At 37.4% G+C, this 72,089-nt stretch overlaps 1 long non-coding RNA gene across 9 annotated transcripts; it reads left to right on the forward strand.

Annotated features, from left to right (window-relative positions):
* The first annotated feature begins 31,181 nt into the window (after positions 1-31,181).
* On the forward strand, positions 31,182-35,549 carry LOC111902528 (uncharacterized). 9 transcript variants are annotated; one of them, XR_008230103.1, is made up of 7 exons: positions 31,188-32,555; positions 33,212-33,303; positions 33,470-33,638; positions 34,023-34,123; positions 34,596-34,785; positions 34,873-34,926; positions 35,041-35,549. It is a non-coding gene; the product is annotated as an uncharacterized LOC111902528 (long non-coding RNA). The 9 variants fall into 9 exon arrangements; XR_008230100.1 differs by having other exon boundaries at positions 31,188-32,414; positions 32,520-32,555; positions 33,212-33,638; positions 35,041-35,328; XR_008230098.1 differs by having other exon boundaries at positions 31,182-33,303; positions 35,041-35,328.
* The last annotated feature ends 36,540 nt before the right edge of the window (positions 35,550-72,089 follow it).

The raw sequence follows: 72,089 nt of genomic DNA on the forward strand, positions 1-72,089 counted from the left end.
TCCTTTTTAAATATGAAAAGTGTTTTTAACCCTTGAAATGGACTTGGAGAACTAGTAGTCCCCTGTTTTACAGAAAAATACAATTTCAGCCCTTCAAATTTGAAAATCTCGCATATTGGGCCTTATTGGGCCGAAAATCCATTTTTGGCCCATTATGCTTAATATTTTGCATTTTAATCCCCTCAAAAGATTATATTTCCAGAAAATACCTTATTGAAACTGTTTTGGCATATTTCAACCATCAGAATTGCTAGTTTGTCATTTTGGGCCCTTATGTTTTATATTTTTGACATTTTGAGTCCAAAAATGGGTTTTTGGCCCAAAGAAATTCATATTAACCATCTTGGTTATTTTTCTAGAAATGATTTATATGTATTAATATAATTTATACTAATATCATATAACTTGATGCAAATCTTGGTTTTAAGGGCTTTTTGACTAGATCCAACATCACAATCACATAAAAACACAAATATAAACATAGAAATCACACAAAGCATACATATACACATAGATCTACACATTTGCTTGTATTCCCCTCCCCCCCATAAAACTTGTAAAACTGAAAAATAGGGAGTATGAAGCTCACCTTTGGGTGTGGTTTTGGTTTTGGAGAAGAGATGGAAGAAAATGAGATGATTTTCGGCCTAAGCAACCTTTCCTTGGAAGATCTCGAGTTTGGGAGCTTCTAAGGTGCAAGATCATGATTTCTTATGAGTTAAGAAGAGATGTTTGATAAATCAAGGAACTTAGATCATAGATTTACTTATAAACTTACCTTAGATGATGATTCTTTTGGAAAATCTCTTTGGAATGCTCTTAAGTCTTGAAAATTTTGTGAAGAGAGGTGAGGGTGTTCCTTGAGAGAGTTTGATAAACAAAAGTGATTGAAGTGTGTGTGTGTGGGTGAACTCTCGGCCGAGAACAAGGAGAAGAAGAGAGAGGGAGTTGAGGTGACACTTCTAGATGCATGTTGGTCCATGCATGGAGGCATGTGAGGTATAAGTGAGGTGACACTTCTCAAGTCAACTCTTCACCCTTGGATTTGGGCTTTGGGCCGAGATTTTGAAAGAAAAAGGAGAGTATTGGGCTTTAATGCCCCTAAGCCCATATTAGAGTTAGGTTGGGATGATTTTTATCCCTATAAAATGTAAGTGTGATTTTTATGCTTTATTAGGCTAGATTAGGTTAATTATGGTCCATAATAGTTCATAATATTTAATTTATTTCATTCTAGGCCCAATATGGCCCAAAATGTTGAAATAAATGAAAGTGGTTCCAATTAGAGCCCATTTAAAGGTTCTAAGCCCATGATAGTCAAATTGGAAGCTTATTGTTCCATTGGGCCCAATAAGGAAGTCCTAGTCCAAAATGGACCTAAACAAGAACTTCTAGGGTTTCCAATTGCTTGTTGACTATTTGTAGTGCTTTTATGAAGTGTTTGATTGAAAATTTGTTGCCATGAAGTAAGCATCTTAAATGCTCTTAAGTTTTTGATTCAACATTTTACTTGAGTGTTGTGATTACAAGACACAAAATTTCTAGTTGTGACAAGAAAGAAAGTGTTATGAGTGTGGAGAGGTTGGACACATCAAGAAAGAATGTCCAAAGTTAAAGAATCAAGGAGGCATAGGGCATGGCAGGGAATTTATGATCGGAAGCAGAGAGGCTATCCAGGACCCTTCGGTTGTATCTAGTATGTTTCTCATAGATAATTTATACGCTAGCACACTCTTCAACTCTGGAGCAGATCGAAGTTTTATAATGCCGACATTTAGAAAATTGTTAAGTCATAAGTCTAGCATATTAAAAGAAATCTATGAAGTAGAAATCGCTAACGGTCAAACTGAGAAAACACATGAAATCCTAGAAAACTGTCTGTTAACTCTTAATAACTACCTTTTTCACGTCAACCTCATGCCAATGCCTATCGGTAGTTTTGATGTCATAATTGGCATTGATTGGTTATCTTCACACCGCGCCGAAATTCTATGTCATGAGAAATCCATACGACTACCCTTACCAAACGGCGAAGCCCTGATTATCTATGTGACAATCCGAAAACTTTCCGTCACTATAACCCGTTTCCCTTAATAAAACCCGTTTGTATTTGTAACGCCTGTGTTTCCGGGCTTGCCATATTTAGCAATATAATAGTCTAGGTTAACCTTTGTAACCCGTTTTGAAATAATAAGAATGTATTATTTGAGTATTATGTGTTTTGTGCTTAATTGCTTAATTATGTGGTCTGATTAATTAAGAATAAAAATAAGCGTCAAAATTTAAGTATAAAATAAACTTAATATCTTTGGTTAATGTTGTAGTAGTCGGAACGAGGTTTCCGAATATATATAGAACGCCCAAATCTGACTTCGTATGAGGGAGTTATGATTTATCGAAGTTCCGGCTTAGCGGTGTGCAGCCCGAAATACTCGATTTGAGATCGAGCGGTTTTTAGCCGAAGCAATCTAAACGAGGATCGAAGGTCTCGTTGTTGGTATCAAAGCGATAAAAAGTTAGGCGAGAACGGACATCAAACGAAGAAGTTATGAATTTATAACGAAAGTTTCTGTCGCGGCCTATTAAAAATAATTAATAAAAATAAAGTCAAAATTAGCCGACGGAGTCTAAACGAAAGTCGTAGAGCATGGTCTCACCTTTCCGTGGATATAAAGAACGTCGAAAACGGAGTTCGTATGAAGAAGTTATGAATTTCCGAAGTTTATTAATCATTTTGTATTTATTTTTAATTCAAAATTCGGAAGTATTATCCGAACGAGTCATTGATCTGATCCGAGGTACGCGCCGCGTACTCGAGTACGCCCCGCGTACTCCGAGGGTGTCGACATCGCAGCAAGTGGCTTCGGATGACGCATGCGCTTACGAACATTGGAGCAGTACGCGCTGCGTACAGGCGTACGCCCCGCGTAATTGAGGCTTCCAGCCTCTATATAAAGGATCCGAAGGCAGCCTCATTTGTTGTTCATTTTCTTCTCTTCTCTCTAGTCTTTTGCATCGTTTTTCGTGCCGAAGCTACCCCGAAGCCCCGGTATCATACTCTAGCCCCGAGGCAAGTCCCGAGATCCCGAAGATCCCGAGAAGCGCGGTTCCCGAGTCGAAGCTCTGCCCGCGAGAAGTTCGATTTTCGAGGAGATCTTCCAGATCTGCTGAGGAATACTACTCCTATAAGCCGTAGTGCTGTCCGATCATCTTCTGATCAAGTGAGTGTGTAGTTATTTCTTCTAATACAATAATACGAAGTATTTTATATAAAAATACGTGCTATGTGTATATATTTGGTTGTGTTATGTGTGAATGAGTATTCACTCTCTTCTATCTTATAGATCTGCTTATTTCTTTATGAGATATGTGTTATGTGTGTGTGCCTCATCTGTTATGTGACATATGTGTTGATTAAATCATGCTATACAAGTTTTCTTTAAACTACGTATGAAAATATATATTCTTATCTACTAATATGTTGGGTAGAACATGGGTAGATAGTTGGTGTGTAATAAACAGATGAGAGGCCTCGATGTTGTTGTTGTTGTTGATCTAGTTATTCAGCGGAGTATGGATAACGACCACGGACTCTTTCTAGACAGTCCAGTGGAACACTAGCAGGTTCATAACCTGTAGGTGTTGTGAACGATGTGTTCACCGGTGTACTCTATCCCCCTCATGGTTGCCTTTAGGATATCTATTGTTGAGGAAACCCCTTCGCAGTGATGTCCGTCCCGATGAAAATCCTAGATTAGGTCCCTTGAGATAGTTGTTTTAGGGACGTAAAGTGAGGATAACGGGAATGGGTAATCGGGATAGTGATTGGTTGGTGAAATTAAATATAACTTATTTATTGTGGGTTGAAAACCCTATATGCTCACCAGGCTCCCAAGCCTGACCCACTCAGTTTTATTTGTATTACAGGAAGTGGCACAAGGGCGTAAGATGGATGGATCATCTTGTTGTTTTGTTTACAAGTCTGTATATGTATATATTTGTTGAATGACTTGTAATGTTTATCGTTTATGCTTTATGGTCTGTATCGGAACATGACATCCCGAGTTTTGATTATATAATGAAATGCATCTCTTGATGAAATGCTTTGATAAATATTATTTTATCATGTTTTGTTTTGGGAACAAATTCCGCAACTCTTTCAAATCAAAAGGATTTACTCTGAAAATATTTTAAAAGCATAAATGAAAATCGGTCTTTTCTGGCCGAGATTTTGGGGATGTCACAGTATTTCAATTTTTCCGTTAACTTTTGCATTAAGTTAATTAAATTGAGACTTTCATTATGACCTCATGAGTGTCCAAACACATTTAAAACACATGAAAACACCCTCGATATTCATTTGGAAAATTTTTAGTTTACGACTAAGTCGGGTTACGACAACTTAATCAGGTACGACCATAAACTCCGTTTAACGACGGGATCGGGTAGATTTCCACCGGACCACAATATCAAGCCTTATATAAAGGATGAGTGACCTTCATTTAAACTTTTTCCCACCTCCTCATAACTTTCTCTCTCTACTCTCTCTCTGAAACTCGAGTTTTGATCCAAAAATGCCCCTTCAAGCTCTAAAAATCGTAAGTGATCTATCCTAGCTTGTTGTTTAACTTGTTAAGCATATAAATCTGTGTTTAAACCATACAGAACCATCAAAAACTTGTGTTTACGGTTGGGGAACATCTCCCAAAACCGTAAACTCCTATAAAGGGGTATTGAAGCCCCAAAACCCTTCCAAATCCCTTCTAGTGCTTAGATACGACTTAAGGACTTGCATGTATGAGCTTAGAACACCAAAACCTTATCTTTTGGGTAGTAAACATGAGTTTACAGCCCAAGAACATTCTTGGACCGTAAACACTCCTTCATGGACCATAAACACTATTTAAGGTGTTAAAATGCCCCTTAAACACCTCCGATGCCTTGGAATAATGTCTAGAACCAACCACCATTGTGTTAGGGACCTTAAACATGAAAGAAACCACCTACTTAGAAGATTATGGCCGTAAACCCCCCAAGGAATGGTTCTTGGGCCGTAAACTCCTCTAAAGTGGTCAAATGGTGCCCTAACTTCCTTCCATGGCTTGTACATTGAACTAGAATCACTTGTGCTTAACCTAGGACATCAAAACACATAAGGAAAGGACATGTAAGAGTTTACAGCCGTAAACTCCTTGTTTACAGTCGTAAACCCCTTAAAATGTTCCCTTTGATGGATTAATCACTTCCATTGCCTTAGAACTGAACCTAACATAAATCCACTAATGTTGTATGACCTTTAAGCTACCAAGAACACACCACCCATGAGTTTACGGCCATAAACTCATGGGGATATGGTCTATGGGCCGTAATATCCCTTAGGAGTTTACTCTTGAAGAGAAAACTCCATATCTAGGCCTTACACCTCCTTAGATGCTACTCGGATCACTCCAAACACTTGAAATAAAGTGTTTTCGCGTCTCGGAGTGTACTATCTTAACTAATTAATGGTTCAAAGTCTAATTAGATACAATTATGTATCTCTTCATATTACATAGGAACCTCGCGTATATTCAAGCCCTGAACTGACACTTAGCATCCTAACCGGCACATTTCTCGACTGGTGAGTTCATACCCCTACACCTTTTTCCGTGTTTTTCAATGTTTTCAGGGGGGAATACAAGAAAAAGTACAAGGAAATCTTGTACTCAAACTTATTATTTCAATTGAAATGTTTCATATTCCGTATGCTTTTAACACTGGAAACCGTATTAACCAACCGTTTGACTTGCAGAGTTAGTTTTCAAACTAATTGCGAAACTCATTATAAAATGTTATATTTTATGTTATATTTTATAATTTACGAAGGAATCATGCTAATCATAAAATAGGATTATTACTAACATTATACGCCTTTGGATGTCACCAGAGCTTCGAAAATACAGCTAATGTACTTCTTTGAGTGTCACCAGAGCTTCAAAAAATACGTCTAATATACGCCTTTGGATGTCACCAGAGCTTCGAAAAATACGTCTAATATACGCCTTTGGATGTCACCAGAGCTTCGAAAATACAGCTAATGTACTTCTTTGAGTGTCACCAGAGCTTCGGAATTTTGTCTAATATCATCCTCTGAGTAAAATTAGAGTTTCGAAAATACGTCTATTAATATACTCCTATGAGCGAAATTAGAGTTCCGAAAATAAAATTCTTGTTAAGTATAGTAGATATTCGTGTATGGATAATAAATCACAAACTTTAAGGAAAATAAGGGTTTTTCCTGGGATAACTGAACTGTTCTTAACCAGATTGTGTAACAAACGGATAACTAAACTTTTCTTATAAGAAAATATGGGATTTTCTTGGATAACAACTTTTTCAGAAAACCAAAGGAAACTTGTTCTTTTACTGAAACAAACTGCTTATGAACTCACCAGCTTTATGCTGATATTTTTAAAAACTGCTTGTATTCTCAGGTCAACATTAGACAGGTATCTCGCAATCTTTTGGAGAAGACGGAGCATATTAGCAGTCTCGTCTTTGCTTTTGTTTATTTTGGATGTATATATATAATCATGTGTAACTTTGCCTTCAAACAAATGTAAATATTTCTATGTAATGTAATGTTTTGTGTTTACTATGCTTACTATGTACATTGGTTGTGATACTTTACATGACGTCCTCCGCCACGGAATGTTTCCGCCATCAGTTTCGGGGTGTGACAATCTATGGTGATAAGTCTAGGAAAAACCTCAAAGTCATTTCTTGTACCAAGACACAGAAATATCTACATAAGAAATGTAGCGCATTCTTAGCCCACATTGTAGATAAGAGAAGAATGATAAAAGAAATCTAGGACATACCTCAAGTATGTGATTTCCCTGACGTATTTCCTGAAGATCTACCTTGAATACCTCCCGTTCGACAAGTCGAGTTTCGAATCGACTTAATTCCAGGAGCAGCACCAGTAGCGAAATCTCCTTATCGGTTGGCTCCATCCGAAATGCAAGAATTATCTAGCCAACTACAAGAACTTGTTGACAAAGGCTTTATCAGACCAAGTTTTTCACCTTGGGGAGCACCAATCTTGTTTGTCAAGAAGAAGGACGGATCCTTTCGAATGTGTATTGATTATCAGGAGCTGAACAAGCTAATGATCAAGAATCGGTATCCGCTTCCAAGAATTGATGATTTATTCGATCAACTGCAAGGATCTAGCTACTACTCAAAGATAGATCTTAGATCAGGATACCATCAACTCAGAGTACAAGAAGACGACATTCCAAAAACAACATTTTGAACTCGTTATGGTCATTATGAGTTCTTAGTTATGTATTTTGGATTGACCAACGCCCTAGAAGTGTTTATGGATCTCATGAATCGTGATTGCAAACCATACTTGGATAAATTCGTGATTGTATTTATCGATGATATATTGATATATTCACGAACCAAGGAAGAACATGGTCAACACCTGCAAATAATCTTGGAACTACTAAGAAAAGAAAAGTTGTACGCTAAATTCTCCAAATGTGAGTTTTAGATTAGAGAAGTACAATTTTTAGGTCATGTAGTTAGCAACGAAGGAATTCATGTTGACCCATCCAAAGTTGAAGCAATCAGGAATTGGGAAGCACCAAAGATGCCAATAGAGGTGCGTAAATTCCTAGGACTTGCTGGCTATAACCATAGATTCATAGAGAATTTCTCCAAAATAGCCAAGCCGCTTACAACACTAACCCAGAAGGATACGAAGTTCAACTGGGAAGACAAACAAGAAGCTGCTTTTCAGAAACTAAAGCAAATGTTGTGTAGTGCACCAATTCTATCCCTTCCAGAGGGGACATAAAATTTTATCGTATACTGCGACGCATCAAATCAAGGATTGGGATGTGTGTTGATGCAAAGAGGAAAAGTTATCGCCTATGCATCACGACAACTTAAGGTGCATGAGAATAATTACACTACCCATGATCTTGAATTGGGTGTTGTAGTTTTTGCACTAAAAATCTGGAGACATTACCTATATGGTACTAAGTGTACTATTTTTACCGACCACAAGAGTCTCCAAGACATATTCGACCAAAATTATCTTAATATGAGACAAAGAAGATGGGTCAAATTGTTGAATGATTATGAATGTGAGATTCGTTATCATCCTGGAAAGGCAAACGTGGTAGCAGATGCCTTGAGCCGGAAAGAATATATTAAACCCCATCGGGTACGAACATTAACCATAACTATCCATTCTAACCTTGCCGCACGAATTAGAGAAGCTCAACTTGAGGCTCTAAAAGAAGATAACATCAAGAACGAAGCCTTGCGAGGAATGGAAAAGCAACTTATACAAAAAGATGACGGAATGCGACACTTTATGAACCGAATTTGGACGCCTAAGTTCGGTGGAGTCAGGGACTTGGTCTTAGAAGAGGCCCACAAATCTAGATATTCCGTGCATCCAGGTTCTGACAAAATGTACTTAGATTTAAAAGTACATTATTGGTGGCCAAACATGAAGGCATAAGTTGCTACTTATGTGAGTAGATGTTTGACTTGTTCTAGAGTGAAGGCAGAACATCAAAAGCATTCAGGTTTACTTCAATAACCGGAAATACCTGAATGGACATGGGAGCAGATATCAATGGACTTCATCACTAAGTTACCTAAAACTCCTGGTGGGTTCGACACTATTTGGGTAATAGTCGATAGATTGACGAAGTCTGCCCATTTCTTACCAATTAAGGAGAACGACAAGATGGAGAAGCTGACTAGAGTTTATCTTAAGAAACTTGTTAGATTGCATGGAGTTCCAAGTTCTATTATTTATGACCAAGATAGTAGATTCACTTCACGATTTTGGCAATCTCTACAAAAATCCTTAGGAACACGTCTAGACTTGAGTACAGCTTACCATCCACAGACTGATGGTCAGTGTGAGAGAACCATTCAGACTTTAGAAGATATGCTCTGAGCCTATGTAATAGACTTTGGAAATGCGTGGGATACTCATTTACCATTAATTGAGTTTTCCTACAACAATACTCATCACACCAGCATCAAGGCTGCACCGTTTGAGGCTCTTTATGGATGAAAATGTTGTTCCCTAGTATGTTGGGCAGAAGTTGGAGATACGCAGATGGCCAGAGAACATACAGGCGATACCTTATGTTGTCACACCCCAAAACCATGAACGGCGGAAACGTTCTGGGGTGGAGGACTTGATGTACAGTATCACAACAATGAATAGTAGTAAACAAGCAACAACATCATCCATTGCATTAATAATATAATTTCATACAAGTGTGTTCTGTCAAGTTATATAGACACAAAAATATACATATCAAAATAAAAGACGAGTCTTGAACGAACTCCATCTTCTCCAAAACCAGGCACCTGTACCTGTCTACTGGTGACATGAGAATACAAGTTATTTTGAAAGCAAGTATCAACTTTAAAGCAGGTGAGATCATAAGTATATTAGGTCTGTGTTTATATGAAAGCATTTGTAAAATGTTTTGTAAGATGTTTTGTACTCTCCTAGAAAACCCTATGTTTTCTACTAATTGTAGCCTTCTACCAAGGCATCTAGTGTATGTGCGTGTGTCTCATGTAAGAGTGTGTGTTTTCCCAATTCTGACTATCATTAACCAAAAATATAGTTTTTACATTACCGTGCATCGTGTGAATATTCACGAAGTGAATGTAATGGGAAAATATCATAGTACTGTAGTATTTGTAATAGGTGAATACTGCTGTACTAACTACCTTAAAACAAAAGGTGTTTAAAGTAACATGTGATCGACCTACATCCTACTACCGACTCTAGTGAAACGACAATGTAAGACGCCGTAATAAATGACATTTGGAACCCGTAGACTTGCAAGTCCTACTGTAGCGAGCAACAAGGTATAGGATAGTCAATCCAGTATAGATCTATATGCCAACTCATACGCTCCCCAATTAAGGAGATTTTGGATACAAAAACGGTCATGGCAGGTAGTGCCATGCCCCGTTTAACAGTTTACATAACTGCATGAATGTACATGTAATAAATGTGCTAACTGTAAAGTGTACTCTTTCTCTGTCTAGCTTGTATGTACTGTAATGTTCTGCGTGTGCTAGCTGTAATGTGTGTTCTCTCTCTATCTAGCATGTATAGTAATGTACTGTGTGTACTACTCGTATTGACTCATGAATGAACTGACGCATTGTATGTTTCATTATGCTAGTAATAGTATTAGTATCTTCCTGTGCTACCCCTATGGTAGCTTACTACTGATGTATGATCATGTTTGTGAAACCCTTGCTACCCAAAGGTATGGAACCGGTTGAAAGAACTTTTATGTCTATATATGTATACATAATATATAACTAATATTTAGACGACCTTCGGACGGATAACCGATGCCCTAAAGCCACATCCCAACGAGGAAAAGGAGATAAAGCAAGTTGGCCTTCCTAAGCCCTTTAAACATTACTTATATAATTATACATACATATGCATGCATTTGATAATAAGTATAAAAGAGTTTAAGTAAAAGATTTTGACAAGCAAAAGAGTTTGTAAAACAGTTTGAAGCAAAACAGTTTGGCAAACAGTTTGAACAGTAAGCAAACTACTGGTTTGGTAGTTATTAATCACATGTGATTGATATAATAACTATAAGTATTCAACTTGTATTCCCCCCATAAAAGCATTTAAAACATTTAAATCATTGATTAAAGGGTATGAACTCACCTGTAGTGAGTGGTACGGATGAACTAAAGATGTAGGATTGCTAGGTGTTAAGTGAAGACTTGAACACACTCTATGATCCTAGTTAACATATAATATCACATATATGTATCTAATTAGTCTTTAAACAACTAATAAACAAAGTTAGGACACCCTAGGACATGCTAAACACCTTATATAAGTGTTATAAGTCCCAAGGATTGCATCTAAGTGTTGTAGGGAAAGGCTAGTGTGCTTGGGGTTCAAGGAAAACTCCTTTATGGAGTTTACGGTTTTGTGGTCACCAAAAAAAGAGTTTATGGTCGTAAACTCTTGAATTTACAGCCGTAAGCTCATACACTCTTGACCATTTGATTGTTTGAAGCCTTAAAAGTCCCTGGAAGCTTTTCTAGTTTAAGTATGTGTCTATGGAAGGAAGTCAAGGAACTAGGGCACCATTTCACTCCTATTTGGAGTTTACGGTTCCTAAAGCATTTTCCTTTGAGTTTACTACCATAAACTCATATGTTTTATGGTATTTTGGGGTTTTAAAGTCCTTAGTTCATCAAGTAATGGATCCATGTTAGTTACTAAGGCATAGGAATGGACTAGGCACACTTTGGCTCCTTTAATTGGTGTTTACGGTTTAAGAACTTCTTGAACCGTGAACACCTTGTTCTTGGTGTTCTTGGGACTATTTCTTGATGTAAATATGTATAACAAGCTTTAAAAGACTCTAGGATAGAGGTACTTACTATATTGAAGCTTGAAATGAGCTAAAAGTCCAAGAACACTAGTGTGTGTTCTTGGTGTTCTTGGTGAAAAAGGAAGAATCAACCTTTTGGAATGATTTCACGGTTAGAAGAGTGTTAAAACACTAGATTAAGCAATATAATCACTTAAGAAAGCTAGAATCACTTACTAGTTTGAAGATCTTGAAAATCTTTTCGATGATACTTGAGAGAGAAATGAGTTTGGATCTTGAGTTTTTGGAAAAAGTGTAAATAATGACAAATTCTCATATATATATACTCTCAGATTTAGGGTTTTTGTCAGAAAATATTTTATTCAGGCAGTGAAATCTAATTTTTTAGAGTATTGGAATAACATTGTTGCACAATAACCCTAGTGCATCCTCTCTCCTGATATCACTAAAGTGTGGAATCCTGAAATACTCAAACTTATTCTAAAAAGTCTGAAAATTGACAGCAACTATTCTGACTTCTATTGACTTGATATGTTCATACAGAATAGAAATTTTGGGTTGTCACATCATCCCCTCCTTAGAAGGAATTTCGTCCCGAAATTAGAAATTAAGCAAATAATTAGTTACAAATAACTAAGTAAAAAGACGAGGATATTTTAGTTTCATCTGATCCTCACGCTCCCAAGTGAATTCTGGTCCTCGCTTGGCGTTCCAGCGAACCTTCACTATCAGGATACGGTTTTGTTTAGTTTGCTTGACCTCTCGGTCCATGATCTCTACTGGTTCCTCCATGAAGTTGAGGCTCTCGTTGATCTCAATCTCGTTGAGTGGGATAACAAGAGTCTCGTCGGACAGACACTTTTTAAAGTTCGATACTTGGAAGGTAGAATGTACGTTACTAAGTTCGCGCGGTAAGTTAAGTTTGTAAGCTACAGGGCCGATTCTTGCAAGAATCTCGAAAGCCCCAATGTACCTTGGATTTAGCTTTCCACGCTTTCCAAAGCGTATCAAGCCCTTCCAGGGTGAGACCTTCAATAGAACACGGTCACCCACCTGGAATTCCAACGGTTTCCTACATTTATCAGCGTAGCTTTTCTGTCGGTCTCTGGAGGCTTTCAATCGTTCGCGGATCTGAACGATCTTCTCCGTCGTTTCCCGTATGATTTCCAGACCTGTGAGAGTGTTTTCAGGAACTCATCCTTTAGCTATCTGGGTATCACCCACCTCAGCCCAGCACAGAGGGGATCTGCACTTTCGGCCATAGAGGGCCTCGAATGGAGCAGCCTTTATGCTCGTGTGATAACTGTTGTTGTAGGAAAATTCGACAAGGGGTAAATGCGTATCCCATGCTTTCCCGAAGTCTATCACGCAGGATCACAACATATCTTCCAAGGTTTGGATAGTTCTCTCACTTTGCCTGTTAGTCTGTGGATGGTAGGCTGTACTCATGTCCAACCTAGTTTCTAAGGAACTTTGTAACGACTGCTAGAACCTTGAAGTGAATCTACTATCTCTATCTGAGATAATGGATAAGGGAACACCGTGCAACCTTACAATCTCCCTAATGTAAGTTCTTGTAAGTTTCTCCATCTTGTCTGTTTCTTTGATCGGCAGGAAGTGTGCAGACTTGGTCAGTCTATCGACAATGACCCATATGGTATCAAGTATTCAAGTCCACCCGTTGTCTTGAGCAACTTGGTTATGAAATCTATAGTTATCCGCTCCCACTTCCATTCCGGTATCTCAGGCTGTTGCAATAGACCGGAGGGTTTCTGGTATTCGATCTTGACCTTTGCACAAGTAAGGCATTTACTCACAAATGTAGCAATCTCTGCTTTCATGTTAGGTCACCAGTATAACTTTTTAAGATCCAGATACATCTTATCTGATCCCGGGTGCACGGAACAACGAGTGTTGTGCACCTCGTTCATGACCAAGTCTCTGAAACCACCGAGTTTCGGGGTCCAGATCCGGTCCATGAAATAATAAGCTCCACCACCTTTAACCTCCAAGTTCTTATCCATTCCTCTCAGGGATTCACCCGCCACGTTTTCAGGCTTCAAAGCGTCGAGCTGAGCTGCCTTAATTTGTGTGGAAAAGTGTGAATGGATAGTCATAGTCAACGATTTGACTCTACGATCAGAATATTCTTTCCGACTTAGGGCGTCAGCTACTACATTGGCTTTACCCGGATGATAACGAATTTCGCATTCGTAATCACTGAGTAGCTCGACCCACCGTCGTTGTCTCATGTTGAGCTCCTTCTGGTCGAATATGTGTTGTAAGCTTTTATGGTCTGTAAAGATAGTGATTTTCGTACCGTACAAGTAATGTCTCCAGATCTTCAGAGCAAACACAACTGCTCCCAGTTCAAGATCGTGGGTCGTGTAATTTACCTCATGTGTCTTCAGCTATCTCGAGGCATCGACGATGACCTTACCTCGCTGCATCAGAACACATCTGAGTCCTTGATTCGACGCATCGCAATAGACAACGAAGTCTTCTATTCCTTCGGGAAGGGATAGTATTGGTGCGGTGCACAAGGCTCGTTTGAGCGTTTGAAACACTCTTTCCTTCTTCTCTTCCCAGTCAGAGGCCACGCCCTTTTGGGTCAGTATTGTAAGAGGTTTCGCAATGCGGGAGAAGTTCTGAATAAACCTGCGATAGTAGCCAGCAAGGCCTAGAAATTGACGAATTTTTGTAGGCATTTTCGGTGCTGACCAATTCTCAATGACTTTGATTTTGGAAGGGTCCACGTGTATTCCCACTTCACTAACCACGTGCCCTAGGAATTCGACTCGTCGAATCCAAAATTCGCATTTCGAGAACTTTGCGTAGAGTTTCTCCGAACGTAATGTCTCGAGGACTTGACGCAAATGTTGACTATGCTCCTCCTTACTTCAAGAGTAGATAAGTATGTCATCAATGAAGACGATGAAGAACTGATCCAAGTAAGGACAACACACCCTATTCATTAAGTCCTTGAATACAGCGGGCGTGTTTGTTAATCCGAACATCATCACTACGAATTCGTAGTGCCCATAACGAGTCCGGAAGGCTGTCTTTGGAACATCCTCCCTTAGCACTCGTAGTTGGTGATATCCGGATCTAAAGTCAATTTTTGAAAAGAAATTCACCCCATGAAGTTGGTCAAATAAATCGTCAATACGAGGCAACGGATAACGATTTTTGACGGTCAGCTTGTTGAGCTCCCTGTAGTCAATGCACATACGAAACGATCCGTCTTTCTTCTTGACGAACAAGACTGGAGCTCCCCAGGGTGAGAAGCTTGGTCTTATAAAGCCCTTGTTGAGCAGTTCGTTAAGTTGACCGGACAGTTCTTGCATCTCTGTAGGTGCTAGACGATAGGGCGATTTGGCTACCGGGGTAGCCCCTGGAACTAAGTCGATTCGGAAATCGACTTGACATTGCGGAGGTAATCCTGGGAGTTCTTCTGGAAAAATGTCGGGAAAGTCGCGTACCACTGGAATGTTCTAAATGTTTTTCGTTTCTTGGCTCACATCAACCACATGAGCAAGGAATGCACGACATTCCTTTCGCAAGAATTTCTGAGCTTGAATGCTCGAAATGATACGAAGGTTCGTGTCGGGTTTGTCGCCATAAACTACTAAGGTTTCGCCAGATAGCAGATTAAGGCGAACAACCTTTTCGAAACACATGATGTCGGCACGATGAAGACTCAACCAATCCATGCCGATAATGATGTCGAAACTTTTAATTGAGACCGACATGAGATCGATCAAAAATGAATGGCTATCCAAAGTGAGGGTACACCTTAAGAATATACTGCTAGTGCTCTCTGTCTTTCCATTAGCCATTTCTACAGTGAACGGTTCATTAAGTGCTCGTGATTTTTGCCTAAGTAAATGAGCAAATTTTTGGTTCTCGAAACTTCTGTCCGCTCCACTATCAAATAGAATGCATGCATAAGCGTTATCGAGGAGAAACGTACCAGTGACCACTGTGGGGTCAGCTACCACTTCCTCTTGGCCTATGGCCAGAACTCTTTCCGCTCCACCGACAAACCCTGCCTTCGGGCAGTTTCTTTTGAAGTGGCCTACCTCGCCACATCCGTAACAAGTTTGGCCCACTCCAGCACCGGGGGCTTGGTTGATTGGCCTTGCCGGAGCTTTACAGAAACAGGCAGTGTGCCTCTTCCCGTTGCAGTTCAGACGCTGCATCTCCCGGCAGGCGCCGACGTGATGGAAGTTTCATTTGTTGCACTTGGGCAAACTTCCAGCGTACTGCTTTACCGGAGCAGCAGTGGCAGGTGCTATCGCAACATGGACTGCCACGACCCACTGCTTTTTGGCAGCCTTAGCCTTCTTCTTGTCATCCCAAAACTTCCGCTTGGAATCAGCGGTTCTTGCGGGTTCTGAGATGGCCTGGGTAGTTGTTGCGGCCGGGGTACGAACCCCATGGTCTATGAGCCGCTGTGCCAATCGTTTGGAACTATCAAATGTAGTGGGGTGTGATGCCAATACATTTCCTTGGTATGGTGGCACCAATCCCCATATGTACCTCTCGATTTTCTTTCCCTTTGAAGGAATCATATTGGGACAGAGGGCCACAAGCTCGCAGAATATGGCGGTGTAGGCGACTATGTTGGAGCCCTTCATGGTTAGGCTCCATAGCTCTTCCTCTAGTTTCTGAATCTCGCCCCTGGCGCAGTACTCCTCAATCATGAGGTCTTTCAAAGTTTCCCAGCCCATAGCATTAGCCAATATAAGAGATAGCGACTTAACATGGTTGTTCCACCATGTTAGGGCTTTCGTTTCAAAGGTGCAAGTAGCGAACTTCACCTTGCTCTCCTCAGGAAAAGAGCAGATTTCGAAAACCGATTCGGTTTTCTCGAACCATTGCGAGAGGGCAATGACTCCGCCAGTCCCCTTGAAGTACAATGGCTTGCAGTTGGTGAAGTCCTTATAGTAGCACTCTTTCAAGCGCACTGGGATTTCACCATGAGTAGACAGGACAGGGGTTCCTCCTCCAGTGGAACCAGATGAATGATATTGAGCCATGGCTATAGCCACAACTGCTGCTACAACAGCATTTAGGGCTGTAGTGTCGAATTGAGGAGTAGGTGGTTGAGGTGGTGGAGGAGGTGGTGTCGGTGTTTCGTTATTAAGGTTTCTCCTTGGATTTCTGCGAGGTGGCATCTTTGATCTAAAAATTTATGAAGTTGAAAACATTGATAAGAATTTAATGGAAGAATTGATGAGAATGACTCATGGACTAACTCATCATAGCCCAACAATACGATTGAATGTAGATCTAGAACTAATAGATGATCGCATTTGGACAATAACCCCTATAAGCTTAGGTACCTGTCAATATTACTGGAATTACAGATGTAATAAGTTCGGGAAAAACGGCCAACAGAAAGAGGCCTTACATCAACCAAAATGGGAAAATTTTGACAGAATTACAACCTAACCAAGACCTAACATGCCTATGATTTACAAAGATTAGGGAATTAGACCAAAGTTTTACATGACTAGGTTATATCCAAAAGAGAGAAGTTGATGAGAATCTATCGGCGACAAGAACTACCAGAGTGAGTTCTTGATCCCGACAAGAGACGTTCTATGTCCCTCATGCGCCTATCAGCTCTTGCTTGCTGAGATCGAAGTTCTCTGACTTCAGCTCGGGTTTCAGCGAGTTCCCTCCGAAGAGCTGCACTGTGAACCAGAGCCCTTTCATGAGCAGAGTCTAGTTGGCGAATGCGGACAGTGTTAACGCCAGAGTTAGCGTCAATCTCCAAGACTCGATTGATAGTTGATTGACCTAATATCGTATTCTGAGAAATCCTACGAACCATGACGGGTAGGACCCTGTCAACAGAACCTCCCTCGGTGAGGTTGTAGAAACTTCTATCTCCATTGTAGGGAATGGGTTGACTCTGTTCCTGGCTCCATGTATTCAATTTCGTGGCCCACAGAGGTGTGGGTACTTGAAATGCTGGACGAGGGTTTGGGTTTTGATTAGCTGGAAGTAGGTTGTTGACTTATGGCTCTGAGTCAGAACCATCAGAAAAGCCTTCAGCTTCATGATCATTAAAAGGAATTGGGTGATCATCTTCAGCTTCTTCTTCTAGCCATCCTGCATTGCTGTGGTTGGGATAGTACGGGTCTCCGGGAAAGTGGAATCCAGCCATTAAATCTACGCGAGAAGAGAGGTATAAGAATCTAGCACCTAAGTAACTTATAGTAATGCAAAATACTCCTATAGTATTTTAAGTTTAGGTTCCATTGTTCTCATTGTGGTATTGTGGGTAAGTTTTTAGACTTGTTGCAACCTCACAAACACACTTAGGTACATGCTAGTCAACCCTCAGATAATATAGTTGATCAGACTATATCTTCCTAGTTTTGACTATATGTCTCTAAGTCTAATTGTGCTGCCCAACAATCGTAATACTTTTGTACTGTCTTAGTGATGCAGACACGTATACTTAATTAAATATTTTAATATTTAAAGTATAAACTCTTGGTCAGAATATTTTAATCCCATTGTATTTATAGTTAGTATATCTTTTATGGGTTGATATACTCAATTCACTATAAACAATGCTCTGATACCAATCTGTCACACCCCAAAACCATGAACCACGGAAACATTCTGGGGCGGAGGACGTCATGTACAGTATCACAACAATGAATAGTAGTAAACAAGCAACAACATCATCCATTGCATTAATAATATAATTTCATACAAGTGTGTGCTGTCAAGTTATATAGACACCAAAATATACATATCAAAATAAAAGACGAGTCTTGAACGAACTCCATCTTCTCAAAACCTTGCACCTGTACCCGTCTACTGGTGACCTGAGAATACAAGTTATTTTGAAAGCGAGTATCATCTTTAAAGCTGGTGAGATCATAAGTATATTAGGTTTGTGTTTGTATGAAAGCATTTGTAAAATGTTTATAAGATGTTTTGTACTCTCCTAGAAAACCCTAATTTTTTCTAGTAATTGTAGCCTTTTACCAAGGCATCTAGTGTCTGTGCGTGTGTCTCATGTAAGAGTGTGTTTTTTCCCAATTCTAACTATCATTATCCAAAAATATAGTTTTTACATTACCGTGCATCGTGTGAATATTCACGAAGTGAATGTAATGGGAAAATATCATAGTACTGTAGTATTTGTAATAGGTGACTACTGCTGTACTAACTACCTTAAAACAAAAGGTGTTTAAAGTAGCATGTGATCGACCTACATCCTGCTACCGACTCTAGTGAAACGACGATGTAAGACACCGTAAGAAATGACATTTGGCACCCGTAGACTTGCAAGTCCCACTATAGCGAGCAACAAGGTGTAGGATAGTCAATCCAGTATAGATCTATATGCCAACTCATACACTCCCCAATTAAGGAGATTTTGGATACAAAAACGGTCATGGCAGGTAGTGCCATGCCCCGTTTAACGGTTCACATAACTGCATGAATGTACATGTAATAAATGTGTTAACTGTAAAGTGTACTCTTTCTCTGTCTAGCCTGTATACAGTGTTGCAAAACTCGGCCTACTCGGCCGAGTACTCGGCCGATTACTCGGAATCGGCCCTCCACCGAGGCGAGTAATGTCAACTCGGCCAAAAAACTCGGATTTAGTCAAAATCGGCCAAAAATCGGTCAAACTCGGTCAAAAATCGGACAAACTCGGTCAAACTCGGGCCTAGTCGGTCTTACTCGGGCCTACTCGGTCAAACTCGGCCAACTCGGTCAAAATCGGTCAAACTCGGTCAAAGGGTCAAAATTGTCATAAAAAGAGAAAAAGTCAAGAATTTCAAGATTAATATGTATAATGCACTTAATGATTTATTATTTAACACAGACATGTGATTATTACAACATGTATATCTTAAATTTTCAATAAATTCCACGTAGTGAGATAATTATGTGTATTTCAGTTTTTTATGTATTCACATGTATCTAATTTTGGTTATATATTTCAATCAAATTATGATTTTAACTTATGATTTTGACATATATAATTTTCTAAAAAATATTTCTACATGAATTACCAAATCCGAGTACTCCCGAGTACTCGCTACTCCCCAGTCGGCCGAGCAGGTACTGAGTAGCGAGTTCTACAACCTTGCCTGTATGTACTATAATGTTATGTGTGTGCTAGCTGTAATGTGTGTTCTCTCTCTCTCTCTATCTAGCATGTATAGTAATGTACTGTGTGTACTAATCGTATTGACTAATGAATGAATTGACTCATTGTATGTTTCATTGTGCTAGTAATAGTATTAGTATCTTCCTGTGCTACCCCTATGGTAGCTTACTAGTGATGTATGACCATGTTTGTGAAACCCTTGCTACCCAAAGGTATGGAACTGGTTGAAAGAACTTTTATGTCTATATATGTATACATAATATATAACTAATATTTAGACGACCTTCGGACGGATAACCGATTCCCTAAAGCCACATCCCAACGACGAAAAGGAGATAAAGCGACCCGGCCTTCCTAAGCCCTTTAAACATTACTTATATAATTATACATACATAGGCATGCATTTGATAATAATTATAAAAGATTTTAAGTAAAAGCTTTTGACAAGCAAAAGAGTTTGCAAAACAGTTTGAAGCAAAATAGTTTGAACAGTAAGCAAACTACTGGTTTGGTAGTTATTAATCACATGTGATTGATATAATAACTATAAGTATTCAACTTGTATTCCCCCCCCCCCCCCATAAAAGCATTTAAAACATTTAAATCATTGATTAAAGGGTATGAACTCACCTGTAGTGAGTGGTATGGATGAACTAAAGATGTAGGATTGCTAGGTGTCAAGTGAAGACTTGAACACACTCTATGATCCTAGTTAACATATAATATCACATATATGTATCCAATTAGTCTTTAAACAACTAATAAACAAAGTTAAGACACCCTAGGACATGCTAAACACCTTATATAAGTGTTATAAGCTCCAAGGATTGCATCTAAGTGTTGTAGGGAAAGGCTAGTGTGCTTGGGGTTCAAGGAAAACTCCTTTATGGAGTTTACGGTTTTGTGGTCACCAAAAAAAGAGTTTACAATTGTAAACTCTTGAATTTACAGCCGTAAGCTCATACACACTTGACCATTTGATTGTTTGAAGCCTTAAAAGTCCCTAGAAGCTTTTCTACTTGAAGTATGTGTCTATGGAAGGAACTTGGGCACCATTTCACTCCTATTTGGAGTTTACGGTTCCTAAAGCATTTTCCTTTGAGTTTAATACCGTAAACTCATATGTTTTATGGTATTTTGGGCTTTTCAAGTCCTTAGTTCATCAAGGAATGGATCCATGTTAGTTACTAAGGCATATGAATGGACTAGGCACACTTTGGCACCTTTACTTGGTGTTTACGGGTTAAGAACTTCTTGAACTGTGAACACCTTGTTCTTGGTGTTCTTGGGACTATTTCTTGATGTACAGATGTATAACAAGCTTTAAAAGACTCTAGGATAGAGGTACTTACTATATTGAAGCTTGAAATGAGCTAAAAGTCCAAGAACACTAGTGTGTGTTCTTGGTGAAAAAGGAAGAATCAACATTTTGGAATGATTTCACGGTTAGAAGAGTGTTAAAACACTAGATTAAGCCATATAATCACTTAAGAAAGCTGGAATCACTTACTAGTTTGAAGATCTTGAAAATCTTTTGGATGATACTTGAGAGAGAAATGGGTTTAAATCTTGAGTTTTTGGGAAAAGTGTAAATAATGACAAATTCTCATATATATACTCCCAAATTTAGGGTTTTTGGCTGAAAATATTTTATCCAGGCAGTAAACTCTAATTTCTTAGAGTTTTGGAATATTAGTGTTGTACAATAACCCTAGTGACTTGATATGTTTGTACAGAATAGAAAGTCTGAAATACTCAAACTTATTCTAAAAAGTCTGAAAATTAACACCAACTGTTATGACTTCTATTGACTTGATATGTTTGTACAGAATAGAAATTTCGGGTTGTCACATACGTACTGGACCAGAAATAATCCATGATACAACTGAAAAGATCGTTAAAATTAAGGATCGATTAAAGACTGCACGTTATCGTCAAAAGAGCTACGCTGACGTAAGACGTAAGCCTTTAGAATTCCAAGTTGGAGATAAAGTAATGTTGAAGGTCTCTCCTTGGAAAGGTGTAATTCGATTCGGTAAGCGGGGCAAACTAAACCCACGGTATATAGGGCCTTTTGAAATTCTTGCTAGAATTGGTTCTGTCGCATACCAACTCAAGTTGCCTCAAGAGCTAAGTAATGTACACGATGCTTTTCACGTATCAAATCTCAAAATATGTCTATCTGATGACACTCTTGTGGTACCTCTCGATGAGATACAAGTCAATACCAAACTCAACTTTGTATAAGAACCTATCGAGATCATGGATCGAGAAGTCAAACGATTAAAGCAAAGTCGTATTCCCATAGTGAAAGTTCGATGGAACTCTTAGCGAGGACCTGAATTTACTTGGGAACGTGAAGATCAGGTGAAAGAAAAATACCCCCAATTGTTTGACAAAACCCTATCCACAAGATAAATTTTGGGATGAAATTGTTCTAACGGGGGGAGAATGTATCACTAGTCAAAATAGGTCAATAAACAATCACGTGATTATGCCAATCATGTAATGTGATTATGTTAACCTAGTAATGTGGTAAGAATGTTATGTAGTTCATAATAAATTATAATACAAATATGAACTTTCTTTATGATACAACTCAAAGTATACGTCCATACGATTCCAAAAATATAGAGAACGTTTGAATCTGACTTCCCATGAAGAAGTTATGATAACCGAACACTATAGATCTCTATAATAAGAGAAATTTGAAATAGACTTAGAATTAGCTATTTAAGTCTAAAATAGAGTTGTAGTACTTGTAAATACCTACGCGTGCATATAAAGAACGTCAAAACCGGAGTTCGTATGCAAAAGTTATGGCATTCCAAAGATTCAGCTTTCAGAAACCCTAAGCTAACTAAATTCACGACGTGAGCTTTATGACACTCATGACGTGAGGAGTCATTTTGCCACATTTCAGAATCTAGAAGGTGTGACGAGGCTGCGAGGGGATAGGATCCAAACTCACGAGGTGAAAAAGGTGTTTTTCACGACGTGAGGAGTCACATGGCCACCTTCCGAAGCTAGGGACGCAAATGGCAAGTCTATGGGGTGATCATGCAAGACTCACGGCGTGAGCCTTATGACACTCACGACGTGAGAGTCCAAAATTCTTACTATAAATAGTAGGTCCGACTTCAGCTATTCCTTACACCATTTCCTTATCTCCTCTCTCCCTTGCTGAAGCCATCTTGCATTCCGAGCCCCGACGATCTCGCACGCTGACCGTTTTGCTTAGATAACATAAAATCACGCTACTAGGGTGAGTTTCACGGCCCCACTTTCTAATATTTCGGGGGAAAACGCATGCTAGTCATTATATATATGTTATTATTATGTCTATATGATAGTATATAGTTATGATAATCGAGATATGATTGTTCTAAATATAACATTTTGAATATATACAACTATTATTAACTTATCAGTATGTTAATTTACTAATGTAGATCTTGAGTTATACTTAGGATTCTACATATATGTTGTGTGCGATATAATACCGAAGTAATATTCGAAAGTTTTAAATGTTAAGTTATCTAGTATGTTGTTGTTGTTAGTTTTATGTCAAGATAAAACTGGATATGTTATTTGTTGTTATTGTTAGTTTTATGTCAAGATAAAACTTGGTATTGTTATTGATAGTTTTATGTCAAGATAAAACTAGAAACGTTATATGTTGTTATTATTGGTTTTAGGTCAAGATAAAACCTGGTTTTTACTTCAAGATATAATTGTTATACTGCCTAAATATTATGAAGTTAGGAGTAATGTTTAAAAGCAAAGTCTAGTAACTTAAGGTTTTAGACATGAAGATGCTTTTGTTGTTAGAGCTATAGGAAGCCGTCAAAGTCTACATGAGTAATTGTATTCATCAACTAAGATTGGGGATCTTAGCGGAAATCCTCTGAACTATAACCGGCCGTGTGAGCGAGGAAGTCGTGTATAATTAGTATACAGGCTGACCACCCCACTTGTGACTGTTAGCTACAGTCAACCAAAAACAAGTGATGAACTATCCTTTTATTTGTTATTATTCCGGCATCGATAAAGCGTACGGTGTTGTTTATCATGTTAAATCATGAGTGTATTTGTTCTCATGGTAAATCATGAGTGTATTGTTCTATCAGAGGTATTATGTCATAGCAACGGTTACAAGCTCATGGTAGCAAATTGTCACACCCCAAAACCATGAACGGTGGAAACGTTCTGGGGTGGAGGATGTCATGTATAGTATCACAACAATGAAAAGTAGTAAACAAGCAACAACATCATCCATTTCATTACTAATATAATTTTAATACAAGTGTGTTCTGGCAAATTATAATAAACACTAAAGTATAAATCAAAATGAAAGATGAGTCTTAAAGGAGCTCTATCTTCTCTAAACCTTGCATCGGTACCTATCTACTGTTGACCTGAGGATACACGTTATTTTGAAAGAGAGTATCAGCTTTAAAGCTGGTGAGATCATAAGTATTTTAGTGTCTTAATTTGTATGTAAGTATTTGTATGTATATGAACTGTAAGTATTTGTATGTATGTGAAATGTAAGTATTTGTACGTATATGAAATGTAAGTATTTGTATGTATATGAACTGTAAGTATGAAAATGTATATAAACTGTAAGTATGAAAATGTATATGAAATGTAAGTATGAAAATGTTTTGAACATCCTAGAAAACCATATGTTTCCTACTAAAAGTATCCTTCTACCAAGGCATCTAGTATCTGTGTGTGTGTGTCTCTTGTAAAATTGTGTATTTTCCCAAATCTGACTATCATTAATCAAAAATATAGTTTCTACATTATTTTGCATCGTGTGAATGTTCACAAAGTGAATGTAATGGGAAAATGAAATAGTACTTTGGTGTAGTATCGAACTACAACCGTACTAATTACCTTAAGTCTACGGTAATTTTGTAAGTACTGTAGTATTTGTAATAAGTGACTACTTCTGTACTATTTTGCCTTATTTGAGGGATAAGGCATAATGTGATGGCTAGATCCCAGGCTAGACACTCCCCTGTTAAAGAGATTTTGGGACCCATACGCGACCCCTGCATGGTTGCAAGCCGCGAACATCCACATTACTATGATCGTGTATACCCAATATAACTATCGCAATGCGTTGTGATTCATTGGTATAGTTAGATCTTGAAAACGTTCCATGCTATAGCACCTAGTGATGTCTGTCCTATTATCATATATGTAAACGCACTCATGTAAACGTATCTATGTAAACGTACTCATGTAAGCGTAATCATGTAATAGTATAATAGTGTACTGTAATGTTCTGCGTGTGCTAGCTGTAACGTGTGTTCTATCTCTATCTAGCATGTATAGTAATGTAATGTGTGTACTAGCTGTAATGTGTGTTCTCTCTCTATCTAGCATGTATAGACTCATGAATGAACTGACTCGTGGTATGATTCCGCATTCTAGTAAACGTATTAGTATCTTCCTAAACTACCCATATGGTAGCTTACTAGTAATATAACTGGTACGTATGAACATGGAAGTATACTCTTGCTACCCAAGGGTATTGAACTGACTGGAAGAACCCTTATGACTATATATGTACACATGATACATAACTAATATTTAAACGACCTTCGGACGAATACCTGATACTCACCAGACCACATCCCAATGGTTAAAAGGAAATAGAGCGGATAGCCTTCCTAAGTCCTTTAAACATTTCATATATAACTATACATATATAGGCATGCAATTGACAATATAAAAGCATAAAATAAGTTTTGTAACACCTTTGAACATGATTATTATCTAAGAAAAGGTCGACATGATGTCAGCCTATAAAACGGGTTGGAAGTATTTGTTTGATAAAACAGTTTAAGTATAAAGAAAAATTTGTTTGAAACACAATTGTAAATGAGTTTGAAATGAAACATACAGTGTAAAATGAACAGTTTAATAAGGAGTTTTACACATATAAAACGTTTATGAAAATCATGTGAAGAAAACTGTTTGGTAAAACAACTAATGAGTAATAAATCATTTGAATGCTACTTATTAATCACATGTGATTGATATAATAACTAGCATGATTCTACTTGTATCCCCCCATAAAACATTTAAAACATTGATTAAGGGGTATGAACTCACCTGTAGTGAGTGGTACGGATGAACTGAAGATGTAGGATTGCTAGGTGTCAAGTGAAGTCTTGAACACACTCTATGATCCTAGTTAATATATAATATCACATATATGTATCAAATTAGTCTTTAAACAACTAATAAACAAAGTCTAGACACCCTAGGGCATGCTAAACACCCTTAACAAGTGTTATTAGCCTCAAGGATTGCATCTAAGTGTTGTAGGTCAAGGCTAGGGGGTTTAGGGTTCCAAAGGACCCCATTCTTGAGTTTACTCTCCAAGAACTAATCCTTAGGTTATTTGGTGCTTTGAAGCTTTACATGTTCCCTAGAAGCATTTCTACTTGATGGTTTAATCCTTGGAAGGGTTTAGGGCATTAATACACTCCTTTGAGGAGTTTACGGCCCTAAGGCCATTTCCTTTTGGGTATACTGCCGTAAACCCATATGGAAAGGGGTATTTTTATGTTTTCAAGTCCCATGCTCATCTAGGATAGGTTTTAGACAATTATCTAAGGCTAATGAAGGCCTTAGGCACACTTTGGTACCCTTATTTGATGTTCACGGCCCAAGAACCAAAACCCTTAGAGATTATGGCCGTAATCTCTCATGGGGATGGGTTTTTGGTGATTTCAAGTCCCTAAATTAACTAGGAGTGAATCTAGGCTAGTGTCCAAGGCTTTTGAAGGGTTTAAAGCACCTTTTGGCCCTTAAGTTTGGAGTTCACGGTCCAAGAATTTCTTGGGCCGTGAACACCTTACTCTTGGTGTTCTTGGGTGTTTTCTAGTCCTAAATACATTAGGATACGAGTCTAAGCTAGTTTCATTGTAAGAGGAAGGGACTAGGGCATCATTTGTCCCTTAAAGAAGGGTTTACGGTCCAAGATGTTCTTGGGCCGTAAACTCTTCAATCTAGTTGTTTTCTTATGATTTCTAGTGTATTAAACACATAACAAGCCTTATAACACACTTAGATAGAAGTTCTCATGTTTTGGGACGAAAGTCCGAAGATCCGTGAGAGAGAATATAGCTTTTCTTTAGTTGGAAATGTAACAAATGAATAAATATGGCTAAGAACCATATATATACCCCTAGGGTTTTTGGCAGAAAATATTTTATTCAGGCATTGAATTCTAATATCAACGAGTTTTGGAATAAAAGAGTTACACAATACCCTAGTGCATCCTCTCTCCTGATATCTCTTTAAGTGTAAATCTTGAAATACTCAAACTTATACCAAAAGTCTAAAAATTTACTGCAACTGTTCTAACTTCTATTGACTTGACATTGTTTGTACATAATAGAAATTTCGGGTTGTCACACAAATTGTTAGAAACATTATACCTTGTCATATACAATTATTAATGTTAAGTATAAGTTTTCCCCTACTTATACCTTAAGATTAAGAAATTTTTAGGTATAATACTTAATTAATAAGTATACTATTATACCTAATGTTGGAGAATCAAAATGATACTTTCAAAACTATACTTTTGAATGTGTAAAAATGTATTATTTTATGGAGTCAAAACCTATGGACTCACCAACTTTATGTTGACATATTTTAAAATGCATGTGTTTTCAGGAACTTGAAAAGCTGATGTGTATTCCAACAGGAGAAGTTTTACTATTATATTTCTGTTTATTAAGAAGTATTCATAGTCGGATATTATGTAATAAATACTAGGAAAACAATAATGTAACTTTAAATCATCAATAAAGGTATGTATTTTCTTTAAGTATTGTTCAATGTATGTTATATAACTGTGATACGAAAAATGACGTTACACTACCCGGTGTTTCCGTCGACGGCCCGGGTGTGACACAGTTCTTCCACTGAGTCGTCCCTATTAAAATTAAAATTAAAAAAAAAGTAAATACATTAATAGTATTTTAGTTAATGTAGATACAATATAATGTACAAGTGTATACCCCTTCATGCTGAGTTTGGAAGGAACTTCCATGTCTCCACTGAATGCCAGGAACACCAGAAGGTGAAAAGACTCTTGTAGACCAAGTAGGTGATAGAACATGGTCCAAATTCTCATATTGTAAGGAACCAACAACTGAAACATGATAGTAGATACGGTCTGGTTCCACATTGCAACCTACACAATGAAAATAAATTTGAACACATTATAAACATAATATCATAAGTAAAAGGAAATCTTAAAGAGGGGTAGAAATGTCTTTTTCAGAGTACTTATTTAACAAAAGATGAATTAACTACTAAACTCTTAGAACTCATAACCAAGTAATAGAGTGGAAGTAGGTGTAAGCCTGCCATTTTCTTGAATTTGCACAAAAATAGACAAATAATGAAGGAATTGATAAAATGATATGGTAAAACCCCAAAATCATATAAAATGTAATGTTACAAAAATTAATACCTTTTGAAGAAGGTTCATACAAAGCTTCTGAATTTCGTGAATTCAACTGCAAACATTTTCCATAAGCTATCATGATTTCAATCACTACTAACATAACCAAAACTACATTAACTATAACAGAATGAAAAACTATTTTGTTGAGAAAAAAAAATATTTAGAACACTAATTAATCTATCCAATAAAATAATATAAAATACAGGTAAAGCGATGATAACAACATAGAAAAAGAGACCTAGGAATTTCATCGAATACCTAGTGGGCAACAGCCAAAACTTCATCCATAACAGTAAACATCTCTTTATTATCTCGAAATCTTGCTGGATTTTCAAGCTGGTAACGAAATGGAATATAAAAATAAAGACCCTAAATTGAATATATAGAGCAACTATAAAAAGATAGAAGATTTGTAAAAGACCTGAATAAAAAAGTGCAAAAAAATTGATTAATTACCTCTGGCATCATCAACGACTACAGTACGCCTAATCAAGTTAGAGAACCAAAAATCCATGGATGAAGATGAGAAGTCCGCAGTCGGAAGTCTTGAGCCAGAAATCCTAATTTTTGGAATCAAGCAATCATCGTGTTGTCCATAACTTTACACACATATATGGTTTACATAATCTAGAAAGAAACATAACTGGGATTCAAAAAAAACCTGAAAATGAAATCATATTGAGAAATTCGGAGTGTTATCGGGATTGTTTTGGGTGTCGATTTATAGAAGAAGCAGAAGCCCTAAAATTGAGAGCGATGAAGTGGTCTGGTGATACTTTTTTTGTTGGTTCGGTGGTTCCATTGTGTGTTTTTTTCCCATTATTGACATAGGCTAGAAAAGAGAATTTTGTGTGCAAATTCGTAGCAAAAACTAAAACTTACCTGATAGAGAAAGTGTGTGTCGTCGCCGGAGCCATTAGGGGAGTGGTAGCTAGAAGAAGAAGCGAGAAGCGTATACTTAATCACCCACCGGAACTCCAAAGCACCACAGCTGAAGTGAGAGGAGGCGGTGGAGGTTAGAATGGAAGCAGGGAAAACACAGTTGTGCCACCAAATCCATGGCAGCCATTGAAGGCACCATAGTAGAAGGAGCAAAATTGATCGGTGGGGTGGGGTGGTTTTAGGGCTTCTAGACGATTTTGATGGGAGAAGAAAAGGTTGGATAAGAACAAAGAACAAAAGATTGGATAAGAACGAAGAAATTGATGGAACGATTAACCTACAACTTTGGGATAAAATGACCGGGAACCGGAACTTTCCCAACACGAACTGGTGGGGGGAGACGTGGGAATGACATGTATCAGCCCCATCCTTATCTTTACACAGGGACCAAATTGCGAATACCACAAACATTAGTGCCAAAAATCTGAACCACTAAAAATATGAAAACTTATGGGCCATTTTTACCAAACTGTTCACTAGTTTCACTATTCATGTTGGAAGCCAGGTTTTATATATATATATATATATATATATATATATATATATATATATATATAATATAATATAATATAATATAATAATTTCTCAAAATTTTTTACAATTCCTTAGATTATTTTTAGGATATTTTTTTCCTATAGGTTTTTCTAATATAATGTTTTAATTCTTTGTTTATAATTTTTTTTTAATATTTTTTATTATTTCATATAATTTTAATACAAGTGATTTTAAACCAATATTTTATAAATGTTTTAAAATTTTCTTGCAAAAATGCTACTTGTTTTTATATATATATATATATATATATATATATATATATATATATATATTTTCTCATATATTTTTTATAATAGTCATACATTTAGTTCTAAACTTTTTTACAACATTTTTAAAGTGTTTCAGAGATTTTTTTTTTTATGATAGTTTAATACTTTTTATAACATTTTAATATACTTTCGTTAAATACTAGTTTAAAACACTGTATTAAAAAATTAAAAGTTTACAAACTTTTAGTTAAAAAGTATTAAAAAGTTGGAATAATTTTAAAACATTTACATTATATAGATTTTTTTTTTGTTTTTTTATTTGCTAAGTAATATTTTCTTTTTATTTTAAAAAAAAATCCTCCATACTTATTGTTATATATTTAATTTATTTAATTTTATTGTTAGATACTATTTACTTTAAAAAATATTGTATATGCTTAAAAACAAAAGAAAAAAAATTATAAGAGACTATATAAAATATTTCACAAAACAAACATATGAATTAATTAAAAATTAAAGTTTAAAATTGATCGATATTTAATTAATATTTAGGAAATAATAGATATTTTAAAAATAACATTTAATTAAAATAATACAAACAAATATAAAAAATAAATCACTATTAAAAGCGGGGAAAATGACTTATTCAATTAACTTTCATTTTGTTCACATTTAGACAACTTTTTTTTTTCGTACACATTTAATCATTTAACTTGTGAATTTGTTCACATATTACCATTATTATTTGTTATAGCCCGTGACAATGACAATACGTGAACACATATAACAAGTTAAATAATCAAACGTATACAAAAATAAAAAAGTTACCTAAATGTAAATAAAACGATACAAAATAATTACCCTCACAAGTTATTTTCCCCTTTACTTTTCCTTATTTATCAGAAACGTCAATATATAAAACAAAACAATTTAAAACTTATTTAATTCAATTTTTTATTGTCTTGCATTTCCAAATGATAAAATAAATAAAATTTATATATTTAGCTAAACATGAAATAGTGAAACGGATTGAAATCAATCAAACTGCAAGAAATGTTATTATATTTTAAAAAGTTATTTACAAAGTAAAAAAGTCACAATATAAATAAATATAGTTAATATTTGTATTGATATATCGATTTATTTGATTAATTAATTTTAATAGATAAATGTTATATTGTATTTAATTTATTACATATTTCATATTTGACCTTGAAATGATTAACTATTTATTTATTTTACCATTTGAGATTTTATTTAGGACTAATATTTCATTTAACTTGATGATTATACTGTATATTAAGTAAAGTGGCTAAAGGATTCCCAAATGAATTTGGTCATTTTGTGGTTTTTTTTTGACGTTATGTATATTCTTTAGGGTTTTTTTTTGACAATACGTATATTCCTTATGTATACGTGTCTATACGTGTTAGCAATCTAAGGCGTCATTATCTTCCCCACAGTCTTTCTCTCTCTATTCCTCCACCGCCTTATCTCGATCCTTCCTCAATCCTCTGTGATTTTTCCTCTTCTACCACCATCTTCCTCCACTCAAGAAATCTCCACTGGCTTTGATTCCCCGATTTATGATCCAATGAGATTGGGTTTTTTTACTTCTTCACGTTTTTCTTACCGATCTCCTTTTTTGTATTTCTTCAACCTTTTGTTACCGACTCCTTTTTTCTCCATCCACCGCCATCGTTGTTTGATGTTGCACCTTCTGTCTTCAATCGGTTACCACCCTCCACTTCATCTCTACCCATTGTTTTCGACTTTAACACACCGGTCATCTTCGTTTCCCTTTTCTGGCTTCCAATCAAACGATTAGGTCGATGCCTACCAGTCACCGCTTCCACCTCTTACATCCATTCTCTGATCAAATACGTACACAAATGTACACCAGATGGCACTGTCTCCATGTTTCTTCTCATACGCTTTCGTGTCCGTTTACACCTATTACAAACACGGATTTTTGTTCTGTGCTCTCACTTTCACTTCATCGTCTTCTTCTTCCAATTAACCTCTTCCAACATCTCCACAACATCTCTTCCGCTGGACCGCCTGTATACCAGCACCGTCTGTTCCCCGTCTTCATCTTCTCTGTCTCTCTACCACCACCAGCAACCCACTCCCGGCGCATCGTCTGCGACACAGCCCCAACTCACTAAAAGCATCGACTTTCTCCCCTACCTCTCTCAGCGAATCGGATCCGTTCTTCTCATCAGATGTGAACCCAAAATCCTCTATCAGGAATCACGCTTCATCAGTTGTGCCGCCACCAATTGAGGACGATTTTGCTTCCAATCAAACGCTTACAGAGACCTGCCAACTCCTCCTTCATTATACGCATCTGGAATGTCGTTTACATCCGCCACTGAATATCAAAGGGTTTCAATTGGATGGAGAGGGACAACGGTGGGAGGCTAAGCGAAAGTCTCCTTTGCTTCAGTTTTTGGAGTTATCAACAACACTTTGAAATATCCACTTTCTTCAATTGTTTAGTTTATTTTCTTTGTGGGGGTAAACAACTGCTAAATGATTTTATGTTTTTGTTTAGGTTTTCATCTGTTTTCAGATTTCGTATCACCTGTGTTCACCATCGTTAAACCCCTACGCCTATGTTTCTTTTCTAAAAGGTAAAATTTTTATATAAGGAGATATGGTGTTGAAGGTTTATGTGAATATTGTGAAGTAAGTTTGTTTTACTTAGCAATAAACCTGAGCTGGTACATTATTTGCAGAACAGTTGATGTATTGATTTCTTTGATCTGAGGAAGGTACCATCACATTAACTTCATTTTCTTTATCAGTTGTTATAGAAACTACTTTCATCAATCGCCCAAATTTTTTACATCAACTTATTACTTATGACATTGAAGTGGGAAAGGGAAGTATGGGTGACATCAGACACATGTAATCCAACAAGTGGATGTATATGTGAATCCTTTGCCTTTTTTTTTTCCTGAACTCTTAATGCTTTAGGGTAAGAAGGAAGCACATAAATTGTAAAATAAATGTTTTACTAATAATTGTAAAATAGGTCATAAATCAACATAGCAAGATAATGTTGGAATAGCAAAATAAATGTTTTACTAATAATTGTAAAATAGGTCATAAATTGGATATCTTTCTTATTTCATTAATAGTTTTTAATGTGAAGTGGAAAATACTTTTATTTTTCAATTTAGGTAATTTTAAGAAAATGTTTTTTTAACGTTTTTGTTTTATATTTTTAATCTCTTAACAGTTTGCTTTTCTTAAGTTCCAATGAAATTGTAAATCTTATAATTATTTGTGTTCACAACTTCGCATGTTATATTTGAGGTTAATGTTGTTATCCAAACTTTTTCACAACTTACAACTACTTTATTACTTTACAATTAAATTAATGTTATTTATCTAGATATATAAAAATCATTAACTATTAATTTAGTGAAGGGTATTCCACATGATAAAAGCTGCACAACAGCCAAGAGATGAAAGAGATGTGTAGAGGTTTCTAACCTTATTGCAAAAGTTGAAGTTGTAAGCGATATATTTTTACAAAAAAAAATATACTTTTTTTTTCTAGATTTATTGCTTTTTGTTAATACCGATTATTCTCTCTCATCATATGTCTGTGTGAATCAGAACATATTTTTGTAACCATTTTTAAATAGTTATTTTATTTGTTATTTGTCACTCTAAACAGGATTTACAGTGCTATGAAGAATCAGTTCTCCATCTTATCTAAGAAGAAAGCAAAGTTTGACTCATCAAATAAAAAGAACAACAGCACCGACATGAATGCTAATAAAAAAAAAAAAAGCAGACAAAATCCAGATAAAGTTCAAGAAACTTCAATAAGACATGAATATAGGGTATGTTGCATATATATAGCAGAAACTTCAATAAGACATGAATATAGGGTATGTTGCATATATATAGCTTTGAATTTTGATGACGTGTAAATGGAAACAAGAATTTGATCATATGTAAATGAAAGCAAATTGTTGCTACAGTGGAAGATTTTCAATACAACAAGAGTTGATAAATCAATTGATTTATGTGATGGACGAATATCCCTCTTGCCGAATTCAGAGTTCTGTTCTCCACTCTAAGTGACTCCATACTCCATTAAAACACCCATTTGTGTGTTAAATCTTATGTCAGTTACACAATTTCATTGTTTCTACTTCAATCAGTTCTATAGCCTTGAATAAAGTTTTGTAATATGTTTCCAACATTGGTACACCTAATTGCAGATAAATTCATAATACCTTGCCTAGAATGAAATCCAAGAACAGTTTATCTTATTGGAATTGGAGAACCTTTCTATTCACCTAAAGTACTATAGCCAGAAGAGGTAAAATTTGCAGTGCCTTTGTTCAAGATGGATTTATACAAAATGGTTATGAGATCCAAAGCAATTAAGCAGTTATTTTCTCAGTTTCTCTATTATTAATGAACCTGAGAGTGCATGGTTTTGTGCTTTCTTGAGTTTGAAGATGCCAAATGTCCCTTAATTGCTTTGGAAGCCTTCAAGGTTTGCTTTATCTTCAAATTCTTAGTTTTGATGGAATCAAGAAAGGAATGGAATTGATAATTCCATTAGAATGAAAAAGAAAACACTAACTGTTTGAAGATACGAAATGTCTCTTAAGTTATGCTTCAATTCTACATTGTTCTTCTCCAAAGGAAAGAATCTTCAAAGTAATGGTGTTTAGTCGACATACAGCTTCTCAAAATGCTCTAAATCTACTATCTGAACTTTTTTTTTCGGGTTTTACTTTTATCTATAAAAAATTTCATCATCTGTTCATCTCTCTTCAATACAGAGCTTTCCATAGCCATTCAACAAACTATTTTTACCAAAATAGACAGTAATGTTATCGTTGAAGATGAAAAGGGGAAGATACATTATCTCAAAGATATTGTGCTTGAAGGGGACAATTTACTCTTATAGGTAGTCCAACAATTTAAATTCAAGGTGATATCCAGGTTCATATAATACACAAATAACAGAAAGTATGTTGCTATTTCTTGCATTTAGAATTTTAGCTCATTATTAACAAACCTTGCACACTGACTGTTATGTTCACTTTATGGTTTTAGGGTTCAATTTATGAAAAAGCTGCCACATCATTTCTTTGAGGCTGCATTTACTAAGTATGCTACTAAATCTATAGGTTTATTTACTTTTTTTTTTTCTATTTTATTGGGTTAAGAACCTTCATTTATTATTATTATTATTATTTTTAATTTATAGACCATGAACCCCAGGTGTTATACAAAATCTATACCCCTCGCTGCCCCTATATCTGCCAAAGTCTAATCTCATTCTGTAATTGATGTTGGTCGAATATGTTTGTTGTAGTAAACTGAAGGGTAATTGCAACTATAAGTATATCACTACTAGGGATATCTTTCTGAAATAGTTTTGCAGTGCTTTAATGTATTTCTATTACCTGTCAGAAGTTATGGAAGATCTTAATTTGTAAATTATTAACTATTTTAACAGGGCTGCAATTTAATTGTGCAAGGGGAGAATAAAAGATTAATATTCTTTAACATGCTTATGTTGGATTGTTGATGTCAGATTATCACTTAAAATTCTGTTTTCTGCATGCTAATATTGTGACTACAATTCAAAATTTGGACTAGGTTTCACATAATTTGAATAAGAAGATCGATGTGTCAAATTTCTTCATAATTTAAGCTCATGTGTAACATTTTTCTTAACTGTATTTCTAATTTGAACGAAGATTACTATTTTGAAAATATTACTATAATAGGGTAGATTTTTGTTGTTAAAGAAATAATCATAAGTAGGATTCTATAATAAGCTATCATATTCAGGTAGACTTTCAAACATATAATATCTAATAAGGATAATTTTTTATAAAGTATAATGTTATGATTAGGTAGATTTTCTATATATATCAGAGCCTCTAACCGGAAAAACGACATTGAAGGTTTCCGACCCCCGCAAAGCAGGGGATACTTTTCTAGTTTATATTATAATATTCCTCTTTGAAACTCTTTTATTTTTATTAGTATAAATAATAAACAAATCGAAACACCCCATACACACATACATTTTTATTTGAGAACCTAGCCACAACATAATATCTTCCACCGTATAACATTATCACCTCATCTTGGGTGTGTTCGGCACGTAGCGTTTGAGAGCGGTTAGCTTCTATTGTTTGACAAAACATTCCATTTTGAACAAAAAACTTTCATTTTGAACAAAAAACTTTGCTTAACATTATAAGCTTCTAGCATTTAGTTTAAACAAAACACTTTAAATCTGAATGTGATTTCACATAATGTTTAACAAAACGCTACAAGCTATCCGCTACCAGCTAATTTAGCCGAACACACCCCTCATCTTTATCCCCATCTCCATTGATGTCTCTCATCCTTTTTCGATGGATCCCTCTCCAAAAGTTATTTCTTACGTAAATCAATTTCTTCTTTGATTATGTTAATTAGGTGGGGAACCCCCACATTGCGGGGGTCGGATGCGACAGGTTTTTCAGCAAAATTGAAATATGAACAAAATAACTTTATATAGGGGTAGTTTAGTCACAAAACTGTTAACGATAACAAAAACTATACGTATTTTTTTTGCTGATAAAATCAGTTAATTTTAACCCAAAAAAAAAAACAAAAAAAAAATTTGGATTCGATTTTAAACTATATTAGAGTTCTTTTCCTCTGTTTTTTATAAAATTCTAAATATTCTCCTTTATCACACATAGTGGTATTTGATATCACTATGGAGAGGTATGAGGTAATCAAGTAAATCAAATTTCTCTGTAAATATTTTTTCATGAACTATTTGTTTATACTTTGAACATAATATTCTTTAATGAACTCTTTGTTTATACTTTAAACACTGTTGTGGGGTAGTTTTTTTTAACATAATAAGCAGTGTTTACGATGATAAATAGAAAACATACTTATCCTTTTAGATGATGATATAAGATTTTTGTTTGGTTGGTCTTATTTAGATACTCTTGCATGGACAATTTGTTTATACAACCTGATGACTTAACTATCAATTTCATGCAAAACATTAACTTTCTAGCAAACTCTTAACCATAAAATGCAGTTTAATTTGAAAAAAAAAGGAGATGGAAATAACAAATAAACAAAATCAACTTCGATGACAGTGGCGACAACAGCCACCACCTCTACGGTGGTGGTGGTTCTAGAGTGAAATCGAAGCAAATAAAGAGGAAGAAAAGGATTTGAACTTACATACCTTCTCCTTCACCAAGAAGCATTAAAATAACCCTTCATCTCGATCTTATCCTCCCTCTTGTCGATTTCTTCTTGCCGATTCCTACATCTCGCTCTTTTCTCACGGCTGTGGAGCACAACAAACAAAGAGGAGGCAGCCAATGGAGGAGCCAAAGCTTGGGTCGATTAGGGTTGATGTGGGGCTAAATATCGATCGAGATAGAGAGTTTCGGTCACCAGAAACGAGCCCAAAAGGAATCCCGTCAAATGCTAAGGATTTATGTGATTTTTCATTTTAGCCCACCGATCATTCCCATAATGATAATTCCTACCCTCTAAACAAAATCCTTGATAAAATAGTTCTGGTTTTTGACACTTTTAACCCCTAATCCCTTAATACTTTTCATTATTGATTCTTAAATGATATTACTCACAATGTTTTTATATTTTTCTTAAGTTATCCATTTATTTAATTAATAAGTTTACATTAGTATTATTACCATCATTTTATTTTATTTCATTTTATTATTTTATTTTCTTTATTTATTCTTTAACCACCTCCAATTTATCATAAGTCTTCTATTTGAGTATTCACTGGTATGATATCGGGTGTCAAATTGGCCAGAACACTGCCTATTGGGAACACTGTCTATTGGGAGTCTTCTTAAATGGACTCAAAGAGGAATTAAAAGCTGATGTACGAATTCACAAACCTCTTATTTTTTATAACGCCATGAGCCTCGCTTTTGAATTCGAGTCCAAGGTTACCCAAAACTAACCCGGGAAGTCAATAACTTGGATTGCAAACTCAAAACCTTTATCAACTGACCCAAAACCTGTTACTACAGCTGTTACTCCGACCTTTAATTACTCTAAACCACCTGTTCGTATATCAGAGGAAGAGAGACAAGCCCGTTACCTTAAAGGGGAATGTTTCATATATGGGGAAAAGTATGGACCGGGACACCGTTGCAAAAATGGCACCCTCAAAGTACTTGAGATCAACGATAGTTTGCGTGAATTTATGTAGTTTTTACCCTTTTATCATGTAAAAACTTTTAATTTTGTATTTTTTTTTGTCGAGTATACCTTTTTGTGGTTTTTAGGTTCATAAAAACGGATGTTTGCAAAAATAAATAAATGAAATCAATTTTACCCTTTGGTTTATTAAAGTCTTTACATTTAAAAAAAATGATCGGTTTTACTATTTTTTTTCTTTTCCATGAAAGCCCTTAAGTTTGGCAAAAAATTTCAGTTTTGCCGGATAAATTTGTAAAAATCGTTGAATTGGAAAAAAAAATGCAAATTTAAGGCATTAATAGACATAAAATACAACTTTAGGTAAAACTAATGTCGATAAAAACTTGAAAACATATAGGTGTTTTATGGCATTTGCCTTTTTTTAATCATTATAGATTAAAATAATTTTTATCATTAAAATTTTTAACTAGTAAATGTATGTTTGTTGGATGGAATTGAATGGATCAAATAATTGAATAAACAAGATAATAGAACTCTTTAATATTATTTCATCGTCTTAGTCAACGTTGTTGAATATAGTTGAAAAGATGATTGAATGGATTGAAATTATTTAAATGATAAAAATACCCTTAATACATGTCACACCCCCGAAACCAGACGGCGGAAACGTCCGGGGGTTCGCGTGACTTAAATTGAATACCATCACAATGAATATACATGAATCATAACATAAACATCACCATGCATCAATACATTACAACTGATATTGTTTACATCCAGTACATTGTTTTAAACATTACACATTCATAACCCAAATGCTTTCAGAGTTTTCAAAATAAAACATTCTAACGTACTTGGTATTACCCTTCCGCTTATCTATTACCTGAGAATACAAGTTATTTTGGAAAAAACGTCAACATATGAAATGTTCATGAGTTCATAAGCAAGGTTGTGAATAAAATGATTTGTATAGTTTGTAAAACCCAGAAAATCCGATATTTTCTGAAAAGACATTAGTTTATCAAAGTGTGAAGATCCATAAGTTGATGCATGAATGATTTCAAAACATATATATGAAGGGTGTTTTGTATTATAGTTATAGAAATTTCGAGCGAGTAGAGTTGATTTCTCCGGAAAACCCGATGTTTTCCGATGTCGAAAGATATGAGTGATCACTAACTTTTGTATCGTCGTATCGAATGACTATTGATTACTCCACCTTGATTACTGTTGAATAACGTCCTAATTCCGTCTACTTTGATTACTCATAACCCTTAGCGAACGAAGAGAAGAGGAGCACTATGTCCTGCTACTATCGTAAGTACCTTAGGCTGTCGGGGATGCGAAAGACACGATGGTCCAACTCGCATTTGATTACTTTGACCTTACTAGCAATACTAATGGGCGACTAGGGCCCAATAGCACATAAAAGCTATTAAAAGTCCTTTTATATGGAATTGGGTCATAGGAGGCCCAATAACATATAAGCGTTATCCCTTTAGGACCAAAGATCATGTTGATGGACTTGCAAGGTCCAACAAGCATGATTTGAAACTCTCAAGCCCAAAGTTTGTAAGTTTACTCATCGTAGGTATCGCGTATGTGACATCCCCATTTTCACGGCCAGAAAAGACCGATTTTGTTTATGCTTTATAAAAATCAGAGTACTTCATTTTATAAAAAGGTTGCGGAATTTGTTCCCAGAAAAACACGATAAATACGTTATTAAAACATTTTCAAAGAAACGTATTTTTATTCATCTTAAAACGTTTGGGATGTCATCGTTAATACAGAAACATAAGCATAAACAGAACTTACAATTATTTACACTAGTGATTTACATCTCTTTAAATCTCTCAGTGTAATGTCACTTCATATCGCCACCTGTGATGTAAATAAACTGAGTGGGTCAGGTTGGGAAACCTGGTGAGTACATAGGGTTTTCAACCCACAATAATATAGTTATTATGTTTAAACAATCAAACACTCAACCCAATTACCCATCCCCATTATCTTCTTTTAGTCTTCCCTAAAGATATTATCTCAAGGGTCATCTCCTATATCATTTTTACTTCTCATCTCGTTACATCGTATTTCCTTATATGATTGTTCCTACGAACTTTACCTAAGGATCATCGCCTACATTGCATAGACAATACTAATCCGGGGATTTCTCCCTCAATATGTGTCTAGCAAGATTTAGGGTATCATCGCATGATTACACAGCCAAAACATCACCTGGACTTGTAAATCATGATAAGGGTTAGTCTATCATCGCATGAATACGTAGCCACAACATTGCCTGGACTCGTACTTCATAATAAGGGTTAGACTATCATCGCATGAATACGTAGTTACAACATCGCCTGAACTCGTAATTCATCACCTACAGGTTACTAGCCTGCTGGTGTTTCCACGGGGTTGTCTATAATAGTCCGCGATCGCCATCTATACTCTGGTAGATGACTACATCTCCAAATTGTTGGACAAGGTTGTAGTATCCTACATCACCGATTCATAATCACCTATCTATCATCACCTTCCTATCATCACCTATCTCTCATTATTTTATTTCATCACTCACCAACTATTTCATCTACCCATGTTTTATCCCAACATATTTGTAGATATAAAATAAATATACAGTTTAAATCATTTAAAACATGTATAAATCATTCATCTAGCATAGACAACAAGTATTTAGACAATATGTACACATAGCACGCAATTTATATTAAAATACTTCATATCTATGTGTAAGATGAAAGGGACCATGCACTCACTTGATTAGGTGGTGACTCAGCACTCGGACAGCGCTTCGATACTCTCAAAATGATATTCCTTCGATAAAACCTAGTATTGATACCACTAGGGTTTAGTCTAATGATAACCGCGACAAATTAATTATCTGACTATTATATTATTATATAAGCGTGAATAACACTCAATATAACTCATAATAATAGCCCAAATAATTATTTTAAGGACCTAATAACATTCCTATATTAAAACATAAGCTAAACTAAAGATAGGATAGGTACAACTCACTTACAGCGGGTTTTTCTCGAAAACCGGTCTTCGCTGGAGCAGCGTTCCCGAGCCGAAAGGCTCTTTTCTCGGGACTCCGGGAGCCTCGGGGCTTCCTTCGGGTGCTAGGGGGTTTACCTAGGCTTTTAGGGGGGTTAGGGAGCTTAGAGAGAGAGTTTAGAGAGAGAAAGAAGAGGGGTGAGGGGTGAGGAAATGAGGGAACCCGGCACCTCTATTTATAGGGGTGGATTCTGATGTACTCGCCGAGTTGGTCCATGTGGTGGCCTTCTGGTGGTGCCACGTGTCCAATTCTGGTGGTGCCACGTCACCCCTATCGCGTGTCAGCCCTCAAACTTAGAAAAATCATAACTTTCGCATACGAGCTCCGTTTTCGACGTTCTTTATATCCACGCGTAGGTAAAATAAAGATCTACAACTTTCGTTTAGACTCCGTCAGCTAATTCTCGACCGATCTCAAATTTAATAGTAGAAGAGTTCATAACTCCTTCATACGGACTCCGTTTTCGTCTGTCTTTTTACCGTTGAGTTCCTATGAATGAGATCTTCAACTCTCATTTAGGTTGTGTAAGCCAAAAACCGCTCGAACTAAAATTCGAGTTTCGGGCCGTGCACTGCTAAGCCGAATCTTAGAAAAATCATAACTTCTTCATACGAAGTCAGATTTGGGCGTTCTTTTTATTGATGTTCTTAGTTTAACATATTATACAACTTTTATTTAGATTGCTAAGGCTAAAAAGTCTTCTATCGTAAATTCACTATTTACGTTTCCCGGTGCCGTGCCGGTTTTGCCGTAAAACTTCGACGGGCCATAACTTCTTCGTTATAACTCGGATTTTGGCGTTCTTTATATGTACGGAAACCTTGTGACATATTCTACAACTTGGTTAAGATTATTTATTCTAAATAATCTTTTGTCGAAAAGACATTTTCGACCCCTATTGCCTCTAAATTGACTAGCCCGGATCTGCGGGCGTTACAGCGTATCTATTGAAGTGTTTGATTTAACGGTTGTTGTTTTTGTATCGATTCGAGACCGATCGATTCGTTTATAACGATATTTGGAGTTAAACGTGTATTCGTCTTTTGATTTTCGGCAGTCGTGGTTTTGTATTTGACTTACTGAAATAATTTGCTTGAAATAGTAATTTGAAATTTTCAATACCTTTCTTTTTATAAAAATAACCGTTTTAGTCCTTTGTATAAAAGAAAAGACATTTTTAGCCCTTAAAACATTTTCTTGACACCTTTGCACCATAGATTTGTTGAAATGATAGTTTTAATTCAAAATTTATTTTGTTAACAGATTAAGCCCTTTCAGAATAATATTTTCCGGTTAGAACCCATCTTTTCGCAATTTTGACAGTTTTGGTCCAAAATCCAAAAACTTTACATTTTTTTATCCTTTTTGGAAATGAAAAGCATCTTGACCCTTGAAATAGTTTTGTTACACTTTTTATCCCCTGTTTTGAAGAAAGTTTCATTTCAGCCCCTTTAATTGTCATTTTTCGCAAATTTGGGCTTATTGGGCCGAAAAGCCCAAAATTAGCCCATTAAGCTAAAAATTTACATTTTAAGTCCTTTGAAAATTTTAATATTAAGAAAAACAATTTTGGAAATTGTTTTGACTCTTTTGGCCCTTAAGAAACCGTGACTTGGCAATTTTTAACCCAAGTTTTGTATTTTTGACAATTTAAGCCCAAAAATGGGGTTTATGTTGGAAATATGTTCATCATAATCTTATAAGCTATTATTCTTGACTTATTTAGTGTGAAATAACTTAGATCATGTTTGTTTACTTTCTCATGTCCTAGATCTCGAGTATCACCCCTTTTTGGTTACATGTTCATCATAAAAACACATAAAAACACACATACATGCATAAAATCACACATAGCATACACATACACATAGATCTACACATTTTTCTTGTATTCTCCCCCATAAAACAATTAAAAACCGAAAAGAGAGGGGTATGAAGCTCACCTTGAGTTGTAGTTTCGGTTTTTGAAGAGAGAAATGAAGAAGATTCGATCCTAGCAAGTCTTTCTTGAAAGATTTTGACTTAGATGTGTTTTAAGATGCAAGATTACGAGTTGATTAGATTTAGAAGAGATTTTTGATGAAATGAAGTAGATAGATCATGGATTAAACATCAACTTACCTTAAATGATGAGTTTTGTGGAAGAAACTCCTTATCAAGCTCTAAATCTCGAAATTTTGATGAAGAATGGAGAGAGTTTATTTGAGTGAGAGTTTGAGTGAAATGTGTGTGTGTTTGTGTTGTTTCGGCCGAGATAAAAAGAGAGGAGAAGAGAGAGTAGATGAAGTGATGGTTGTATGGAAGCATGGGATTTTTGCATGGAAACCCAACAAATAATAGTGAGGTGGCCATGAGAAGTCAACTCTCCTCTTTTGGTGTAGTTGGGCCGAGGAAAGGAGAGGGGAAGGAAAGATAATTGGGCCTTGTATGCTTAAGCCCATATTATGGTTCAATTAGATGATGTTTGGCCCAAATAAATCAAAGTATGATTTTTATGACCTATTAGGGATAGTTAAATTTTTTGTGACCCCATAAGGCCCATTAAAGTTAACCTAGTTTATTTTAGGCTTATTAGGCCCAAAATATTAAGTTTCATGTATATGGGTCCAATTAGGGCCCATTTGAGAGTTCTAGGTTTAATATAGTTAAATTGGAAACTTATTGGTCCTTTAGGCCGAATAAGGAATCCTAGTCCAAAATGGACTTAAACCGGGATTTCAAGGGTTTCCAATTCCTTGTTAACTATTTGTAGTGCTTGAAGGAAGTATTTGATTTAGTTTTGTTGTTATTGAAAAAGTATCATACATGCTTTCACACTGTTGGTTCATAGTTGACATAATTGTTGTAGTTACTAGGCGTCAAAATTCCTAGTTGTGACAATACAGAATACATTTGACTTCAATTTGGTGTTTTTTGAAGTATTTAACTTGTTGCTCTATTTATGGAAAATGGATTGGAACCCGAAACCCATGGGTTTAAACCCAGAACCTGTGATCAGTGTATGGGTTGAACCCAAGAAACCGAAAAACCGACCTCAGAACTTGAGAAACCGAACCGACCAGAAACCGATCCTAATAGGTTCTAAAAATCAGAAAGCAGTTTGGTTGGGTTTGGGACCAAAACCAACCCATGCACAACCCTATTTTCTATTAAGAGGTTCAGTTGAGGTCCAATGTGCATCGGGAAACACCACAATCAATCGAACAAACGGGATGTGACCATGCCCCTACCAAACTATTTCTAAGATTTTGGCGGTTCTTGCTTACCTCAAATGCAACGTGGTTGCTACTAAAGTCTAGACTCACAATTTAAGAAAGGATTCAATATTAAATATTAGAGGTGGGAATCGGTTTCAGTTTATGGGTTTTTTGGTTTCCTTGAATCGGTTTCCACGGTGTGAGTCATGAATTCGTGAGGATTATGAGTTGTAATGTCACACCCCCAAACCAGACGGCAGAAATGTTCGAGGGCTCGCGTGACTTAAATTGAAATATCATCACAATGAATATACATGAACAACACATACATCACCAACATTACGTAGTACAACTGTCATTGTTCACATCAAGTACATTGTTTAAATATTACATATCCATAGCATAAATTGTTTGAGAGTCACAAAACATAACATCCTAACACACTTGGTAACTTTCTTCAGCTTATCTATTACTTGATAATACAAGTTGTTTTGAAAACGTCAACATATATAATGCTGGTGAGTTCATAAGCATGTTAGATATAAAAATTGTTTGTATTGTTTGTAAAACTCAGAAAATCCGATATTTTCTGTACAAACACTGTTTGTGAAGAAGATGCGATGATCCCATAAGTGCATATGTTTGTGATTTCGAACAAGTAAAAGTGATTGTTATTCAAAATTGATTTTTGTATTATAGTTGTTGAGTGTAGGAGTGAGTAAGGTTGTTTCCCTGGAAAACCCGATGTTTTACGACATAAATAGTATGACAGTTTTGTATTATTGTATCATCACAACATATAAATATGATTTCCCATGATTACTTAGATGGTATTGGATCTCTATGTGAGTCGTTATAACCATGCATAATAATGACTAATTCGCCTGTCTTGGCATTATTCCAAACACCGGGTTTGATCAAGGTTTTGTCACCCTAGATTGGCCGAGTCTAACTGTAGCGAACAACTCAGGTGTGGGGGAGTCACCTCCGTATAGATCTATACACAAACTCTCGCTCTCCCTCCAGGAGACTCTGGTTATAACTACAGACTACAACCGACACTTATTTGTGTCACCCGTTATTTCCCACTAAATCCAACTAGAATTGAATAACCTTGTTTAACAACCTAATTTATGTTTACTTGAATAAAAAGGGTAAGCCTAACAGACGAAGAGAAGAGGGCAACAGAGGCCTACTAATCATGTATGTTATTACAGGCTATCGAGTATGAGACGGAAACGTTATCCCATCACGCATATGTTTGATTTGGACCTTACTAGCAATGCAAATGGGCCACTAAGGCCCAATAGCATGTAAAAGCCATTGAGGGTCCATTAGGCATGTAATTGGGTCACCGGAGGCTCAATAAACATGTGTGATTATATCGGACCCAATAATCATGATATTGGGCCACAAAGGCCCAATAGCACGTATAGAAGGTATTTGAGCCCAACCTTTGAATCGCTTATATTTTATCGAGTTTAAGTTCGTATTGTTGGTATTTGTGGTATGCTAAATGTTTATTTGCAATAACGAAATATTTTAACGTTTGATTTATAACGAAGTTTTCATTATATATATATATATATATATATATATATATATATATATATATATATATATATATATATATATATATATATATATATATATATATATATATATATATATATATATATATATATTTAAAACCATGTGCTATAAACTTAATATTTTTAACCCAAATATTTATAATCGTATATTTGGCCCAAAAACATTTAGATTGACCATTGTGGCCCCCTTTTTTTTTTTTTTTTTTTTTTTATAAAACTGGCAGTTTTAGTCCCTTTTTATGAACATTGACATTTTTGGTCCTTAAATCATTTTTATTGATATTTTCCACCCAAACTTTATTTGAATAGTAATTTCAGTTCAAACTATTGCAATTTTCATTTCTAGCCTTTATTTGTAAAAATTTACATTTTTGGCCCAATTTACGTAAGTTTTACAATTTTGACCCCAAAATAAAAAACCTTTGCATTTTTAGTCCAATTTGGTAACAAATTCATTTTCAACCCTTGAAAAAATTTTATTTACGTTTTAGACTCATAGTTTGTTAAGTTTTCCATTTCAGCCCCTCTAGACTTGATTTTTTCGCAACCTTGGGCCCAAAAACTCGTGAGGCCCAATTTAAAGCCCAATATGCTAAATTTTATGTTTTTGACCCTTTGAAATGTATTGTTTTCATAAAAATTAGTTTTTATACTAATAAACAACTTATAACCCTCATAAAACCGAAAATTTACAATTTACACCCAATCTTTGTTATTTTTGCAAAAATGACACTTGTAAGGTTCTTTTTTTTTCTTTCACTTTTTAGACTTAAGGACCCTTAGATCTATGATGTATGTTGTTTATTATGTATTTGTTTATGATTCTTTCACCCTTTTTGCTATAGATCTCAAAATTTAACAAATATTACATATTATCACAACTAAAAACCAAAGAATTCACATACAGCATGCAAACACACATAGGTCATCACATAATACTTGTATTCTCACCCAAAAACAAGTAAAAACCAAAAACAAGGGGGTATGAACTCACCTTGAGGTTTGTGGGTTCGGTTTTGAGAAGAAATAAAAGAAGATGATATATTTTTTTATCCTAGCAACACCCTGGAGTGGATCTCGAGCTTATAAAGCTTCAAATGTGTGATCATGGAATAAAACTATGTAAGAAAGAGTTTTTCATGTTAAGAGGAAAGAAGATGCTTGTATTTTGACAAAAACTTACCAAATATTGGAATGACTTGATAAAGATCCTCAAGACTCTAGCAAAATTTCCTAGATTTTTGGAAGATGATGAAGGATGATCTTTGGGAGGGTTTGGAGAGAATTTTGGAAGAGTGTGTGTGTGTGTGTTTGAGGCTTACGGCCGAGAAGAAGAAGGAGAAGGGAAGAGAAATAGATGAAGTGATGGATGCATGGGGAGGAGAGAAATATAGCATGGATATCCAAGATGTAAAAATGATGTGTCTTCCTCCCATAATTCCACATTTTTCTTTTATTTATTTTTTTCTCATTAGGCTGAGTTGGGCTAAAAGAGAGGGAAAAAGAGTCATTTTGGGCCCATGCTCGAATTTATGAGGCTCAAATAAAATTTTTCGGCCCATTTGGTCTCTAAGGTGTCTCACGGCCCAATTGACTTAAAAGAATAGGTTTTTTGGCCCATAATAATCAAATTAGGTTAGTTATGGCCCAATAAGGCCCATTAGGGTAAACCATTTCATTTTAGGCCCATTATAGCCTAAAATGTTAAGTTTATGAAAGTGGGTCCAATTAGGGCCCATTTAAGGGTCCTAAGCCCAAAATAGTCAAATTGGAAGCTTATCGGCCCATTAGGCCCAATAAGGAAATCCTAGTCCATAATGGACATAAACCGGGATTTTTAGGGTTTCCAATCTTTTGCTGACCATTTGAAGTGTTTGATGGAATTTTGTTGTCATTGAATAAACATCATGCATGTTTTCAAGTTTTAGTCACAAATGTCATCATTGTTAATGTTTACAAAAGCATTAGAATTCCTAGTTATGACATCATCCCCCCGTTAGAGGGAATTTTGTCCCGAAATTCTTTTGAAATTGGGTCTGAGAATGAGAGAATAGGTGAGGGTACTTTTTCTTCATCTGATCTTCGCGTTCCCATGTGAATTCCGGTCCACGTTTTGCGTTCCACAGAACTTTCACAATCAGAATGCGACTTTGCTTAGTACGCTTCACTTCTCTGTCCATGATTCCGACTGGTTCCTCTATAAATAGGAGATTCTCGTTGATTTAGATTTCTTCTAATGGGATGACAATAGTTTCGTCGGATAATCACTTCTTCAAATTGGAAACATGGAACACGGGGTGTACACTGCTGAGCTCGGCATGTAGTTGCAGTCTATAAGCCACTAGAACGATTCGGGAAAGAATCTTGAATGGTCCAATGTACCGTGGGTTTAGTTTTCCCCGTTTCCCGAAATGAATCACCCCTTTCCAGGGAGAGACCTTTAACAACACCCGATCCCCGACTTAAAATTCCAAGGGCTTTTGCCGTTTATTAGCATAACTCTTCTGTCGGTCTCGTGATGCTTGTAGTCAAGCTCTGATTTGAACTATCTTCTATGTCGTTTCGCGTATGATTTATGGTCCTGTTAATGCATTGCTTGGTGTATGTCCTCTTGCTAGCTGAGTGTCACCTACCTTAGCCCAACACAACGGTGATCTACATTTACGCCCATATAATGCTTCAAAAGGAGCAACTTTGATTCTTGAGTGATAACTGTTGTTGTACAAAAACTCAATTAAAGTCAAGTGGGTATCCCACGACCTTCCAAAGTCTATCACACATGCGCGAAGCATATCTTCAAGCGTTTGAATGGTTCGCTCACTTTGACCATTCGTTTGTGGGTGGTAGGCAGTGCTCATGTCGAGTTGTGTTCCTTAAGCGATTGCCAGAAGCGTGAAGTGAATCTACTATCTCGATCTGAGATGATAGATATTGGTACTCCATGGAGTCTCACGATTTCCTTGATGTAGGTTCTCGTTAATCGTTCCATCTTTTATGATTCCTTTATTGGCAGGAAATGAGTGGATTTTGTCAACCTGTCGACTATTACCCATATGGTAGCCAATCCTTCTGTAGTCTTGGGTAATTTGGTTACAAAGTCCATAGTAATCCTTTCCCATTTCCACTCGGGTATTACCAGTTGTTGTAATAGTCCCGAGGGCTTCTGATATTCTACCTTCACTTTAGTGCAAGTAAGGCACTTGCTAACGTAAGTGGCAATTTCTGCCTTCATGTCAGGCCACCAATAATGTTGCTTGATATCCAAGTACATTTTATCTGAACCCGAATGGATGGAGTATCGTGTCTTATGGGCTTCATTCATGACTACCTCTCTGAATCCCCCAAGTTTAGGGATCCAAAAATCCGGTTCATGAAATAATATGATCTGTCCTCCTTGACTTCGAAGTTCTTTTCCATTCCACGTAACGCTTCGCTTGTTCTGTTCTCTGTCTTCATGGCATCGAACTGGGCTGCTTTGATTTGCGAGGACATATAGGATTGAATGGTTATTGAAAGAGTCTTCACACGACGATTTGAGTATTCTTTCCATCTCAAGGCATCAGCTACCACGTTAGCCTTGCTTGGGTGGTACTTGATTTTGTACTCATAACCGTTTAGCAGCTCAATCCATCTTTGCTGCCTCATGTTTAACTCCTTTTGGTTTAAAATGTGTTGGAGGCTTTTGTGGTCGGTGAAAATGGTGCACTTTGTACCATAAAGGTAGCGCCTCCAAATCTTCAAGGCAAAAACCACAGCTCTCAATTCGAGATCATGGGTGGTATAATTCACCTCATGTGTGTTTAGTTTTCGGGATGCATAAGCTATCACCTTCCCACGCTGTATGAGTACACAACCTAAACCCTAATTCGAAGCATCGCAGTAAACTACAAATTCCTCAGTTCCCTCTAGTAATGATAGTATCGGTGCACTACAGAGAGCTCGTTTCAGGGTTTGGAAGGCAACCTCCTACTTTTCTGTCCATTCAAATGGTACACCCTTTTGTGTAAGCATGTTAAGTGGCTTGGGTGTTTTGGAGAAGTTCTGAATGAATCTTCTGTAATAGCCTGCGAGACCCAAAAATTGATGAATTTCCGTGGGTTTCGTTGGGACTGCCCATCCTTCAATGGCTTTGATATCTACATGTATCCCTTCTTGAATGACAACATGACCTAAAAAGTTTACGCTATGTAGCCAGAACTCACACTTAGAGAGTTTTGCGTATAACTTTTCGGTTCATAGGGTTTCCAAGATTTGCCAGAGATTTCGGCTATGTTCCTTTTCGCTTCGAGAATAGACTAGGATATCGTCGATGAAAACAATGACAAAGTTGTCGAGGAATGGTCGAAAGACTCGATTCATCAGGTCCATGAATGCGGCAGGGGGATTCGTTAGACCGAAGGGCATTACAACAAATTCATAATGTCCATAGCGAGTTCGGAAAGCAGTCTTGGGGATATCCCTTTCCCATACCTTTAGTTGGTGGTATTTGGATCGCAGATCTATCTTAGAGAAGTAGTTTGTTCCTTGAAGCTGGTCGAATAGATCGTCGATTCGCGGAAGTGGGTAGCGATTTTTGATAGTGAGCTTATTCAGTTCTCTGTAATCAATACACATCCTAAAGGATCTGTCCTTTTTCTTAACAAAGAGGACTGGAGCTCCCTAGGGTGAGAAGCTAGGTCGGATGAATCCTTAGCTCAAGAGTTCGCTAAGTTGGCTTGACAGTTCTTGCATCTCCGCAGGAGCCAACCTATGGGGTGATTTGCAATGGGTGTAGCTCCCGACACAAGGTCAATTCGGAACTCGACTTGTCTTTCTGGGGGTATCCCCGGAAGATCTTCAGGAAGACATCCAGGAAATCGCAAGCCACTGGGATGTCTCGAATATTGACCTCTTCCTTGGACTTATCCACTATGTGAGCCAAAAACGCCAAGTCCTTCTTTTGTAGATGCTTTTGTGCCTTAATGCACGAGATAAGACGAAGGTTCGTACTGGGTTTGTCTCCGTATATAATTAGGGTTTCATGGTTAGGGAGATGAAGGCGATCGGCCTTCTCGCGACACATAATTTCGGCATGATGGGGGCTCAACCAGTCCATGCTGATAATCACATCAAAACTCCTAATAGTTACAGGCATCAAGTTTATTTGAAAGGCATGGTGATTTAAGGTCAGGGTACATCCTACGTAGATTTCCCCAGTTGATTCTGTTTTCCCATTAGCCATTTCTACCGTAAATGTTTCATTAAGCTTTTGGGGTTGTTGTTTTAGCAAGTGTTTGAATTTATTACTCACAAAGCTTCGCTCTACCCCGATATCAAACAGGATGCATGCATATGTGTGGTTTAGGAGAAACGTACCAGTGATAACAGCGGGATCTTGAACTGCTTCTCCTTGACCCATGGTCATCACTCTCCCTGCTCCTCCATTCCCTTGGTGATTGACATTGGGGCAGTTTCGTCGGAAATGCCCAGTCCTTCCACATCCATAACAGGTGAGGCTTGCCCCATTGTTGTTGTCGTTGTTGTTGGTGTTGTTGTTGTTGTTGTTGTTGTTGTTGTTGTTGTTGTTGTTGTGGTTGTTGTTGTTTCCTGGTTGCTGGTTCTGGGGAGGATAGGCTCTACAGTATTTTTCCGTGTGACCCTTTCGGTTGCAACTGGTACAATGCATCTCCCTGCATTCACCATTGTGATGAAAATTGCACTTTTTGCACTTTGGGAGATTTCCGGAATACTGCTTAGGGGCACTTGGGGTAGATGAGGTTGGAACATGTGGTGTGGAGGGAACTTGGGTGGTTGCAGCATGAACTGTCGCTATTTGTTGTTTCTTTGACAACTCTGAGTCTTGTATTCCCTGCCTCTTGTTATTCTTTCCTTTCTTGTTGTCACTCTCCTTCTTGCCTTCAGTTTCCCCTGTCTTCTCGCCCTTCTTGTTGTTGTGGTCGTACAACTTCTTAGCCAACCTCTTGGTACTGTCAAAGGTTTCAGGATTTGCATCTATCACATTTCCTTGAATTGGGGGAGTTAATCCCCAGATGAATCATTCGATTTTCTTTCCTTCCGAGGTAATCATGCTAGGGCACAACAGAGACAGTTCGCTAAACCTTGATATGTAAGCATTGATGTTAGAGTTTCGGTCTGTGAGGTTCCATAACTCTTGTTCCATTTTCTGAATTTCGCCACGCGGGCAGTACTCGACCATCAAGATTTCTTTCAATTCCGCCCACAGCATGGCATTGGCTACGAGAAGAGTCATGGCCTCCACATGTCCATTCCACCAGGTGAGAGCTTGATCAAAAAATGTGCATGCTGCGAACTTCACCTTGACCTCTTCGGGGCAATCACATATCTCAAACACCGATTCCACCTTTTCAATCCATCTCTTCAGGGTCATCATTCCCCCTGTGCGTTTAAAGGTTCGTGGCTTAGCGTTGGTGAAATCTTTGTAGGAGCATGTCTTGGTAGGCCCCTGGTTCATTCCGTTGTTTGAGCTTCCAGCCCCTTTCCCGTTGCCTCCACCATTGTTTCCAGTGTGGATCTGCGCCAGTGCCGCTGTGACTGCAGTAGATACAGCTGCTTGAAATGCAATTGAGTTAATTTCTGGCGGTATCGGCTCGGGGTTTCCACGAGTGGGTCGTTGAGGCATCCTTCTTTCATGGAACGGAAAGATGTTGAGTGCGTATAATTTTCGTGAGTTTGTTGTCCTATGAACTAGGTGTATAGTATATACTTAAGTAATGTTACATATTGACATACGACATAGAAATATAGCACATAGCAGATAACAACATCATGATAGAACACATATCATTTTCCACTAATTTGCTCGAAAGAGCATACATAAAGGCACAAAGTTCGACAGCCTAACGACTCTATGAGTAGTGTAATCACTTAACCATAGATTTGGTAGTGCATAATACAGTGCGTACAAAAGAAACCTAACACTAGTAGGGAGGTCTATTGGTCCGAAGTGCTCTGAGATGCGTTGGGTGGTGGGGTGATGACGTGGATGCGCCCTTACGACGCGCCACCTATCGTTCTGTGGCTCGTAGTCGGTCCTCCCAAACTGCTTGATGTACCTGAAAGTTATGGATTACCTCTGAGTTTCTCGTTCCACTCTTGCCACTGCAGCTCGCATCTGATTCAGTTGCTCGGCAGTACCCTGGGCTAGGTCGCCAGTGTTCAGTAACCGCCTCACCATAACAGGAAGTGCCCGGTCAGCTGGTACTCCGTTTCTCAGATCATAGAACTTCCTGGCCATCCCATATGGGGGTCGCTGCCCCTGTTTTCTGCTCCATCTCCATATATCAACACCTTATGGAGGCGTGGGGCCAGTCGGGCCCATCCGATGAGCGGGCACCCTAATCGGGTAGTGTGGGTTGATGACTTCGGACTCCGCATACGAATCACCATCTTCGTCTTCACCGGGTTCTTCCTTGGACTCCCCCTCGGGGTCTTCTTCAACTTCTTCTACTTCCAAGTCTACCACTGGCTCGGCAGGTTCGCCCTTGACTTCCACTTCAGGTTCTTCTTCGGACTCCTCCTCGGGGTCTTCTTTAGGCTCTTCTTCAGACTCCTCCTCCAGCCATCCATTATTCCCATGGTTAGGGAAATACGAATCTACACGATGATGGAAGTCAGCCATACTGTCTGCAGGAGTGTGTATAAACTACTATTACTCCTAAGATGTTTTAGTTGTTATATAAATTGAGTTTGATGTTCTCTTCTTGGTTAATAAAATGGTATGTTTTAGGTTTACCGACCATCACAGTCACCCCAGGGCATGTGATAGTTGCATTCTGGAGGAAATGTAGTTGACCAGGCTACATTCACCCCTTAATACAACTGTGAACAGTCCTCGCTTAACCGAGATGTCAGGATCATCTTATTTGATTTGGTATTATGTTCATTTTCCTAAGTCGCACAAGTAACAGTGATATTTTATTTGTTTTGTTCAGAGATATTTAGTCCCTCTTTAGGTTTATAGCTGCATATCAATGTATGGTTAGATATGCCAGTTCACTATAAACAAAGCTCTGATACCAACCTGTCACATCCCCGAACCAGACGGCGGAAACGTCCGAGGGCTCGCGTGACTTAAATTGAAATATCATCACAATGAATATACATTAACAACGCATACATCACCAACATTACATAATACAACTGTCATTGTTGACATCAAGTACATTGTTTAAATATTACATATCCATAGCATAAATTGTTTGAGAGTCACAAAACATAACATCCTAACACACTTGGTAACTTTCTTCAGCTTATCTGTTACCTGAGAATACAAGTTGTTTTGAAAACGTCAACATATATAGTTGGTGAGTTCATAAGCATGTTTGATATAAAAATTGTTTGTATTGTTTGTAAAACCCAGAAAATCTGATATTTTCTGTACAAAAACTGTTTGCGAAGAAGATGCGATGATCCCATAAGTGCATGTGTATGTGATTTCGAACAAGTAAAAGTGATTGTTATTCAAAATTGATTTTTGTACTATAGTTGTTGAGTGTAGGAGTGATGTGTGTAAAACTCACTTAGTTTTAATCCTACTTTAATTATCAAATAACACACAAAAGGCAGTGAACCTATCAATTGTGGTATAGCTAAATAAGCAGGGTATCGAACACAGGGAACGGCAAATTAAATTAAAAACTAATTCTATCTAAATTACTTTAGCAAATAAGGGTTTTTCTCTAGTTTTACAAGACTAGAAACTTATTAAACAAAACTACTGCAAGGCTAGAAAAGAACAAATTAACTAGATTCAATAATGGGAAAGAAACTTCTGTTTAGTTCAACTCGGTTAACTTTATGGTTGCTTTTAAGGTAATAGTGCAATGGATTAATTCTTTCGTTGGTTACCGATTCAAGTGATTAAGTTGTGTTCACTACCCTAATCCTTAGCAAATAAACTAATTCAAACAGTGGCCAATTGCTTAACTTAATTATATTTACTAGATTAATTATTCGGGTTAAGTTAGACTTGCAATAGCTAATTAAATTGTTATTTTTAATTAACCTCTTGTTCAATAGTCATCTTACAAGCTTGCACATGAATTTACTCAATTTACTTATTAATCCTAGTTTCATATTCATTAATCCTAGACATATGATTTAGTGGTCACTTATCATATGAGGTTGATAATTAATAGATGTTCATGCTAATTAACTATCTTCCTATTAACAGAAAATAAATTATCATTCATACACAAGGTTCTTTAGCAAGCTAAAATAACAATTAATCACCAACTTAGAATTAATCCTACCAATCAATCAAACCATATTGTCAACTTTGTATCCCCAAACAGAAGTATAAAGAAATTAGTTCATAACTAAGGTGAATAACAGCAAACAAATAAGTTCAAGTTGCTTAATCATATTGACAAAACAAGAGAATTAAGTAGAATGATGAAATTACGCCTTAATTACTCCCGGAATTGGATTCTAGCTTCTTTGGTCGACTTCTAGGGTTCTTCTGGCTTCTTATTCGCAGCTTAACACCTCTAAAACTTCCCAGAATTTTCTCTTTTCGCATTAACGAGTTATCTTTATATATGCATACCGACTCGTCGAGTCAAGTGGTGACTCGTTGAGTCCCTCTCACATTCTACGTAACCTGATAACTGTCTTGACTTCCGAATGCTTATCTCTCTGAATCCGCGACCGGACTCGTCGAGTCAAGAGATAACTCGACGAGTAGAAGCCTTATTTTGGCTGTTTTCTTTCTTCTTTCCACTCTTGATCTTCTAACCGCTTCTCTTGTTCCTTTTACTTCCGAGCTTCATCTTTGGACTGAAAACCATAATTTAACACTTTTAAGTACCTTTTGTCCATAATATGCGATAATTTAGCTAATATATGAATAAAAAACTGTACTAAATACACACTAAATATGCACATATCAAAATACCCCACACTTGTCTTTTGCTTGCCCTCAAGCAAAACTGAATTTTAATCATATTAGAATTATGTATAACAACTCCAATCTAACCCAGCCATTATGCCAAGACCGCAACGCATGCATTTGTGTCTAAAATTTTTCCTAAAGAACCCCCCATATTCCAAATACTCACAATCCTCATAAACATTCACCCACTCACCCCGAACTATGCTCATTTTATGCAACCCTCTGAATCCATCCTCAGAAAACCTCTTAACCTCAAGGTATTTTTAATCGAGCAACCCAAGCATACATATTCTAGAAAATTACAACTTATCCGATACCACTATGAAATTCTTTGAATTCTTCACTTCTTTGAACATTTCATCTTTGATATCTTTGAATTCACCAACTTGTACTAGCTTTTGGTATCTTCAACTTTTTGGATTTTTGGAATTTTGATCTTTTGACTTAATACTTTAACTTTGATGCTCCAAAAATTCTTCAAACTTTTCTTGTAATTTTTTCTCTCTTTTCTTTTTTTCATGTATTTCTCACTTTTTTTTTTCACTCAAAACCTACATGCTTAAGCAAGGGCGCTCAATCTCAACCTTTATTGGCTAATGATAAAAATTTTCCTGGATACATTTCAGGTTTAGGCTGCTAAACATATTGCATCCCTCAGGCTGAGCAAGGTCGTGTTTTTGTCTCATGATTTCACTAGAATAAGGAGGCCACAAATGCACTAGAACGTATATAGGCTCAACTAAACATTTGGGTTGTCATGCAATTATTAACACAATTCTAACATGAAATCCTATTTTCTTACCAAAATTTCCTAAATTAAGTCCTAAATAATACTTTTGGTATGCAATTTTTTTTTTTAAAATTGACTAGTATGTAAACCAACCCCCTACCCCACACTTATGTGATGCAATGCCCTCATTGCATATTATGTATGATAAAGAACAATAAAAATAAGAAGAGAATTGGAACAAACTCCCCTGGGATAGCAGTCGATAGGCTGATCACTTCCATGTTAAGCTCCAACTTCAATCAACTTTAGACATGGTAACATCTCATCCATGCCTTGGGTGTCAAAACTCATGTTGGTCGCTCCAAATACGCGGAAATTAGTGTAAGATCTTCAAGAAAGGAAATGGAAGAATAAGCGAGCAAGTGGGACCAGTAGCAGCATCAAATCAGCAGTCCATCGGTGTAAAAGATGATCGACTCGTCGAGTCTTTTGATGGACTCGTCGAGTACCAGCGCGCCTTCTCAGAATATGTAGAAATACAAGGCGACTCGGCGAGTCTGATTAGTGCACTCGTCGAGTAGGCCACTGAACGAAAAATCTTGGTATTTTGCAACTGTTTTAGCTTCTAAAAACTTATTTAACCCTTCCTCACATGCAGACTCAATCGCTCATACCCCCTAGGACCGGACTCGATACGTTGACGTTAAAAACTCGCTTCCTTGACTAGCTCTCACACGAAAAACAACCATGCTTTACCTCATCCTAAGCAATCAAAATGCAATCCTGAAAATACTTAAAGCAAACAACTATTAAACAAAATAATACCTTAAAGCATACACACCAAAAATAAAACAAAATAAAAATGTAAATTGTTTAAACACAAAAACACAAAAATTAATCCTCATCCTCCTCATCATCGTTATTGGCTCCACTTCCTCCCGCTCCGCTATGGCGTGCACTAATCCTCTCGTCCCACGATGGAATATATGGATAATTCCCACCATCAATATGTGGAATATGGAAGTGGTCAAAAAGTCGTATGTGGGATTGATTGCTAAAATTTAGCCCCCTCGCCATTTGGTCTTGCATCCGCCTCATCTCTACATTGTACCAATCCATTGGTACATCTTCATTTTCTACCGGAATCACCGGCGGCTCATCCTCCATATCCCTTTCCCTTCGTGATCGCACCCTCCTTCCCGATGCTTCAGGACCTACAACCGGATCATCATTTGGGATGGCATAATGGCCACCACCATAGTCTTCAATAATTCGGGCCCTCCGGAAAAGAATAGGATTAAATGGGGGTGTCGGGATCAAAGTCATGAGGTTCCAGGCACCACGGTTCATCAACCCGAATGAATTAGCCAAACGGGTGACAAACATGCCTCCATTGATGCGCGATGTTTTGCGATCTTTGACCGCACCCTCCGAAAGGTATGAAGCAATACACCATGGAATGTTGCAAAAGACGCCTGGTGTGATAATGCTCCAAAGGTAGAAAACATCAAGGTTGGAAACCTTGTCATCGTCCTTCCTCTGGTTGATGGTGGAGGAAATAAGGCGGTGAATGAGGCGGTGGGTCGGGGATCGGATACTCCCTTCCTGCACGGACTTCGGGATATAAACTTTATTCCCAATAGTGTGCCACCAACCCGTGCTAGTAACCCCATCGGGAAACACCATGTGAGTGGTTGCCAAAAAGGCCCGAAAGAGGTTCGTAGAAACCAATGGTTGATCATAGATCCCTAGCCGGCAAGCAAGATCCACCACCGAGCATTGATGATACTCGCCCCCAAGACAAAATGTAAAACTTGCCGGATGATACAAATCCACTCCACCGGTAAAAGATACCGTGGAAAAGAACTCCAAGCAAAGCTCCAAATACACCGGCTCTTGCATGCGGAAGACCCGGCTCCATCCATCACATATCATTGACTCGCCGCCATGTTGAAACTCCCTTAAAAGGTATGGAGCTAATTCTTCTTCATATCGCACCGTTTGCAACCATTCCCAATCTATTCTGTTCGGGACATAAACCTCCTTCTTTTTAATATCGGCAAGCTTCTTTTTCCACTTCCGCATTGTTGAAACGGACTCGATTTGCGGGAAGTTTAACCATGGAAATTCCTCTTGGCTACCCCTTGAAGATTGTCCTTTTCTAAACATGATTTCTGCAAAATAAATACACAAAACCCAGAAACACAGAAAATAATTAAAAACTGAAATGTAACTGTAAATCGTCTGGACTCGTCGAGTCCATGACCGACTCGACGAGTCACGTAACCTGCACGAGTCAGTCGACGGGTCGCATGAAATTGGACCTTAAAACTTGTAATTTCTGTCAAGGGTTTTTGTTCAAGGACTTCCTACTAAGTAATAAGGTCAAACTAAGCATTCAAAACAACAATATTCATGAAAAATCGAAACCCTAGAATTTCATTATTTTTCAAAAACGGGTTTTTTTACATGCAATTGCAGGCATAGATGGCCTTATACTCTCATTTTCTTTAGAAATCAAGAAGAAAGTTATTACCTTTTGAGTTTAAACCTTGAGAAATTGAAGAATATTTGAAGATTTCTTTGAATGCTTGAGAGTGTTTGCGAATGGGGGTACCCGGCGAGTGTGATGTTGAAATTGAATTTTTAGGGTTAAAACCCTATTTACCAGATGTAAAAGTAATTTCGAAATTAATTTTTTTCTGTAAATAAGACCGACTCGTCGAGTTGTGGTTAGACTCGCCGAGTCTGGTCGCGAAGTTAAATGCTTTTCTGGAATCCATGTGGACTCGTCGAGTCGTGGTCAGACTCGGCGAGTCATTTAAAAATTTGCATATTTTTCAAAAATTTTTTCTGTTTATTATGAATCATTTCACCCCACACTTAAGCTATGCAACTCTCAAGCAGACATGCCCGATGATTTAGAAGATTTAAGAATAAAAACGAATGGAAAATAAAACGAAAAATAAAAAGACTAAAAAGTAAAAGAAAGCAAACTCTATTGAACGGGTTGCCTCCCGCCAAGCGCTTCTTTTTGAGGAGTCATTAGCTAGACTCCTTCCCGTTTACGTTTTGGCATCTTCAAGCATCGGGAATGTACGCCTCACTTTTTGTGGTTTATACTTGGTCTTGTAAGCGTAAATCTTTGTCTTGTAAGCCCTCTTCAATTCGTCTCTTCTCCTTTTCATTGCTTCATCTTCAGCTGCTTGGGCTTTCTTTTTTCTCTTTTTCTGCTTTACCCTCTTCTTTTTCACCAATTCTTGAACATCCTTCTCTTTAAATTTGATAACTTCATATTTCATGATGGTCCGTGCTCTAGGTTTAGTGGTGAATTGGGGATCAGCTTCCGCTCCACTTCCATTTATGGCTTCATTCTCTTTTGTGCTCGACTCTTTTCCAAATTGCATCATATCAAGGCATGCCACGTTGGCGTGTTGGACCTCCATTCCTTCTACTTTTTCTGCAGATTGTTCTTCCAAAGAACCACTCACAGTAACTGAATCCAGGGTATGTGAAGAACTGTCAACAAATAAATCAGCTTGAGTTAAGTTTTTCTCCAAATCAACTGGACTCGTCGAGTCCATTATGTCGACTCGGCGAGTCGGGTCGGGTTTCATCAATTCTGGATCGTTGTCTGAGTCGGCTCCTTCTAGTAGCTTTTCTAGCTCCTCCAAGTCTTTGTCAGCATCTGAAACTTCTTCTGAGTGTAGCGTGAACTTACTTGGGTCTTCTTTTAATAAAATATCAAGCTCTTTTTGCAATACCTCATCATCTAATTGGATAAATGAGATTTCTTCTCGCTTTTCTTCTTCTTGCTTGATCTCTGGATTAGCTTTAAACATCACCGACTCATCACCCACTCTTAATGTCAAAGTAGTCTCGGATATGTCAATTAGGGCACATGCGGTGTTTAAGAATGTTCTGCCCAAAATAATTGGTATTTCGGGGTCTTCTTTCATCTCCACCACCACAAAGTCTACTGGGAAGATAAACTTGTCTACTTTGATAAGGAGATTTTCACATATGCCTTGTGGATGAATAATTGTTTTATTTGCCAAATGGATTCTCATATTTACCGGCTTTGGCGCTGGTAAATTTAGCTTCTTAAAGAATGAATAGGGCATCAAATTAATGCTTGCCCCTGAATCAGCCAAAGCTCGTGTGGAAACATCATTGCCAAATTGGCACGGGATTACTATATTACCCGGATCACCCTTCTTCTCAGGTAGCTCATTCATCAATATCTCCGCGACTTCAGCAAGATCTTTCCTGGCAGCAAACAAACCCTTAAGCAGGTTAAAGTATTTGGGAGTTTGGAGCATTGTGTCCACGAATGGCATATTGACTTGTAAGGCTTTAACATGCTCCATGAAGGTTCTATAGGCTAGAACTTTTTCTGAAGGAATGGCTCTGGATGGGTATGGCAAAGGAGGGTTGTATGTCTTCAGAAAACTTGCTTTTTTATCCTTCCCGACTGGACTCGTCGAGTCCATTTTGGTGACTCGGCGAGTCGGATCGAGTTCTTCTCGTTCTGGTTCTTCTTCCTTTTCTGCCTTCCCTTTGGAAACCCTTAGTGTTTCTGCCAATTCTTCTTCACTGCTGGAGGTTATTACGCTCACGTTCTCCTTTCTTGGATTGGGCTCGGTGTTGCTCGGAAGTTGACCCGGTCTTCTTTCGTTTACTTGATGTGCAAGTTGGCCCAGTTGTTTCTCTATGTTGAGAATAGAAGCTTGCTGATTCTTCAACATGTTTCTGGTTTCCTGCATTGCCACATCATGATCATTATGCCTTTTCTCGGATGCGCTTATGAATTTTGTAAGTATGTCTTCTAAGTTCGTCTTCTTGTCCGTCACCGGTTCCTCCTTTTGATAATAACCCCTCTCCCTCTGCTTATATTTTTCTTCCTTAGCCTTTCTGTACTCTTCGTATGGGAGCCACTCCTTCTTCGGTTTCCTCCAGTCTTCATCATATCTGTCGCCACTGGAATAAAATACTTGAGCCTTTTTATTTCTATTCTCGTCTCGATCACAATCCTTTGTAAGATGGGGGCCGCCACAATTTTCGCATCCTACCCTAATAGCATGGATCGTTTGATCCATTTTCGTCATTCTTCGGTCTAGGCTATCGAGTTTAGCTATTACCGCCGCCATGTCATCGTTCACTGAGTTTACTGCTCCACGACTCACTTCATTCCTCGGATTGTGGTATTCTCTAGAATGCTTAGAGAATTCTTCAATCAATTCCTTTATTTCCGGAGGTGGCTTTCGGGTGAGCGGGCCTTGTGAATCGAGTAGTTGCCTTGTGGTGACATTTACTCCATCATAAAAGATGGAGACCTCCTGTTGGCTATTTAGATCATGGTGTGGGCAATTTCTAAGTAGGCTCTTGTACCTTTCCCAAGCTTCATAAAGAGATTCTCCGGGTTGTTGCTCGAAGTTGGCAATGGCTTTCTTTAACTTGGCTATCTTGGAAGGTGGGCATAAATGGTCAATGAACTCTTTTTTCATTTTGGCCCATGTGGTGACCGATCCGGGAGGGAGTGACTTCAACCAATCCTTTGCAGCTCCTTTGAACGTGACAGGAAGCATGCGTAGTAGCTGGACCTCGCGGGGCACATTAGGTACATTGAAGTAATCCGCCACGTCATTTACTTCATCTAAGTGCTTATAGGCGTCTTCATGATCTCTCCCGTGAAATGGTATCTCCTTGAGTTGTGCGAGAATATGGCCCTTTAGTTCGAACGTAGCGGTAGCGGGGATTGCGGGTTGCACAAGTCCCGGGCCGGTGTCATCACGCATCCTTTTCTTCCACTCCCCCATGGGGATCTCGTCAATATTAGCCATTGCGGTGGCTAAGTCTTCTTCAATATCGGATGTGTGCTCGCTTTCTTCTTCGGTCTCGTATTCGGTGTCTTTCGGGATCGGATTTTCGGTTGACAACGACGCACTGGATGCTCCTGCTTTGCTGCTCCTCTTCTTGCCAAACACGGATTTGAAGTTTTTGAGTGGTGAGTTCTTTGAAGAGGTGGTTTCTCCAACGGTTTTGCCCTTGTTTCTTCTTAATGCGGTTTCCGGATCTTCAAGAGGAGGAATTAGAGGTGTAGAAGATCCTCGGGTCATGAACTAACTGCAACTTAAAACAAAACAGAACGCGTAAAAAGAACAAAAAATTTAATCTGATTCAGCGTCAGACTCGCCGAGTCGGGGCGAATGCACTCGGCGAGTTCACGTGAAAATCAGTTTTGTTTTTTTTTTTTTTTTTTTTTTTTTTTTTTTTTTTTTTAAACAAAAATTGAACAGAAATTAACTTTGCGTAAGATGAATCTTACACAAAGGGTCGATTGAATTAGAATTTAATGCTAATTTTAGAACCGTTCCCCGGCAACGGCGCCAAAAACTTGATGTGTGTAAAACTCACTTAGTTTTAATCCTACTTTAATTATCAAATAACACACAAAAGGCAGTGAACCTATCAATTGTGGTATAGCTAAATAAGCAGGGTATCGAACACAGGGAACGGCAAATTAAATTAAAAACTAATTCTATCTAAATTACTTTAGCAAATAAGGGTTTTTCTCTAGTTTTACAAGACTAGAAACTTATTAAACAAAACTACTGCAAGGCTAGAAAAGAACAAATTAACTAGATTCAATAATGGGAAAGAAACTTCTGTTTAGTTCAACTCGGTTAACTTTATGGTTGCTTTTAAGGTAATAGTGCAATGGATTAATTCTTTCGTTGGTTACCGATTCAAGTGATTAAGTTGTGTTCACTACCCTAATCCTTAGCAAATAAACTAATTCAAACAGTGGCCAATTGCTTAACTTAATTATATTTACTAGATTAATTATTCGGGTTAAGTTAGACTTGCAATAGCTAATTAAATTGTTATTTTTAATTAACCTCTTGTTCAATAGTCATCTTACAAGCTTGCACATGAATTTACTCAATTTACTTATTAATCCTAGTTTCATATTCATTAATCCTAGACATATGATTTAGTGGTCACTTATCATATGAGGTTGATAATTAATAGATGTTCATGCTAATTAACTATCTTCCTATTAACAGAAAATAAATTATCATTCATACACAAGGTTCTTTAGCAAGCTAAAATAACAATTAATCACCAACTTAGAATTAATCCTACCAATCAATCAAACCATATTGTCAACTTTGTATCCCCAAACAGAAGTATAAAGAAATTAGTTCATAACTAAGGTGAATAACAGCAAACAAATAAGTTCAAGTTGCTTAATCATATTGACAAAACAAGAGAATTAAGTAGAATGATGAAATTACGCCTTAATTACTCCCGGAATTGGATTCTAGCTTCTTTGGTCGACTTCTAGGGTTCTTCTGGCTTCTTATTCGCAGCTTAACACCTCTGAAACTTCCCAGAATTTTCTCTTTTCGCATTAACGAGTTATCTTTATATATGCATACCGACTCGTCGAGTCAAGTGGTGACTCGTCGAGTCCCTCTCACATTCTACGTAACCTGATAACTGTCTTGACTTCCGAATGCTTATCTCTCTGAATCCGCGACCGGACTCGTCGAGTCAAGAGATAACTCGACGAGTAGAAGCCTTATTTTGGCTGTTTTCTTTCTTCTTTCCACTCTTGATCTTCTAACCGCTTCTCTTGTTCCTTTTACTTCCGAGCTTCATCTTTGGACTGAAAACCATAATTTAACACTTTTAAGTACCTTTTGTCCATAATATGCGATAATTTAGCTAATATATGAATAAAAAACTGTACTAAATACACACTAAATATGCACATATCAAGGAGTGAGTAAGGTTGTTTCCTTGGAAAACCCGATGTTTTCCGACATAAATAGGAAGACAGTTTTGTATTATTGTATCATCACAACATGTGACAACCCGAAACTTTTATTTTGTGCAATCAATCATTATATCAATATTAAAATTGATTCCGTTACCTTTTAACATCATTTAAGGGTCCATTTAAGCGTTCTAAGCTTGAGTACAGTTGGGAATGAGATTAGGAATGTGTCAACATGTCATTTAGAAACAAAATCAGGCCATATACCCTCATGAAAGGTGTGTACGGCCGCACACATGGGTGTGCGGCCGCACACCCATCCTCCAGCCGCACACTCACCTATATATATATATATATATATATATATATATATATATGGTGACTTCTTCACTCATTCCTTTCCTTTGGCTTTCTCTCACTACTTTCTCTCTCTAAAAACTTCATCCAAGAACACTCTAAAGGCCTCAAAAACGTGAACCACTTCATCATTCAACTTGTTATCTTGGTAAGACACCTGAATCTAAGCCTAAAAGTCATAGTGTTCTTCGTGTTCTTCATCCTTTGAAGGTGTACGGCCGCACACCTTCATAAGGTGGCCGCATACACACTAAACTCTCCAAAGTGAAGAGTTTTGGCCTTCATTTACTAGTAGAACTTGGTATTAGCACAAGAACACCTCAAAAACACCTCAAAATCGACATTTCGGACACAAAGGAGGAGTGTACGGCCGCACACACCCTCTGTATGGCCGCACACTCCTGTGTTAGCCGCACACATAGCCTGGCCGCACACCCTGGCCGCACACACATAAAAGTCAAGTTTGGTGGCCTTACACTCAAATCTAAAGCATTACACTCATTGGGGACTTCAATAGGTGTTTGTAACACCTAATTCTAAGTGTTTTCATGTCCCTAAGATGTGTCCATGTGTCTAATAGTGGCTATATATGTGTTATCACATGTTAATAGGATCCACTTGCGTATGAAACATCGATTGAATCTCAACACTCGTAACCAATTGTGCTTTCGGATCCTACGATAAACTGTGAGCTCATACCCCTACGCTTTTATAAGTTTTTATAACGTTTTCAGGGGGGTGGGGATAAAACCAACATAAAGGTTTTTGTAACTTAAAAACTGATGCAATTTCAATGGTTTTATGCTAAAACATTTAGATACTTTAACCCTTCTATAAAATGCAGAGCATAAGGGACGTTTTCTAAACATAATTGCATAGTTTTTCGAATAGTACATGAACATAGCTTATCAATCAGACTGTAATAGGTATAGTTTGGAGAAGTTCATTTTCGGTTTTCAGAATCAAACTCCATGCAATTCAAATATATAAACTATGATGAATTTAGTTTATCCATACGAATAATGAGAGTATCTTACTTGATAATTATTTTGTATAATTATTATACTCCACATTGTTTACCAACGACTCCGAATTCGAGAACAAATGAACTACACGTAAATGAGTAATACAGGATTGTGAGATTAATCTCCGTTTTTCCCTTTGGGGTACCAATAAATCCTTTCCGGAAGTATAACCAGAGTCTCTTGGAGGGCAACCGTGAAATTTGTGAATAGATCTATTCGGGACTGAAAATCCCACACCTGCACTGTTAGCTACAGTGGGGCGGGCACACCCGGGGTGATAAATTTTGAAATCGTACGACGTTTGAAGAAACGTCAAGAAGGTCTCGGGTCATATCAGCATGGTTATCCGACTCACAATATGTAAAACTAACATGTGTTTACGGGACTATTTCTTCAACGGTTTTATTCTATAAAACTACCTATCTACTTACTGGAGGGCATTCCAGCGATCTAACTCATGGTTTTATTTGAATAATAAAACTACTTACTGGTGGTGGTAACCAGGGTTTTTTAAACGAAACGAATCTTACTTCTGGTGGTAACCAGGGTTTTCTAACGAAATACACTTTCCATTTAGAATTCAAATAACATGTTAGAAAATATCGGATTTTCTTGGAAAGCATGCATATCTATTTCTAAAGTCAATAACGAATGTTTTTGATACCAAACGATATTTACTTATAGTACAAAGAAATAATTTGTACAAATTCAGTGACTAGTTTCCAATACAAAAACATGCTTATGACCTCACCAGCTTTATGCTGACCCGTTTTCAAATCGCTTGTATTCTCAGGACATCAATAGACAGGTACCTCCGCTCATTTTGAAGAAGATGGAGCATCTTGAAGTCCAGTCTTTATCTTTTGTTTCTTCTAAACATAACGATATGTACAAATTATGTTTCCAAACAGATGTAAATATTCTTAAATTGATGTAATGGTTGTGTTTACTTTGATTACTATGATACGATTGTTGTGATACTATACATGACGTCCTCCGCCCCGGAGCGTTTCTGCCTTCGGCTCCGGGGTGTGACAGATTGGTATCAGAGCTATTGTTTATAGTAAACTAAGTATACCGAATCTTACATGGTATACAATTGTAAACACTAAGGGGCTGAAGTGCTCTGAACTAAAAGTATACTTTTAAAATATAAGTATTTTTACAAAAGTATACAAGTATACCCGAGTACCAGAATCCGTGTCTTAATGTCACACTCCCAAACCTGAACGGCGGAAACGTTCGGGGGCAGAGGACGTCATATTCAGTATCATAACAATTGCATAGTAAGGAAAGTACACACCACCATAATATAAATATATTCGAAAAGTTTACATGATTGTATGTGTTACATGTTTGCAAAAGAAATCAAACACAATATGGTGAACCAAAATATTAAACCGACGCCTGAGCGTAAGTCTTCAAAAGCAGTTGCTAACCTGGTTTAGCGATTTCATGAGAATACAAGTTATTTCAAAGAAAAAGTGTCAATATTTAAGTTGGTGAGTTCAAAAGCAGTGTTTTGAGAAAATGTATGCCATTCGAAAGTTTGTGTATGTTTTCCAGAAAATCCCTTATTTTCTTATAAAAGTATGAAATGCATAGGTATGTTCGTATTGTGAATTGTAAATAGTTGCACCAGAAAAATCCCTTATTTTCCTATTAGTTGTTTGTTTTAGATATAGTAAAATCCCTTATTTTCCTAATGTAACAGGCAGTCTCTAATGACCAAGACCGTAACAGTAAGTAAATATGACATGCTCAAAAGAATGATGTTGTAAATCATTATTGTACAAAATGAATGTATTTGGACCAGGAAAAACCTATATTTTCCTAAATGTGAAATGCAACCTTAAATGACCAAGACTGTAACTTGTAAGAAAAAATGCCATGCTTAGAAATGAAGATGTATAGTTTTATTGTTAAGTAAAACTAGTTGTGGATGTGTTTATCCTGAGTTTTGAACATGCTGATAATACCCTAGAATATAGTTATTACCCCCAAGCATGATTGAGTTAAGTATTACTACGTGTCAAAAAAAAATTTCATTTTCAAAACAAATTTTCATTTACTCATTTTCAAAAAAAAATTTCATTTTTCATTTTCAAAACAATTTTTTATTTTTAAAACATTCATTTACTCATAAATTAGTGTCAAAAAAATTGTATCAATGTTATCATTACAAAACATCTCCCCAGAATCTCGAACATAAGCTCCACAAGTGTGTGTACGAATCCTGCCGGCGCCTTCCCGCGCTCATCACTAGTACCTCAAACACATAACACAACAACTGTAAGCATAAATGCTTAGTGAGTTCCCCAAAATACCACATACAACACATACGCCACTCGAGGCTATAATACGACCCTCCGGTCGATGTGTCTCAACGGGACCCTCCAGTCCCGTAGCTCGTTGGACCCTTTGGTCCGGTCATAGCTCGTTGGACCCTCCGGTCCGGTCTATCTCATCATACAACATAGAAATATCACATAGCACATAATCTCATACATAACACATAAGACCCCTGGTCATCGCATAGTACCACTCTAGGTAACGTATAGTGAGAAGACTCACCTCGATGTCTCGGTAAATATCTGACTCGGAAGAAGTGTGATCTAGCCTCCGCCTAATCACATAAAGTAATAGTCTCATAAGTACAACTGTACTCAACACTAAAAGTCAACAAGGTCAATGGTCAAACTTTGAACCGACTCGACGAGTGCACTAGGGCGACTCGGCGAGTCTACACGTGTCCACTGACTCTTTTAGACCCTCTCTTGGCATGTCGAGTACTTCCCCTGACTCGACGAGTTCCGCCTGGCATGAATCGCGGGGCCACCTCGCCTCAACTCGCCGAGTCTCAAGAACAACTCGGTGAGTTCCAACTTGAACTCAGTTCCCGTGACTCTCCCTGACTCATCGAGTTATTCCCCAACTCGGCAAGTCCACTCACAGAGTGATTAATGGGCAACCTTCATACTACTCGCCGAGTCTGTTCTTCGGACTCGGCGAGTTCATGCCATGCACAAACTCAAAACAACTTCTGAGGTCAGATCTATTCCATACAATCATAGATCTGGCCTCCCCAAGCATGATAATCACGTAAAGTTCGGACCTTGGCACTCATATAACATCTAAATGGTCCAAAATGGTGATTTAGCCCCAAAAATGACATTCCTAGCCCATGGATCCCAAAAGGACTCATAAAGCTCCAAAGGTTAAGGCCTCTGCACCTCTTTGGGTCCAGATCCAGAACACAAACTTGAGAAGGGAACAAATGCTCTACTTAAACCACCACTAAAAGGGTTAGAAAACCCTGACACAAAGGATCAACACCAAAACTGAAGAAGGTCCGAGAATAATACCTCAATACAGTCTCTAAGAGCTCAAGAACCACCAAAATTGCACCTCCTTCAGCCTCCTCTTGCCTTGAAAACTTCCTTCTTGAAAAAACACCCACAAAAGTTCAAGATTGGCCTCTCCTTCCTCACAAACGCTCTAGATCTCTTTAGGGTTTCTCTTTAGGGGTTGGTGGCTGCAAATGACGACCATAAGACCCTTTAAATAGGTCTCAAACCCTGGAAATTAGGGTTACATTAAACAGCGTGAACTCACCGAGTCCACTCATGAACTCGCCGAGTCCAGCTGTGAACTCGCATACAAATCCGCGACCATACTCGGCGAGTCTAGACGCCAACTCGCCGAGTTCTCCCACAAAACCCAAAAATAAAGGAACAAAATATCATACCTGGGAATCCGGGTGTTACAGGAATAGTAACAGCGTAAGCCGCTATTACTTGTTGTTTCTTGGGGTGCCCCTGAAGGGTTTTCCCCTTTCTCTTTTTCCAAGGCCTTCCCTGTCCCTGTACCTCCTTCGATGGATCGACAGTAGCTACAACAGTACCCTGGTTGACCTCGTGGTCGATGAGTCGCTGAGCCAAGCGCTTAGCACTGTTGAAAGTGATAGGGTTGGAGGCCAAGATGTGACCTTGAATCTGGGGTGACAACCCCTAAATGTCCCTCTCAACCTTTTTCGGTTTTGGGTTGACCATGGTAGGGCACAAGGCAGCAAGGTCACTGAACCTGGCCGTGTAGGCTACTAGGTTAGACCCAATCATCTTCAAATTCCAGAGCTCTTGCTCTAGCTTTTGTATCTCGCCCCTTGGGCAATATTCCTCCAGTAGTAGAACTTTCAAGTCCTCCCAACTCATGGCGTTGGCGACGGTAAGAGTCACGGACTTCACATGGCTTTTCCACCAAGTGAGGGCTTGATTAGTGAGGGTGCAAGCGGCGAACTTGACTTTGCTCTCTTCTTGACAAGAGCAGATCTCAAAGACCGTTTCGGTCTTTTCGAACCATTGCATCAGTGCAATGACTCCCCCGGTGCCATTAAAAGTTTTTGGCTTTACATTGGAGAATTCCTTGTAAGTACATTCCCTTACATGACCATGACCAGTGCCATGGTTGGAATGATTCGTGCTGCTTCCTGTCCCTCCATTTCCGTTGGAGTTTATTTGCGAGAGGGCAGCGGTTACTGCTGTTGTGATAGCAGCCTGGACCATAGCCGGATCATAAGTTGGTGGTGGAGGTGGTGTTGGTATCGTGTTCGGCCTGTGTCACACACCCGAACCGAACGGCAGAAACGTTCGAGGGCTCTTGTGACTCAAATTGAATACCATCACAATGAATATACATGAATCATAACACAAATAATCACCATGCATTGGAATATTACAACTGATATTTTTTACATTCTATACATTGTTTTAAACGTTACAATTCCATAGCATAGACTGTCTAATAGATAGTTTAAGCAAAACACCATGACATGACTTGGTGCTTATTTTTCGACCTATCTATTACCTGAGAATACAAGTTATTTTGAAAAACGTCAACATATGAAATGTTGGTGAGTTCATAAGTAATGTTATGGAAAAATGATTTTCATGAAGTTGAAACACCCAGAAAATCCGATATTTTCTGAAAAGAGTATTTGTTTAAAAAAAAGTGTGAAGATCCGTAAATATGCTTGTCGATTTTGAAAACATGTATAATTGTTGAACTTTGTATACATCACACAGGTGACAATGTTGAACTTTCCGGGAAAACCCGATGTTTTCCCAATACGCAAATTACATGACTTGTTTACTGTTATACCGATACGACGGATGTTTTTGATTACCCAGGTGACATTGGATTAACTAGGGTTTGTGAGTGGTTACAATAACGCATTAATGAAAATGACTAGTTTATAACTACAGGTTACGAACGATCTCTAAGGTGTCGTCCGTACTACTCACACAATCCAACACCCTGACTTCTCTTGATTCACGCCACGAATCTGATTACTTGAATTCTCATAAGCCCAACAACCGAGGAGAAAGGAGGGTACAAAGCCCCCTTTTATTTCCATAAGTTATTCAAGGCTATCGGGAATGCGAAAGGCACTTGGCCCAACTCGCATTTGACTTCTCGACCTTACTAGCAGTACTAATGGACCATTAGGGCCCAATAACACAATAGAACTATTGAAAGTCCTTTTACATGTAATTGGGTCATAGAAGGCCCATTAACATGTAAGCGCGTTCCCTTCGGGCCCAAAGATCATGTTATTGGGCTAGCAAGGCCCAACAAGCATGATTTGAAACTTTCAAGCCCAAAGATTGAATATTGACTCCTCGTAGTTATCACGTGTTTATTGAAATACTATGGTGTATTGATTTTTTTTGTTTTGTTTTTGATTCGAGACCGAATCTATTCGTTTTGTAACGATATTGGTTGTGAGAGTGTATTTGTTTTTACGTTTCGTCGGTAGTCGTGGATCTTGTATTTTGTCTTAATAATTTGTTTGTTTAAAAGTAAGATTTTTACCTTTTCACAACCCCCCCCTTTTTTATTTATTTATTTTTATTTTTTAAATAGCACTTTTGGTCCTTTATATAAAAGAATTCCATTTTAGTCCTTGAAACATTATTTTGACACTTTTGTATCATAAACTTGTTGAAAAGACATTTTTAGCCCAAATTTATTTTGTAAATAGCTTTAGTCCTTCCAGAATGATGTTTTCTCGGTTAAAACCCTCAATTTCGCAACTTTGACAGTTTTGGCCCAAAATAGAAATTTTTTACATTTTTGATCCTTTTTGAATTTGAAAAGCATTTTTGACCATTGGAATAGTTTTATTACACTCCAAATCCCCTATTTTACAGAAAGTTGCATTTTCAACCCCTCAAATTTAGAAATCTCGCATTTTGAAGCTTATTGGGCTGAAAAGCCCAAATTTAGCCCATTAAATTCAAATTTTACATTTTAAGCCCCTAAAAAATGTTGATGTTCAGAAAAATTGTTATAGAAACTATTTAGACCATTTTGACCCTCCAGAATTTATAATTTGTCGGTTTGGCCCCTAAGT

This window comes from Lactuca sativa, chromosome 2 (genome assembly GCF_002870075.4).
Source record: "Lactuca sativa cultivar Salinas chromosome 2, Lsat_Salinas_v11, whole genome shotgun sequence".
NCBI classification, from domain to species: domain Eukaryota; kingdom Viridiplantae; phylum Streptophyta; class Magnoliopsida; order Asterales; family Asteraceae; genus Lactuca; species Lactuca sativa.